This window comes from Chenopodium quinoa, unplaced genomic scaffold (assembly GCF_001683475.1).
Source record: "Chenopodium quinoa cultivar QQ74 unplaced genomic scaffold, ASM168347v1, whole genome shotgun sequence".
Classification (NCBI taxonomy): domain Eukaryota; kingdom Viridiplantae; phylum Streptophyta; class Magnoliopsida; order Caryophyllales; family Amaranthaceae; genus Chenopodium; species Chenopodium quinoa.
The window spans coordinates 2726420-2798508 of record NW_018745617.1 but is presented as its reverse complement, the minus strand read 5'-3'; the positions used below and the strand labels follow the sequence as shown (position 1 = coordinate 2798508).

General features: G+C 39.2%; 5 protein-coding genes across 5 annotated transcripts; 4 read left to right on the top strand and 1 right to left on the bottom strand.

The window, feature by feature from the left end:
• Positions 1-3644: 3644 nt before the first annotated feature.
• LOC110716683 lies at positions 3645-4415 on the top strand. The gene has a single exon (XM_021895327.1). The coding sequence runs from the start codon at positions 3645-3647 to the stop codon at positions 4413-4415; it is 771 nt and encodes a 256-aa protein (XP_021751019.1).
• A 21334-nt stretch (positions 4416-25749) lies between these two features.
• On the bottom strand, positions 25750-27258 carry LOC110716681 (zinc finger MYM-type protein 1-like). Its single transcript, XM_021895326.1, has one exon. It carries the CDS (start codon positions 27256-27258, stop codon positions 25750-25752), a length of 1509 nt encoding a protein of 502 aa, XP_021751018.1.
• Positions 27259-29287: 2029 nt separating this feature from the next.
• On the top strand, positions 29288-31054 carry LOC110716721. Its single transcript, XM_021895353.1, has 4 exons — positions 29288-29525; positions 29740-29816; positions 29969-30006; positions 30606-31054. The coding sequence occupies exons 1-4, from the start codon at positions 29511-29513 to the stop codon at positions 30824-30826; spliced, it is 351 nt and encodes a 116-aa protein (XP_021751045.1). The 5' UTR covers positions 29288-29510; the 3' UTR covers positions 30827-31054.
• A 14103-nt stretch (positions 31055-45157) lies between these two features.
• Positions 45158-47108, top strand: LOC110716680. The gene is made up of 3 exons (XM_021895325.1): positions 45158-46095; positions 46349-46797; positions 46912-47108. The coding sequence occupies exons 1-3, from the start codon at positions 45158-45160 to the stop codon at positions 47106-47108; spliced, it is 1584 nt and encodes a 527-aa protein (XP_021751017.1).
• Positions 47109-47114: 6 nt separating this feature from the next.
• Positions 47115-47516, top strand: LOC110716679. The gene has a single exon (XM_021895324.1). It carries the CDS (start codon positions 47115-47117, stop codon positions 47514-47516), a length of 402 nt encoding a protein of 133 aa, XP_021751016.1.
• The last annotated feature ends 24573 nt before the right edge of the window (positions 47517-72089 follow it).

Below are 72089 nucleotides of genomic sequence, written 5' to 3'. Positions count from 1 at the left end.
GAGTTTGGTTTTGGGGAGACACAAATGGGTGTCTACAGAAATCACACTTAGTTGATAATTGTAAAGTTATGTCCCCATCCGTTTTTATATCGGTACTTAAAAACCATTTACAACTTTTAAAATGTATGAACATGCTTATAGGTAACGAATATCCATGGAATACATAATTTATTTCACCAGCTATAATAAAAAATAATATTATAAATATAATAACCACAAAATAAAGTTAAAAACTTACTTACAACAACTCGACCTATAGAATATTCCGTTACAGAATTTCTGCGGTGAAAGCCTTCAATATATAAAGATCCCTCCTACATAAATGAAATGATACAATGTAGGAATTAAAACATTTCGCCGGGAAAAAAAAAAGGTTCTCAAACATTCCATGGTTTTTGCATGTGCAAAGTTAATTATTCTACTTTGCTTTTATTCATTTCTAAATCATCACCTAAATCTATTTCTAATCGACCCGAGGATGTCACTAATTTGGTTTTCATATCTTAACCCATCTTATAAGAATAATTAATAAACTTGTAATATAAATATGTATATTAGAACCATATTAATCATAAATGTAAACTTTAAACCATCTAAAAAGAAAATTTAATATAGTGTTACAATAACTACGGATACTAAAGCCATATAATAGCTTTGTAATAATACCTTCTTGTCTGATGATCAGTGTAACAACCCGAACGACAAGAAATACAAATGTAGTATCACAAGATAATTTGATGTATGAAAATATTTTAGAACGAAAATGGAATGAAATGCTACCGCAGCCCGGAGATCTACTTATATACACAGTCAAGAAAGCCAAAACATGAACAGTAACTTGATAACTATGGTCATCAATTCAACAAATAATATATATGCCAAAAGATGTACAGTGTATTGATAACTATATGTATGTATACAAAGGAAAATGAAGGAAAACAAAAAAACAACATTGAACAGTATTTTGATAAGAATTCAGCAAAGTCATTTATTGTAAGATAAATTCAATATACTCTTGCTAATTTTGTTCATTATTATCTAAAGTAATAAAGTGAAAAGGTAAATTCAAATTACTTTGAAGTTGACGCACAATTAATGACAATATAAAAGATAGTATAAAGTGATAAGTACGGGTCATTTATTGTATTTTCGTACGCCATTAGTATTGTTTTTAGATGAGGCAGAATATAAGAAAAGGAAATGAAAATTACTCCATCCGTTTTTAAATACTTGTTTCATTTCTATTTTTTGCACTATTCATTTGTCTTACTTTGACTAATGTTTGTGATTTATACATAAGAAAAAATATAGTCTTGTGGGTACTTGTTGGATCATCTCAATGAATAGATTATTAATTTTCAATTGTTAGAATTTATATGTATTGACAATTAAAGAAAGATTAGCATCGTCATGCGTGTCCAAGAGAAATGGAACAAGTATTTAAAAACGGAGGGAGTATCACCAAAACGTAGCGGGTAAGAAACAATAGCCATAAATTTTTAAAAACAAAAAAATAAAATAAAAAATAAATCAAAAAATAAAATACATACCTCTGGACACGTGAAGATGGTTGTCATGCAATTGATAAGCTTTTTAATTGCATGGATACCATCTGTTAATATTATGGCTCAAATTTGCAGTTTTTTAATTGCATGGATACCATGTGTCAATATTATGCCTCAAATTTGCTACACATGTACACATATACTCGTATTTAAGAGTGTCATCGCATTCGAAAAGTTGTCTATATTATTCAACATATGATATTTACATTTGAATTTTAAATAGATTTCTAATACTACATGCTTTGTATTAATCTCTCGTCGGCATAATTTGTTGTGACATCGTTACATCATTTTTCTGCAAACCTACTAAAATCCTAGGATGTTCCAATTTAAATAAATGGATTTATTTTACAAACGTAAAAAAAAACAAGAAGAAAAAAATGGAAAATATTAATACTTTCTTTTTTGTTAAAAAAAAAGGAAAAAAAAAAAAGACAAAGACCAAACATGAACAAGACACGAATTCTTGTTTGTCCTACCCTTTGCAAGAACTATAAATCAGACTCATGACCAAAGAAAAACATTTAATATATATATAAAGGGGAGCTTTTTCCCGAGTTTTTAGAGAGCCACGTTGGATCTAATTTTCTTAGTGTGCCACGTAGGATTATAAATTTTAGTATTAGCCAATTAAATAAGAGATTATTATAATCTTTTATAATTAAATAATTCGAATGCCACAGGTACTACGCAGCAGAAATAATATGAATCATATTCAATCAAGTACCAATCCCAAGATCACATGCATAACACACAAGACACATAATCATACCTTTGACTCGTGAATTCCACGAAACTATTCGACAGGCAAATCAGGGAGAGAATAGAGCCCCAAACGTTGCTCCTCTACTTAGTCCACGAGATTCGAACGAGCCGTCCACCAATACTAGATTGGTCGAGTGATTGAGGAAAACCGCGACCACCACCTTTATGGACAACCGACCACTGCACGAACCACCACCATCGCGACACACCACCGGCGCCTAGGAGGAGGAGAGAGCCGTGAGAGAGAGAGGACTATGAGAGGGGTTGGGTTTCGTGTTTTCTAAATAGGGTTTGATCACACTGATCAGTTAATTGCATACTGCACTGAAAACCTAGGCACCTAGTCTATTTATAATCTCATTATAATTAGACTAGGGCACGAAGCCCAAAAACCTCTTAATTCCCCTACATGGCCGGCCACCTAGAGTGATGAGGCCCATGATGGGCCTAGTCCTCTAATGCTCGATCTAGCCCCTTTGTGTGACCTTATAGGATCCGTACAATTGGGCTTTGGCCTATTTTACTAGTCCAAAGATCGTTAGTACCTCTAGCTATGGCAAAACGACGACCCAAATGTACGAACTTAATTATCTTCATAATTTGATCCATTTATATATCTAGTAATTGCACACGACGAAGACATATTTCCTTCACATACACACATGTGGGAAAATTGTTTCCCACTTTGTTTCCCTCCTAAATTTTCACCCCAAATTCAAAAAATTTCCAACTTCCCCCAAAATTCGAATTTTTCATAGTCATTCAAACAAAATGCCCCTTATAAAAGGAGGGCATCCTTTCCAAAACCCCTTATCAAAAGAACAGTATTAGGGGAATTGGGGAGGGGTTGGGGGGTAGGATAGTTAAGTTAGGTTACAACAGAAACAATGTTTAGTTAATTCAAAACACAGGCAGCCTATGAAATTACATTCATCTACATCTAGACTAGCATTTTCCTAATTCCTAAAGCTGTGTTTGTAGATGCAGCTTCTTTAATTACAGGAATAAGCTCCGTCGAAGACTGACAAAAAAAAAACCAGCCGCCACTTCATCACCAAAAAGTTACCCTGAAAAATAAAAATTGGAGGGACTCATGGCAGAGTTCATAGATGAACTTATAGATGAGTACATTCAGCATCAACAAGCATTGGATGATGAATTCATAGAAGATGCACAAATTGAAGAAGAATATCCATGGTTGTATGATTCAGATGATGAACAAGATCAAGAACAGGAAGCCAATGATGATGGTATGATGCAGATGATGATGCAAACAATGAAGAAGCACAACACCATGTCAGATCAAGCAGAGAAATGAATGTAGATGAGAAAAGAGCACTTGTTGACGAGATTATGTTGCATATGGAGGGGGACTCACTGCCAAGAGGCTTCTTAGCCAATTTGGCTAGAAAACATTCAGTGCACAAATCAACAACAATAAGGTGGTTCAAGGTAATCAAACAATCTCTAGCTGAAGGTATTGTTGTTGATGTTAATACCAAAAAATTACGCAGAACAGGACCCAAACCAAAAGTGTACACAGATGAATTTCTAACATTAATACCACTGTACAAGAGAGGGACTGAGAGAGGTTATGTTGCAGCCCTCAAAATACCAAAGACATCAATTTATAGACTGAGGAAACAAGGCAGGCTAAGAACACACACCAGCACAAATCATCCAGCTCTAACAGAGAAGCACAAAGTGGCAAGACTGAAATGGGTCCTAAGTTACATAGATCCCATTCCAATAGAAGGGGACCCAAAATTCAGAGATATGCAACAGTGGATACATCTAGATGAAAAAGGGTTCTTCATTAATCCAGAGACAAGAACTTTTTATTTGCTGCCTACAGAGGAAGATCCATATAGGGCACAACAATCAAGGAGATTCAAGATAAAAGCAATGTTCATGGGAATGATTGGGAAACCCTTGTTTGATGAGCAAAACAATATGGTACATGATGGGAAATATGGTCTATTTCCTTTTGTCAAGTATGAAATGGCAAAAAAGAAAAGCAAAAACAGAGATGCAGGGACTCTAGAGACAAAGGCACTTCAAAGTGTCACAAAAGCCTGTGTTTAGGGTAATTTTACCCCGCCACGTGGTCCAATCAGAGGATGACACGTGTCAGCCTCAGGATGGCCCAAAGTGGACCAATCTCTGCTTGACACGTGTCACTCCAGAAAATAAGGGGAAAAGGCGGCCTTCAGGCCCAAATCTCGAGAAAGCCGCAAAGCGGCGCAACCCACTAATGATTAGGGTTCAGTGACCTAATCAGGGGCACAAATCCCAAAGACCCTATAAATAGGGAGATGTCCCTCTTTTTGAGGGCATGTTTTTTCATTTATTACACATTTAATCTTTGATAGAGACATCCTGAGCTTGGAATCCGAGCAGATCCCTACCTAAATTTCCGCACCTTTTTCTCCCTTCAAGTTTCTAACTTGTGCGTCGGAGGCGGAGCACCACCCAACTGGTGTCTCCGTTTGTTTTGCAGGTACAACTCACCCCGGATCATCTTCGTGTTGTAACTCTCCTGAGGGACAAAAAACACCCAAAACAGCCTGCATTAGGGACATGCTAATGACACATGTGATTCCAAATATCTATGGAAAGTGGCCAGAATAGCTAGCTAAGGACATATTCATTCAATGGGATAATGCAAGACCTCATCAAGTTCCTAAAGATGAAGAATTTCAGGCAGCTTGTCATGCACATGGATTCAACATCCAATTCATTTTCCAACCAGCTTAATCACCAGAAACAAATGTTTTAGATTTAGGTTTGTTTAGTGTCATTCAATCACTACAATACCAATCATTCCCAAGGAATCTAGATGAGCTCATAAATGAAGTTGCTAGAGCTTTTAAAGAGTTTGATCTAGTGTTGAACAAGTACACATGGATCACACTCTAATCAAGCTTGATTAAGATACTAGAGAAGCAAGGTGGGAACAACTTCTCTCCCCCTCACATGAAGAAGAGAAGTTTGGACAGTCAAGGTCTACTACCACAATTACTAGAAGTTGACATGAATCTGATTGGTCAAGTTGTTCATTATTTAGATTCAGTGACAGTAATTGGTGATGATCAAGGACACATGGAAGTGGATGCAGACTGAAGCAAATGAGGAGAACAATGCAAATGGAATAGGGACTCAACACATGACTGCCACACATAACCTTTTAATATTTTAACAACTTTTTGAGTGAGTTTATGTCTAGGTTATGTGTCCTTTTGGTAAATACAAGTTACACAATTATTAGGCAGTCATGTATTCATTTTAGTGTCTCCGTTTGTTTTGCAGGTACAGCTCACCCCGGATAAGTCTTCGTGTTGTAACTCTCCCGAGGGACAAACAACACCCAAAACATTTGGCGCTGCCTGTGGGGAGAGTACCTCGAAGATGGTTCAAGAGTCTGTACCACACCCTAACTGTCTGGGCGAAGACCCAGAAGTCATTACAGACCAGGAGGATGAAGATCCTCTGGTCGAAACCTTTACAGCCGAAGACGGCTCCCTCAAAATCAAGCGCATCCGGCCCAGAGAGACTCTGGAGCGGGGTGCCTCCCAGGCGGGTGCAAGTAGACCCCCTGGGCAGCCGGAAGGGGAAACCCAAATGGCAGCTGGATCAGCGCCCGTCACCTGAGACGAGCTCATGAGATTCATGACAAGTTTCAAGGGTGAAATTAAAGAGCTGATCACCCTGAGCCGGGCTGGCCCAAGTAGAGGTCAGTCGGCCAAGAAGACTCCTCTGGAAAAGGGGAAGTCAGTCAAAGATCGGCAGCCCACTCCTCATCCAAAGGAGAAGGCAGCCGGGACCATTGATTGGTCCAAAATTCTTCTCCCCAAGGGGAATAACAATAACTCCCGCCGGACTCAACAACCGCTGAGAAGTAAAAAATCAACTCTTGATGCCCGGGAGATCATTAACCGGAAGAGAAACCAGTCACTGTCTGAGTCGGCTTTAACGTTGAACTTTCCAGACAGCTTCAACAATACCTCTGGTGGGAATGCATCTTCCTTGCATGAGAGTCAAACAGGCGGTAATACCGTCCATTCTGGCGCTCATATGATTGGAGCTGTACCGTATGTGCCTACTCAGGTCTACGGCTAGTATCCCCCTTATTTCATGCAGCCGACCCTCTTTGGAGGTCAGGCGGCATATCCAAATGTCCAGCCATTGGACTGGCAGCTTCGTCTGCTGCGCCTGGGTGAACAACCTTCTGCGTTCACCTGGGAGATAACCGAGGCGGCCCAGCCGGCCAAGGTTAAGAATGTGTTGGTTGGTACCTATGATGGTACCACCAACCCGGAAGACCACCTTATGGCTTACACCAACCTCATGTATCTGCAGGGGTTGGATGATGCCACTTGGTGTCGGTGCTTCCCGGCTACATTGAAGGGCATTGCCCAACAATGGTTTAGCAACTTGCCGGTCGGATCCATCGATAGCTTCAGGAAGCTCGCCTTCCTGTTTGCTTCCAACTTCTCAATGAACATCCCTGCTAAGAAAACAAGCCTTGATTTGAGCACTGTTAAGCAGGGAGAGAGAGAAGGGCTGCGCTCCTATGTGAGGCGGTTCAATCTGATCAGAATTCAAATTCAAGGACTGTCTGACGAGGTAGCTTTTATAGACTTCTTCAAGGGTCTGAGAGACGGGTCGACTTTTAAGTTCGACCTAGTCAGAAAAGGGGCTTTCACCTTACAGGCGGCCCTGAGGGAGGCAGAAAGCTACATCCAAGCTACCGACCTCTGCTCGCCTGGTAACCAGTCGGACTCTAAGAAGTCCGATAAACCGAAAGACAGCCGGTCAAAAACAAAGAAGAGAGCAAGAAAAGAAAAGAAGTCTGGGCGATTACTGACTCTGACCAGCCGTCCCACAAGAAAAAGAAAGAGTTTAAACCGTACGTCCCCAAGTACGAGTTTAACAAAGACTGCAACTCCATCCTCATGGAGGTGAAGGACCGGCTGTCCATTGAGAAGACGAATCCTATGAAGAGTTCTATCCAGTCACAGAACAAAAATAAATTATGTCAGTTCCATGAGGAGGTCGGCCATGATACCAACGACTGCTTCAGTCTACAGCGGGCGTTGGACTGTCTGGCTGACAAAGGGCTGTTGAAGTCCTACATTTCTAAGTCCCCAGCAGGGGCAAAAAAGAAATGCAAGGGTGAGTCCTCCAAGACTACCCCCAGCCTTCTAGTAGCTCGGATACCGACAAGGAGCCGGTCTACACAATAGCAGGCGGGTCCTCCTGTGGGGGCCCTACCATCAGGGGCACCAAGAGCCATCTTCGAAAGATGGACAAGGATGAGGATGAGCAGGCGTCTGCAAGCACCTCCTTCCCAGACGTCTTGATTACTAAGAAGGATAGGGGCAGCGTCCGCCGTCCACATGATGACCCGGTTGTCATTGAATGTAAGGTTGCCAACCAGCTGGTTGGACGAATCCTTATTGACACCGGCAGCTCATCAGACATCATCAGCCTCCGGTGCCTGAAAAAGCTGAAATACAATGTCAGCAGCATGCATCCGGTCACCCACCCCTTGGTTGGTTTTGGGGGTGGGATGGTCTACCCAGCCGGAAGAATTGACTTGCCCATCCGGCTGGGAGAGAAAGGCCAGGGACGACATATTGTCGTCAGATTCTTGGTCGTTGAGGAGTTGACCGCCTACAACATTATCCTTGGCCGGCCAACCCTCAACATAGCCAAGGCAGTAATCATCCCGTCTCTGATGCTCATCAAATATGAGAGGGATGACGACTCTGTTGGTTCCTTTAATGGGGATCAGAAGACGACCCGGGAGTGCTATCTCTCAGCCGTCAGGGACATTGTGGCCCCAGGTGGTCAGGAACCAATTGACCTTGACAATGTCAAGGATGCCGATCCAGCACCTGCCCCACCAGCAGCCGGAAAGAAAAGAAAGGCACCTCTGCTGGTGGAGGTAAAGAAAGAGAAAAAATAGCAATCAATGACCGGTGAACGGTCAGATGAGCTCCGTCCCCAACCGGCTGGTGAAGCTTTGATCTCGTTCTGGATGACAGCCGTCCGGAACGTACTGTAAAGGTTGGGACGGTTGCTCATGCTACTTTGGGTGCAGACTTGCACCTTCTGCTGAAGGAATTCAAAGACATTTTTGCCTTTAAAGTGGAAGAGATGCCAGGCGTCAACCTGGATCTTGCTGTCCACAAGCTCGCCGTGGATCCTAAAAAGAAGCCCATCCGGCAAAAGAAAAAAACCACGGTGAGGAAAGAAGTCAGGCGGCAGCTGCCAAAGTCAAAAAGCTGCTAGACGCCAGGTTCATCCGGCCTTGTAATTTTCCCGACTGGGTGGCCAATGTGGTCCTTGTAAAGAAACCGAATGGGACCTAGCGCATGTGTGTTGATTACACAGACCTCAACAAGGCGTGTCCAAAGGACAGTTACCCGCTTCCAAAGATCGACACTCTGGTCGATTCTACAGCCGGTCACGCCTTGATGAGCTTCATGGATGCCTACTTCGGCTTCCATCAGATACCCCTGTGGAAGAAAGATCAAGAGAAGACGACCTTCGTCACTGATCAGGGGTTATTCTGTTATACTGTGATGCCGTTTGGCTTGAAAATGCGCCTGCCACTTTCCAACGGATGATTAATACGGTCTTCATTAATCAGATTGGGAGGAATATGGAGGCGTACATTGATGATATGATAGTCAAATCCAAGCTCCAGACGGATCACCTTGCTGATCTCCGAGAAACATTCACCACCCTCAGGCGGCATAAGGTTATGTTAAATCCTAAAAAATGCGTCTTTGGTTTTGAGTCTGGGAAGTTTCTCGGATTCCTGATTGATCAAAGGGGGATAGAGGCTAACCCTGAAAAGATACAGGCGGTGATAGACATGAAGTCACCCCGTTTTGTCAAGGAAGTGCAGAGACTCACCGGCTGTCTGGCGACAAGTACCTCTACTTCTTCCAAGCAATCAGGAAGAAGACCAGATTTGAATGGGGGGATGATGCTGAGACGACATTCCAGAGATTGAAAGAGCATTTACATTCTCTACCTAGGTTGGTTAGTCCTTTACCTAGGGAGACGTTGTACATGTACTTAGCCGTCTCAGATCATGCCCTCAGTGTCGTTTTCCTTGCTGAGCGAGACAGTGTGCAGCTCCCGGTTTACTTCATTAGCCATGTTCTTAAAAATGCTGAACTCCGGTATTTCATGGTTGAAAAATTTGGCCTTGCTCTGTATATGGCTTTCAAAAAATTGAAGCCCTACTTTCTGGCACATCCGGTAGTGATTTACACCGACCAGCCACTCAAGCGGCCAATGTCTACCTTGGACTCATCCGGGAGAATGTTGAAATGGGCTATTGAAATGCAAAGTCTTGAAATCATTTACGAACCAAGAAAGGCAGTGAAAGGTCAGGCGTTTGCCGACTTCTTGTTGAAATGACCCGTCCGATGGCTCCGGATAATCTTGATCAGGTTTGGAAAGTGTATGTAGACGGGAGCTCTACAAAGAACGACTGTGGTGCAGGCGTAATCTATGAGTCTCCTAAAGGGGACAGATTTGAGTATGCACTACGCTTCAAATTTCAAGCCTCTAACAATGAGGCGGAATATGAAGCCCTGTTAGCCGGCATTCGCATGTGTAAGGCGGTAGGGGCCATGAAAATTGACGCATACTCTGATTCTCAATTGGTTGTTAGCCAGTATGGGGGAAGCTACGAGACTACTCATCCGGCTATGATTAAATATCTTCAGGCAGTCAAAGAAGAGACCAAGGCACTTGAGGAATTTCGGCTGAGTCAAGTGCCTAGGTCAAAAAACAATCAGGCGGATGCGTTGTCAAAACTGGCGTCTTCCGCCTGCCATGATACGCCTCGGTCAGTCTTCTGGGAAGTCCTTGAAAAGAGAAGCATCTATGAGGACCCCATTGGAATCTAGACCGAAGCTCTACCTGGATGGATGGCATCCGGGCCTACCTTTCAGACGGCACACTTCCTGATTCGCCACAGGAGGCAGCCGTCCTGAAAAAACAAGCTGCAAGATTCGAGTTGAAAAATGGAGAACTCTTCAAGGCGGGTTTTCTTAAACCTCTGTTGAAGTGTGTCACCCCTTAAAAGGGGAAGGAAGTCCTCGAAGACCTGCATGCGGGATTCTGCGCCTCCCACATAGGCGGCAAGTCCCTAGCCGTTAGAGCCAGACGACATTATTTTTGGCCCACTAGCTCTTGAGGCAGACGCCAAGGAGTTGGTTAAGAAATGTGACAAGTGCCAAAAATTTGGCAAACTCATTCACCGTCCGGCTACTGATCTGACGGCCATCCACAACCCAATCCCGTTTGCGAAATGGGGCATGGACATTCTAGGTCCTTACACGCCTGCTCCAGGCGGAAAGCGCTACATCTTGGTAGCTGTGGATTATTTCACCAAGTGGGTGGAGGCGGAGGCGATTAAAAACATCAAGACCTCAGACGTAATTTCCTTCATTTGGAAGAACATTATCACCCGGTATGAGGTACCTATGTCTATGGTGTTTGATAATGGTCCTCAGTTTGAGACGCCTTAGCTAAAAACTTGGTTGGGAGATCAGGGGATCTCAAGCTATTTTGCATCTGTTGGCCGGCCCCAAGCAAACGGCCAAGTTGAAGCCTTCAATAAACTCATCTCAGACGGCATTAAGAAGAAAATAGAAAGAGCCGGTGGCTTATGGGCAGAAGAACTAATCCATGTCCTATGGGCCATCCTGACAACAGCAAAAGGGGCAACCGGTGAAACCCCATTTCTCATGGTTTACGGTGTTGAAGCCGTCTTGCCCATCGAACATTACGAGCCGACTCTCAGAGTCATGCTATATGATGAAGAGGCAAACTGGGAAGCAATGCGCCTGGCATTGGATTCACTCCATGAACGCAGGGGCAATGCCGCCTTGCGTCATGAGATTTACCGTCTGAGAATGACTAGAGCCTACAACAAAAAAGTACACAAGCGTCCCTTGAAAGTTGACAACTTAGTGTTACGAAAAATGGAGGCAACCGGTAGGCAAATGAGCTAGGAAAGCTAACCCCAAATTGGGAAGGCCCCTACCGGATCTATGAGGAAGTGAGAGATGGCACCTACCGTCTGGAAACTCTAGATGGCAGGCGCCTGCCTAGAACTTGGAATGTAGACAATCTAAAAAAGTACTACTTCGGAGAATGTAAACTTTTTGTAAACAGTGAGTCAATTAATGAAGATTCAGACTTTGTTTGCAAAATTAAGTTATTGTTTGATTACCCATCCGGGTAATACCCAGACGGATTTTTCATTTACCTAACTAAGTTCGATACTTAGTAAAGGTTACATTTGTTTGACCGCCTGGGTAATACTCGGATATTCGGATCTCTTGTTTATTTAAGTTTGATACTTTGTTCATTTAACTAAGTTTGATTATCCGCCTGGGTAATACTCAGACGAATTTTTCATTTACCTAACCAAGTTTGATACCTGGTAAGATTAAATAATTGCCTGTCCGTCTGGGTAATACCCAGACAGACTCGTTTGTTTAAACAACTAAGTTCGATACTTAGTGTAAATTCAATACTTCGACTAAAAACTAAGAAAAAAAACGTTTAGTGGCTATACAACCGGTCTCAAACAAGACCAGAAGCTAAAATGGCCGGATGGTTGCTCATTTTATAAAATCGTCTGTCCCAACATGGACAAAGGCGTCCGGCGACACCCCTCCGGGTGCAATCGTCGCAGAGAACAGACTTTGTCGGTTCTACGTACACATGCAGACGGCAAAAATTGAACGACCAAATTGGTCAACTCATAGTCGTCTGACCAAAATGACCGGGGAAGAATGATCAAGTTGCCGAATACCGAATTCCCTGGGGCATCAGTCGGTCACCGGCTGAAGGTCTCACTTGGTTATTTATTCCAAAATTGCAATTCCTACCTCAATTGGGGCAAAGGAGTCGTGCAATGGCTATGAAATCTCTACCAAAACGGATAAGCACCGTCTCGGTAGTGACTGGAACGCCTGTTGGTGTACGGCTGTGCACTTGGTTTGGGGCAATCACTATTGTGATTGATTGACTTGTAAACATATCATGCTCTTTACAGCATCAGACGTTTTCAAGTCAATCAACCAACTCCACTTGAAAGCAACCACACAGCCGTCCAGGGGCAAGGACAGCCGGACTATTGATTAGTTAGGAAAAAATGAAACATCGCAGCATGCTTTTGATAAGTTGGGCAAAAATGAAAAATGAAAAATTAAAAAAATTTAAATGCAAAATGATCAAAACTGACTCAGTCGGTGCATTTCATAAAGACCACCCAACCAAACGGTTGTGATGGATCAAATGTTAACCGGACCTCGTCTGGGAGAAAGAGAAATTTTAATTAATCCGGTTCCTTAGCCGGTAAATACAAATATACTCGGCACGCAGGCCGGAAAAAACAAGTTTTGGCATACTGCCGTTGAATAAAACAAAGACAAAAAACAGATTGGCATACTGCTGCTGAAAAGTCACTTCTGGCCTGCAGGCGGCTCCTCCTGATCCTCCTCCTCATCATCTGAGGGTATCTCCTGCGCTTCACCCGGACCAAGTAGCTGAGGTACGAGGGGCTCATGGTTGGCATTAACCCAGGCGTCGAAGGATTCAGGCTCTGGGTCACCCTTCTCTCTCAGGTACACCACGTCCTCGGCGTACCTGTGAGCCAGTGCCTAGACGCCATAATCCGCGTCCGGGTACAGGGCAGCCCAGGCAATCTTCATCCGGGCGTCATTATCAGCGTCACTCTCAGCAACTAGACGGTTTTGCTCCGCCTCCAGGGTTGCTGCAAAGTTTATCTGAGCCCGAGCAGCCTCCTTCTCCAGTTTTTGAACCTTGGTCTTCAGATTGGTGTTCTCTTCAGAAACACCCTGAAGATTGCCAAGGTCCGTCTGGGCCTTCTTGAGCGCCTCTTCAGCCTTTTTGGCACTCTCAGCAGCCTTCTTCTGGGCCTCCTCCGCCTCCTTTCGGGCCGTCTCAGCATCATTCGCCCGCCGCTTGGCCGCCTCCAGATCTGACTCAAGCTGCTGGATTCTAGACGCCTGTGTCATAATGATTGCTTTAGTTTCAAGTTCATTTACGATAGTTGAGTGTAAAGCAATATTGCCAGCGTCTATGGCGGACTTCTTGGCTCTTTTTACCTCTTCCCGTTTGCGGGAATAAAGACGTTTGAGCCCGTCCACCCGCAGCATAGCCTGCAGAAAAGCAAGCGGTGTGAGTATCGCAGGCGGGATAAAACACTTGGAAAAATTAAAATTGAATTGACAAGTTTCTTACCTCAGCCAGAAGGGATAAAATGCGTTCAAGATTGAACGTCTCTATCCCAGGGATACTGTCTTTATCCCTCTTCCGGACGGCTTCCAGCATGGCCTTGGCGTGCTTTTGGACGTCTGGCCAGCGGGGAGATTGATCTGCACCACAATCAATACGTGATGATGCGAAACTAAGGAAACACCTATTTGTTGCCGGCCGTCAAAAGATGACGTCTGTTGAGAGTGGGATTTCACCCGCAAAGGCCACCCTAGCTCAAGCGGGGATTCAAAAGGGTTCTTACCTTCAGAGCCAGCCAAGCGGGAACCGCTTGTAGGCGTGGAGAACCCCCTGGTCGCTGTTACGGGGTTAACGAGGCTGAGGGCCAGGCTGCCGCCTACCTTCTCGTTACGCCTCGCTATCCGCATCTACTGATGACCGGCTAAGGCGCCAGGAGTTGACGCAGAGGTGGGTTTTTTGATTTTGTTGAGAACGGCAGGGGTCTCCTCCCTAGCCCGTTTGAGTTGTTTCTCAAACGACTTTCCAACCTCTCCTCCCTGCAAAAATAACCAAAGTTACGGTTAATATCCGGGAAAAATGATTTTAAAAGATCAACTTATGAAGGGGTGATAGGCCGTCGTCGAGCCTACCAAAGATAATGATTCCTATCTTGGTCTCACTAACAATAGTAAGGGTAAGAAAGGGTCGAACCCAAGAGAGGCGTTGAATCAACCACCGAGTACTACCGTTTAAATAAGCTAAATGAATTCTAAATTGGGTTGGTTTTGAGTAACTTCTTCTAATTCAACTCAACTAAAGCTAAGAGGAGATTAACAATATTAAGAGGAATCTAGGGCTCGGGTTATACCACTCAACTTCATCACAAATCACAATTAGCATGCTACAATCAAGGTAAATTAATGGGACAAATTAGGGGAAGTCATCTAAAGCACCCAACTACTCTCTCAAGCTAGAGGGATTACTTGAATCGTGAATACAACCTACTCTCGTGGTTAAATAGCATAAAACAAGTGTTAAAGCATAATCACGATGACATAAACATTCCCTTGACCGGTAATCCCTATTCTCATGGCATTTCGGGTCAATTAAGCATAAGGGAGCTAACTCAAGTTCATCTCTCGATCCTTCGTTGAGAAAGCTTGGATAAATAGTTCTAGCAGTGGCCATATACAAGAACTAAGCAATTAAACCACTTAAGCTCAACTAATCATCATCCCACAACAACCAAATTAGCACATGCAACAAGTAATTAGTGACTACATTGAGGGTTTTACCCAAACCCTAGAATTTAGACTACTCACAATCCATGGAGGTTAAAGAAATTAGAGGTTTCAAGCAATTCATGAACAAGTTCAAAATAAGGATTAAGCTAATTAACAATCTAAGCATGCAAGAATTAAGCAAGTAATCAACAACAAAGTAAAGAGAAGTAGAAAAGATGAGTAAGAAATGGTTACTATGAAGCTTCAAAGTGAGCAACAATGGTGGATTTTGTCTGCTACAATGATTGAATTTGAATGCTTCCAAGCTAAAAATTAAGAACTAAGGTTTAATATATATTGGATAACCAGGTACCTAACCGGTTCCGGGTCCAAAAAATTGGAAATTAAAATTGGAACCGGTTGTAACCGATTCCTAAATTTATTACCCGAAATTGGAACCACCGGGTCTAATTCTAGATCCGGACTCGTCGGTTCCTAACCAGTTCAAGTTTTGATTCCGGGTACCCGAAATTTTTGCTCGCCCCTAGTTTCAGTGTTCTTTTGTCTATGCAATGAATGATGTTGCTGAGAGGATTCTTCTTTGGGATCAACTTAGGGGTATTGCTGGTAATTCTTCTGGGGCTGGGATCATAACTTGGGATTTTTATAATCCTCTATTTCTTGACGATAGAATTGGAAGACAGATTGGTAATTCTAAAATTGCTCCTTTTGCTGATTGTGTGACTTATTGTGATATGAAAGACATGATATAAGTTGGTGCTAGATACACTTGGACAAACAAGCAGCATGGAGAAGATAGGGTCTATAGTAAAATTATTAGAACTTTCGTTAACACTGAATGGATTATGTAGTTACTAATTCTATGGTTCATTAAAGTCCTGAGATTTGGTATGATCACTGCCCTTCTGTAATTCAGTTTGATGAATTCAGGAGAAGTGGTCTTAGAGCTTTCAAGTTTTTTTGATATGTTGGGTAGTCATCCTCATTTTGGTGAGCTTGTTAGTGATGCTTGGAGAATTGAGGTGCATGGTTAGATGATGTACCAAGTGGTGAAGAAACTGAAGGAAGTTAAAAAGGCCCTCAAGAGTTTAAATAGGAGTGATTATTCTGGTCTGAGATTGGTGCTAGGTATCTGGAGGCTAAGGAAGAGTTTATAGCTGTGCAAAAGAATATTCAGGAAGATTATAGAAACACTGAGCTTCAGAATCAAGAGAAGAATATTTTGGAGAATATCTCCAAGGTAAGGAAATATTATTTTGAGTTCTTATAGCAAAAGGCTAAGAGTAGTTGGCTGAAAGCTGGTGATGATAACACTTCTTTCTTTCATAGAAGTATTAAGGTCTAGGCATACAGGAAAAAAGTCTTGGCTATTGCTGATATGAATGGCAGTAGGTGTGAGGATATGAATGCTGTGAATAATGCTTTCATTGAGTATTATAAATGGCTTTTGGGTACAGATCAGGATCGCCCTATTAAGGTTGATCAGAGAATTGTAGAGTAGGGTCCCGTAGTTTCAAATGAGCTGGCTGCTAGTATTTCTTGCCCTGTCTCTTAGGAAGAAATAAAGAAAGTTATTTTTAGTATCTTAGGCCTTAAGGCTCCTGGTCCAGATGGCTTTAATAGCTCTTTTTATAAGATGTGCTGGAATACAGTTGGAGGTGATGTCTGTAATGTTGTTAAGCTTTTCTTTGAAAATGGAAATATGCTTAAGGAGATCAACTGTACAAACTCGGTGTTGGTTCCTAAAATTGAGCAGCATCAGTCTGTCATGGATTTTAGACCCATTGCATGCCGCAATGTGATTTACAAAGTCATTACTAAGCTACTTTGTAATAGGTTAAAAAAGGTTCTGCTCAACATAATCTCATATAATCAGTCTGGTTTTGTGCAAGGAAGGAAAATTTTCCATAATAATTGTATAGTGTAGGACCTAATTAGGAGATATAAGAGGAATAATACTCCACCTGGCTGCATGTTTGAGGTGAACATCAGGAAAGCATATGATTCAGTCAACTAGGAGTTTCTAAAGGATATGTTAGTTGCTCTCAAGTTCCCTGAGCTTTTTCTGAAGTTAATCATGGAGTGTGTCACTACTCCTAGCTTCTCTTTGTTTTTGAATGGTGAAGTGAATGGTTTCTTTAAGGGAAAAAAGGGTTAAGGCAAGGGGATCCACTCTCTCCTCTGCTGTTTGTTATTTGTATGGAATACCTCATTAGAATTATGTAGAATATTGGCAAGCATAGAGAGTTTGTCTTTCACCTTAGATGTAAAGCTATGATGTTAAATCATCTAGCTTTTGCTGACAATTTAATCATTATGAGTGGAGGGGATGAAAAAGCAATGAATCTATTGCTGAGGGGTCTTGCTACCTTTGCTGGAGCTTCTGGTCTTGCCGCTAATAGTGGAAAATCCAATGTTTATTTTTGCAATATTATGGAGGATGTTAAGACAACCATCATTAGAACCTCAAGATTTAAGAGGGGCAATTACCCTTTAGGTATCTTGGGGTTAATGTTAATGCAAAAAAGCTGTCAAATGATGATTGTCAGCTATTAATTGACAAAATTATGGTGAGACTTAGAGTTTGGGGTAGTAGAAACATGTCTTACATTGCTAGAATGGTGTTAGTGAATGTTGCCTTGCTTTATTTGCATACTTACTTTGCCCATATCTTTATTTTGCCAAAGAGAGTGTTGAAAAGGGGTCATGGCTATTTGTAGTAACTTCATTTAGGATGGAAAATCCATTTATAGTAGAGCTCTTCCAATTGCTTGGAATATAGTTAGAAGATCAAAGCAGTATGGAGGTTTGGGGGTCTGTGATTATATTAGCTATAGAATATAACAACATTGAGAAAGTATAGTTTGGACATTGCAAATAAGAATGATAGTTTATGGCTTAAATGGGTGACTCGTCACTGTATTTAAGGAATGAATTGGAAGAGAATTGGGTGTCCTGCCCAAGCTAGTTGACAATGGAAGAAAATATGGAAGGTGAAGGAGAAAATTGAGCATGACTTTACGAGAAATGTGTGGAATCATCATCAGAAAGGGTATACTGTGTCTATTGCCTATAAGTAGCTTTAAGTGTATCATCCTGAAGTTCCTTGGTGTAAGTGGATCTGGAATAGGTACAACATACCCAAACATAGGTTTATAGGCTGAACAATAGTTTGGGGAAGGCTTAGAACCAGAGAGAAACTTAAGAGGATTAGGGTTATATCTAAAGATGGCCTTTCAAAGCTTATGCACTGCCTTAGTGTATTATATTTAGCAGTAGAGAAATAGTGCAATTTGGGATGGGAAGATTCATAGGCATGATATAATTGTAAATAGAATTTTTTTTTTTATATATATCATAGGATAAGTAGTATAGCTAGTAAGAATGTGAAGGGTAGGGAACTTAGTTGGCTCAAGAGCGTTTGCTTAGGGGCTTAGTTGCCTCAGTGTATTTTGATTTCGTGTTATTAATAAAAAAATTTACCTTTTCTCAAAAAAGGGGTTAAAAATTGAGTTGGTTTATGAAATGTATTGAATAGAAATATGAATTAAGCACTCCAAAGGTTAAATATTCAACCCGACCAATAATGGCGGTGAAAGATTGTTCGTCATCGGGTTTGGTTTTGGGGAGACATTTTTGGGTGTCTACAAACTCCATTCATGCTAACATCCTTTTCTGAGTGTCTCGTAGTGTTGGAACAAGTTTCCCATTGTCTAGGTTCCCTTGGATAAGATCCTTGAATTTGAAACAATTTTCTATTGTTTGCCCTCAAGATTGGTGATACTGGCAGTATAACCTATCTGTCCTTTTAAGTGATTCAAATGGTCTTGGCTCGAGAGGTTTGACCTTTCCCATTTTTAAGAGCATTTGGAATATAATTTCATAAGAGACACAAATGGGCATTAGACTTTATCGCTCCTTCTTGATGGTGTAACCACGTTAAAGACGAATAGCTTCCTTTCAAAAGGCTTCGAGAAAGAAGTATTCTTTACCTTTTCAAGGGTGCGTTTGTTTTTTACTTCCTCTATTTTCTTGCAGTAATATCTAATTAGTTACGTTAGGTCATATAATGTGTTTATGAGGATGCACACTTCCTCTCTAGAGAGCCCTCTTAAGTTTGTGACTTAGTTTCATGGAAATCACTAATGGCATCGAAAAAGGTTTCCTTCTTCTCTTCGACAGCATAAGCCTTCCATAAGTTTGTTAAAGAGTGATGGATCGATGTGATCCTTTTCGTCAGAAATTTCTAGGAAATCTGAAAGTGGAGCATTATTGATACTTGGCTTCTTGTTAGTAGGAGGCAATGGAAGTTTGTTATTAATCAAGTCTTGAATAGCTTCCATTAAATACCAACAACTCTCGGTAGCATGGCCCCTACCTTGGTGATACTTGGATTGTGAGTTTGGATTCCAACTAGTTGTCCTTCTTTCGACCGGTGGATCTCCTAGTGGCCCAATAGGAGTAATGAGTCCTTTGGCATGAAGACGGTCAAAAGCTGTGTCATAGCTCATCTTAACTGGAGTAAAGTTTCTCCTAAATGGTTTCTTTTGCCCTTAATTGTTCATGGAAAAGATTTCATTCAAATTGAAGGTGCTAATGTTATTGGAATGGGTGGCCTTGGAAGAAGAAGGATTGTCATTCTTCTTACCTTTACAACCATTGTTGTTATTGTTGGCAGCTTTCTGCTTTGCAAGGTAATCTTCAATGTCAGTGCCTATGTTATAAAAAGCTTTGAAAGTATTCAAATTAGTTTGATATTTTAAGTGCCTTGAATAGTTCTCTTTGAGGTTCTTGATGAACATCCTCACAGATTCCTTTTCAATAGGGACTTTAAACATTCTAGCGGAAGTTTCCTTCCACTTGTTATGGAAAGTTGTGAATCCTACATTTTATTTCTGTTTTAGCATTTCAAGTTGCCTATGATAAGTTTTAACTTAAATGTTACATTTATACCTATCAATGAAAGCATTTGTAATTGTTTCCCAAGCAGAAATCTTTTCTTTATTCAAGGAGAAAAACCATTGTTAATTAACATACAGTTTCTAGAGACAATGGGAAAAGCGAAGGAAAGACCCTCTTATCAATGACCTTAATATTCATCACTATCTCAAAAGCCCTTAAATAAAAATAAGGATTGTTAGTTAGCTTGAACTTAGTGATGTCGTTTGGCGCTGAACTTTTGTGGAAGAAGGTCCTTGTCCACTGAGACCCCTTGAGAGCTAATCCCATAGAGCCTGTAGTCATTAGATATATGAATAAGGCTATCTTCAATGTGCTTGATGGTATCAACTGGCACTTGCCTGCTAGTATCGTTGACTTGCGTAGTAAGCCATTTAAGTGTTTCGGCGAGTCCATTGACAATTTGTTTGAGTTGATCAACTTCTTCGTGACTGGCCATTATAACGAACTTTTTTCTGCGTCGAATTGGTTTTTCAAAACATAATACTTGAACGAAGTTGTTATCCTCGATTAAATACCCTTCTATCCTTGACCAAGTGCTTAATATTAAACCATTGACTTTCATTTTTATATTTTAGAAAAAGCAAAAAAAAAATGGATGCATATTTTGGGAATAAAGGGTGGGATCAAATTATGGTTCAAGCAACATGGTTTATGTTGGGAAGATAATATCTAACTTACCCCCCTAAAAATGACGGAAAATGCGTACATAAGACTCTTAGACATGGTCATGGTGACATATATACAAAGTGTGTGCATTTGACTAGTGGGTGAAAGTGACATGCTTAAGACTCGTGTAAAGACCATGGGACTATAAGACGAACTCGAACAATAATCATATTATGACCTGGGGTATTTATTAATAAATAAATTAGACTCGACGCGAGCACCTGAGCAAAAAACCGAACCACCGCGGGAGATGACACTGTCGCGCCGCGTTAACCCCATTGTTGCGCGTTATTTCTATTGCGTGGCGATGAAAGCCGACGTTTTGTGTCACAAGTCAAAACCTCTGCATCAATACTGAAACGTTGGTTTTAACTTGTTTTCGATGTTCTGTTCGAAAAAGTAAGCCTACTGTCTTGCTAAGTCAAATATGTTTAGACTTTATTGATCGAATAATTAAATTAATTAATTAATTAAGCAAAGTCATTAGTAAGTTTATTAAAAATTATTTACAAAACAAGTAAAAAAAAAACGGTTAGTTCAATCACATATAAGCGATGCACAAGCGAGAGATGCACAACTAGTCAAGTACTCATAATATGATGCAATGAGCTAACCATGACTCTAGTTCACTAAAGTTCAATGATTATGGTAGTCAAAGAGGGTCCATGGTTATGAGTCCGTATGCATCACGAGACAGCCTTACCATTTGAACGGTTGGCGCATATGGATGGGACCCCGCAAATTAAACTTGTTTCCATGGTTTGGTGAATTCATACAATCGGATGTACCCTTCGTTGCACGGAGCGTTCGATTGAATAGATGGAGCGTGAATCCCTAGAGGGTTATGGCCACATGAAGAACACATATGGGTTTCAGAAAATAATTAAAAACTCAATAATGAAGTAAAATTAGCCAAATAGTACTAGAATCGGTCAAAACAAGAAGGCGGATTTTTGGCTCGGTGTTGGAAGAACTTGGCACGAGAAAACAGGGTCCATCGCACAACGATGAATCTATCACGTCACAATAAAACCGTCGCGTCGTGATAAAGCCATCTCACAGCGATGGACACTACTGTCTTACGATTGTTTCAACACTCCTTAGCAGCTTTCTATGTTCTCAGAATTTTTCGATTTTTCATAGTATTTTTTTTCGATTCTAGTTGTGAAAGATATTTCCCAATTTTCCTATGTGTAAAAAGCCTATGTTTTTGACACCTTACGGATGGTCTTTTTAATGCGGACCTTTTTATGCTTATGCCGCAATGTTAATCAAAATTACGCACATGAATATTTAAAACGTTCGAGTCTTATCCACTCATTCTAAGCAATTGCCAAAATTAATTATAGTAATTAGAATATAATTCCTCCCCAAAAGAGTCGCTAAAAAACTGTAGGGAATATTTCAAACTCTCAACTTTGAGCCAAACTGTGATATTGCATATAAGCATGGTCACTTCAAAGGGTAGGAAGCTAGAGCAAAAGAGTCGCCAACAAGTTTAAGAACTTGTAAACCGTTCACGGGTGTGAAGGTTACACCCCATTCATGATCACAGAGATCGCTAACTCCATAGTGGTACAGAATCATGACTGGATATTCGAGGATGATCGTACGAATCCAATCTAAAAGAGATTGAACCCGCCCTAAATAGGCTTCTACTTTATTCTGCTCATATTCATATGCGCTTTCCGATCAACATTCCATCTTTAAGTTATCTCTAAACTTATTAATCTATGTTGGTTGAATATTAATGCATAAATAAATCTATTATTGGCGATCACTTGAATTAAAACCATATTAGCCTAAATAAAGCTTTTTAGGTGTGATTTCAAGTACAAATTCCCTTTAATCTCGCAGAAATGGGCATGACCAAGCAATACCAATAGTATGTCATCAAGCAACATAATAATATATTGACACAACAATCATCATCATCATAAAAATATTTTCAAAGCATAATATTATTAGCAATATCCTAGGCATGATACTAACATGATTAATAACAAATCCTACCATGTCACTAAATAATAAAAATCAAATCTTTATCCTAAACATGATACTAGAAAGCAATGGAAGCATCCTAACATGATACTATGAATTAAAATAATAAATTAAACATGATTTCTAAAAGAAATATAGTAATTGATTTACTCGCTTTGCTGCCTTGTTTCTCTTTCTATCAAAATATTACAAACATTAGTAAACTTCAATAAAATATTTAATCAAACAATTAAAAATGATATTAATAGAAATATGGATTTGGGACCAAACCCTCAGAACTTTCATGTCTAGGTCTAAGGCAACTTCGAACTTGGCTAGGTTTGTTACTGTCTCGAAAAGGGCGTATGGTGTGTGTTTAGGGAAAAGGTTTAGAAAATAGAGAGAAGTATTTAGCTTATAGAGAGAATTAGATGATTGTTGGTGGTCCATGAAAACGGAGGAAATCGTCCCCTATTTATAGGAAAAAAAAGACCGAAAAGATCATAATTTAATTCAAATTTAATCCAGAAGAAAACAAGTTTCATCGCGGCGCGATAGGTTTATCACGACATAATGACGTTATCACATCGTGATATGCCCATTGCGGCGCGATGGATTTATTACGGCGTGATAACTCCGTACGATAAGATTTCGTACATAATCCACCTTTTAATTAAATTGGGTTAGCCGAAGTCTGTACTTATCTTTATTAAATGAGATTTATCCAACATAAAAAACTTGATCCTTATCTTTTCAAAAATAGGATAATTATCAATCCTAAATTCTTTAAAACTTAAAATAAACTTCTAGATATTTCTAGAAAATTAAGATAAATTCTAGGAAAAATTGCCCGCAATAATCCGACCTTAAGGGCATCCGCTAAAAATAATCCCTCATTTTGATTATTTTTAATAATCCGACCTTTGATATCAATTCACTCAACATGTCGACCTATGATTGGTTAAAAAATAAAAATAACATAAAAATAAATAAAAAACAATTAATTTTTAATTATTTAAGAAAACAACCACACCAACCAAAGAAACCCCTTCCCCGGCGCATGACTCCCCGTCCCCACGACTCCGACCACCTAATTCCTCAACCCAGCGTCGGTGTCGGCGCCGCTTGACCCTCCTCCCCGAACCACCAATACCCTGGATCGGAAGACCCTAAAACCCAAGCTCCACTTGACTCAGGATACACCGATGAATAATAATCATCCCTAACCCTCGATTTTGGAAACCATGTCTCGATTCCGGCATCTTTAAGTCCCCATGTCCTAATTCCGTCTTCTCGGCCGTTTCTCCGTTCCAAATCTGGCCTCCCTCCTCTTCCCCTGTACAGACTCCAACCCCTTCTCCTTCAGCCGCCCTAATTTCGACCTTCTTAACTTCCCCCGCCCTAATTTCGGCTTCCTCCACCTCGATTTCGCCGCCCAGACCACCGATAGTAGCAACGACGATGACACATCTTGCATCGTGAGTTTCGATCGATCTCACGGTGGGTGAATGCAATTCAATGGATATGTTAAATTCAATCTTTAATTTAATAATTTTAGACAAATTACATAGTGACACGTGTACTTTTAACTAAAAAAAATGTTAACAAGTAACCGGTCACTTGGGAGCAACATGGGAAAATTGAGTATAAAGGTCGGATTATTTAAAAATAATCCAACGGTGGGATTAATTTTAGCGGATGCCCAAAGGTCGGATTATTTCGAAAAAAATTTCCTAAATTCTAATGGTTTTAGAAATATAATTAAAAGATAACGGACCCTCCACAAGATCACTGGGTCCGTACATAAACTCAAATAAGGCACAGTTTAGTATTTTGGCCATTACTTCCTCGTTATAACTCGAAATTGGGCTTATAATATATCGTTGGAAATCTTTCAAGACCTATCCAACTACACAATTATTGGACCCAGATTATGGAGAAAACTCACAAAATGTATAATTTTTAAAACATTTTTAGACAAGAGAAATTCATGAGACTTTTCCACATTTCACCTTGCTCGATAATCACTGACGTGAAAGGTATTCATCACTGGGTTTGGTTTTTGAGGAGATACGATCAGGTGTCTACACCTTCCTACCCCTTTCATTAAATTAGCAACCTTTACCTCCACCTCTATTAAATCCGGCAACGACAACCCCTTTCCCGACAGCCCCTCTCCTCCCCGTTCCCTTACTTTTCCGACCGTCCTTCCCTATCCCTTTTTCCATGCACCCACCCAAAGTGGCGATCCCAAAATCCAAAAACGTCATCCACCACAAACCCCAAAACCCCCTAAACCCCGCAAACTACATTAATACTAGAAGCGGAAACCCTTTTCCTCTCCTTTTCGACATGTAACTCTTGACCAGTTAAAAATAATTTTGAGTGGCAGCCTGGTGGACAGTGGAGGATCCAGGATTTGCTTAATAGGTGGTCCCATCATCGTCCATCGACCGCATAAAGTATCAAAAAAAGTCAAAGCTTGTATAATGAACAAAAAAAAAATTACATAAAAAAGTTCATTTCATAAAGTAATGCAAATTCGTATTACAACTAAAAAATTATTAATTTTATTACAATTGCTCTCGACGAGTTTTCATATTTTGATAACGATTTACAATATCATCCATGCTAACATTCAAAAACAAATCTCTTTCTAAATAAGTAATCAAACAATCATTCAACATTTGATCTCCCGTGCTATTACGCAATTTATCTTTCACTTGCGTCATTCCGGAAAATACTCTTTCTACACTTGCCGTTGCAACAGGAAGAATCAACACTAACTTCAAAAGTAAGTAGACTCGATCATGAGTTTCAAACTTTCCCGTCTCAACAAGTTTCGTAGAAAGTTCACTTAGACTTTTCAAATTCCAAAATCTCTCATCATTTCGAACATCAACAATAAAATTTTCAAGTGAATGTTCAAAAAATAATAACTCAGAGCTTGAAAATTCATCGGGATAAAATTTGGCAAGTTGAACTAACTTTCTTTTGTCAAAAGAATGAAATCGATTTGCAGGATTAAAGCAAGACATACACACAAGTAATTCTTTACTTACCTCGGGAAATCGATTTTCAAGTTCTTGTAATTGAAGATCAATGACACTTAGAAAAACTTCAACTCTAAAATGATGAAGATTAGTCACTTGTGGACCTTTACCTCTATACATTCTTCTCCCAGGAACCACATATCGCCCCTCCATGTTTGGAACCTCAATGCCATATTTAGCCATAAAAGAAGTGACTTTTTCCATATGTGAATCCCATCCTTCATCTCTCAATTTTTACAAATTAGTCTTGGTTACATCAACCATGACCATTGCATTTACAATATCTTGATCATGTTTTTGCAATGCCACATTCAACGCATTTGTAATTCCAAATATATCAACCATCAAGTGTGCCACAAACACAAAATCAAATGACATCAACAAGTGTGTAATAGATTGTGCTTTATTCGAATCAAGTGTATCAGATACTTCTGCAATGGAATCAAGTGACAAAACTATTGAAGGATATAAATCAAGCACATTCAAAATGGTTTTAAAGTGAGATCCCCAACGAGTATCACAAGGTCTACATAAGCCACGTTCTTGATTCAAACCAGTTCCCGATTCAATTTCACCCAAAGATAATGCTTCTACAACCCCTTGACGTTGTTTTTCTCGAAGAAATTCTTTCCTCTTAGGTGAACCTCCCACAAAGTTCAAGAGAGGTGCAAGTACATCAACAAAAAGCCAACCACAATCTGAGTTTTTCTTAGCAAGTGCAACTTGTGTCAATTGAAGTTGATGAGCAAAGGAATGAACAAAGTATGCTTGAGAACATTCATTCAAAATTAGAGTTTTAAGGCCATTGATTGAACCTTGCATATTACTTGCCCCATCATAACCTTGACCTCGAACTTGAGAGAAAGTTAAAGAGTGTTCCATGAGTAATGACTCAATAGCAGCTTTGAGAGTCAAAGAACTAGTATCAGGAACATGCACAATACCAAGAAAACGCTCACACACTTCCCCCTTTTTATTAACAAATCTCAAACAAAGTGCCATTTGTTCCTTATCGAAAACATCGGCAGATTCATCAGCAAGAATAGCAAAAAATCCACCATCAAGTTCTTCCAATATTGCTTTAGTTGTTTCTTTAGCACAAGCATTGATTATATCTTTTTGGACACTTGGAGAAGTAAGTTGACAATTACCAGGGGCCATTTTAAAAACAACTTTGGAATACTCAGGATCATGGTTTGAAAGAAGAGTTAATAACGAAAGAAAGTTACCTCTAGACAATGAACTTTCCTTTTCATCATGACCATGAAAAGGCAACCCTTGGAACAATAGCCATTTAATGGTTTCAATTGAAGCTTCTAATCTCTTACGATAGACACTCATGGTTTCCGCTGTTTGTTTTGATAAAGCGGTGGCAATGCTACTCATTTGATTCATGAAAAAGTTCATAGCAATCACAGCATTATTGTGAGCACTCTTGTGTCCACCAACATGCTTTACAATTGTGTCTCTTCTATTCCAACGTCTGAAACCTCCATTAACAAAAGCATCCACTCCCGCTGTGTTACCATCCTTAAATAGATAGCAAATGAAACAAAAGGCAAAATCTTTCTCAACACTATACTCAAGCCATGTTGGCCAAGTATCAAACCAATTAACATTAAATCGACGTTTTTTCGGCCCAAAAAGTGTTTGAGGAAACGCATGATCTTTAGATTGACATGGCTTTCTTTGAATGTATGTTCTCTGCACTAAATCCCTATCATCGGGATGAAAATCACACATCCTTCTTCTTTTCCCGGGGTCTTGTGGAAGATTAATAATATCAAGTGCACTTAACCTTCCTTCACCAATTTGAGCACTAGGATCCGAACCACCTTGGGGAAAAGATTGCCCATCTTCATTTTGAGGGAAATTGTGAGATGGGGAAGAATGTTGTTCACTAGCATGATGTAAAGGAGAACTTGGTTCACTTTCTTGAAAGGGTAAATCATTTTGTGGAGGAGGAGTATCATTTTGTGGAGGAGGAGGATTTAGAGTACGCACTTTTTTAGTAAAAAAACTTGAAATATCTCGAGTTGTTTTTCTTTTCATTCTGAAATTGAAGTTAAATGTTGAATTAGATAAATCATACAAGAAGGTAGGGTTCTCTCAAAGTTATTAAAACTAATAATATTATCAAAAGAACGCTCATTAACCTTAATTTCAATCCATCCTTCAACCCCAAATCTCCAAATTAGCAATCACCATTCTCAATAGCTAATAAGCAAGTTGGACAACTATTATCATTTATCAATTAAACAGAAATAATACTATAAAATAATAGGGCTCAAATGGTCAAATATCGGCCACAACTCACATTCACAAATCACAACATTCAACCTCTAATAAAATCATACAGATAATCAAGTGACGATAATCAAGTCATAAGATTCAAGCTCTAATAAAGTCATACAAATAATCAAGCTCTAATAAAATCAAGAAATTTGACCAAAAAGAAAAAAACAACTCATACAGTAAATTCGTGAATCATGATATACATATAATCTGATAATTTTGATAATTAAACATTTAAGCTGATGATTTGATATAGAATCTAATCAATTTGCAATGTAATTATGTAAATTAAAAGTTTAAAACTAACCTCAAAACAAAATTGAATTCACGGAGTACGGAATGAAGACCTCACACTCACGCCTGAGCAGAGCCTTGCTGCGGTTGCGGGACGCCGGGACAGACGACTGAAGTTGCTGGCGAGGTCGGCGACGGGGTTGCTGGCTAGTGGTTTTGCTGCGGTTGCGGGCAGTGGACTGAACTAAGTCTCACGCTGCCTCTGTTCTCAGTCTTCTCACGCTACGCCTCAACGCCTGACGGAGTGACGGACTGAAGCTAATAGGACGCCGCGACGGTGAGAAGTTGAGAAGGAGCAAGAAAAACGGCCGGTGAGGCGGTGAACGGCGACGGGGTTGCTGGAGTTTGGGGATTTCGATTTAGGTGAGTTTGGGACTTAGGGTTTTAATTTGGGGGAATTGGGGTTCTGACTTATGTTTTCATTCTAAAGCAAAAAAAAAAAAAAAATTGTGAGTAATGGGATTTGAACCCACGTCTCATGAGTGGTAGGATGGGAAAAAACCACTAGGCTGCAAGCTAAATCCTTAATACATAGTGTTTTTTTTTATAAAATAATAGGTGGTCCGCGGACCCACTATGACTACACGTGGGTCTGCCACTGCTGGTGGATGAGAACAAGCCAGGAGGGAAGGTGGTTGGGAGGAAGAGAGAGAAAATGATTTTTTTAAATTAAAAATAATTTTGAAAATAAATATAATAAAAAGTTTTCAAAACATATTTAAATAAATAAATACCCTATTCTTAAGGTTACAAGTCAATTTGGTCTTATAGAATTGAATATTGTCCAAAGCTTGGATTATTCTACAATAATACTAAGGTTGGATTATTAGATTTAAATGGGGCTTAGGTTGCATTATTAAATTGGTAAATTCTGCAAGAATCAATTTTTCCTATTTAATTCAAATTTTCATCTATTTATTAAATTGGTATTCTTTTATAGATGTCGTATAATTATTTATTTGATAAATTGATTTTAATATTAAAAAAGGTGTGTTGATAAAAATAAATGAAAAGAATACAAATTTAATCCTAATTGTCTATATTAATTTGTTTACATAGCAATAATGCAAACATATTTAAAAAATCAATCTTTGAGATTTCTTTTCTTTTTGTGTCGCTTTTCTCCATTAGTTTTAGTTGTATGAGTGCGAAATATTACCGTAGTATATAAAAGGCAAAGTGTAATAAGATATACACACGCGTATTTACTTCGATTCTTCTCTATTTATACCCCTTTTGCCGCATTATTTTTATTTATTATCACTCACCCGCCTCTCTCAGCCCCCTCATCCCTGTTCCCTTTCTTATTCTCTCCAACCATTTTCAATCGTTAATTAGAGAAAATAAAATGAGGTTATACTGTTCTGATGATCTCAAGCGTAAGTTTGCCTGTGCTGTTATGAAATATGGCGATGAAAAAAGTAAGTTTTACCACCTACAACATTATTATTAGATGATTCATATTATATTTTTTTTTATCCATGTTTATAAAAAGTTGATAATGCTAATTTCAATTTCATCCATGAAATTTGATATAGAAAAATATATTTAATTTATTAATTTTGAGATGTGTAGTTTGTGTGTGTGTGTGTTGATTATTAAAAATTCAATTGTGGATATATGGTTGTATTTCAGGTGCTTTCCCTAAACAAATTTGGCTTGAGATGCAAGCTGATGGAATTACTCTGGAGCAAGTTAGAAATCATTTTAAAGTACACTTTTTTTTAAATCTCTCATTTTTTTTTTTTTTTCATATAGCCTGAGATCATTCATCTTATTTATCTCTCTGTATTTTTTTATTGATTAGCTTTTATTTGTACTTAATTAACCAGTTGTTTTCCTTGAATTTTCATGTACCAAACAGAACAACCGAAAAAAGCTACGGGATATTAAAGTATAAAGGTAATCATCACGACATCAAGCATTATTTATGCTACTATATACGTATTACTTCGTAGTTTTATATATTTATTTTATTTATTGTGCTTAACTGTATGTTATTTTATTCGTTAATTTATACGGCTCATACCAGAAGAGTATATGAACATACTGCATAATTTAAATTCATCCTCTTTATTATAGTTGAATTATTAATTTCTTCAATTTTTCAAACATGCACGATAAATTTCAATCACCCTCCTAAAAAATCAATTTAAGAGAAACGATGAAGTTAGTGTAAGAAAAATCTTACGAATTCAGTGTTTTCTCACTTGAATGAGGAAGCCTGTTCATTTCTATACTCCGTTTTTTTGTAAGAATTGGATATGGTACTTGTTATGTTTCTTTTTATTTAATTTTAAATATCATTCTATGTATTTTTATTATTTTTGTGCAAAAGTGATACATTTTTTTTTCTCGAGAATTTTAATAGCTTAAGTAAATTTACATATAAAACAAGTTCTTATAAAAGCAGACAAGTTTATTTATACATTTTAAGTTTAAATAATTGAAACGAATTAATAAAAAATCATCACTTCTAACAATGTGTAACATTATTGAAGAGAGCCCAAGAACTATTTCTATTGAAATAAAAGTGCCAGAAGAAGCCAATAAAAAGGAGCATGCTTATTGGATATTCAATGATCTTGCTGAAGAAAGTTCTAACGCAAAGGGGAAGAATAGGAAGAAATGTATTTTGGATTTAACTTTGAAGCTGAATGTTGGCAGCACTTCTACAATATCACATGAAGAACAGAATTTATCATTAGATCTCTCCCTTTGAAAATTTTTGCCACCGGATTATCATACCTGTCATGGACCTTCTGTTCATGAAGTAGCTTGCATGCTAGATAGCTGAGCATTATAGTTTTATGTCTTTTATCTATATGTTTCATATCTATGTCGTTTTATTTTATGTAAACTTTCAATTATCCTTAGGATTATGCTTATATTGGACTTATTAAGCTCGCTTCAGTTATCCATATATGATATGTGGCTTTGTTATATTTAAGTAACACAAAAGTTTGTGTCTTTTATTGTCAATTATTGTCATTAATAATTATTGTACTTTACTTGCATTGTCATTAATTATTTTACAATAATTGTATTGTATTATACTTGCTTACCTTTGATATGTTAAGTATTGCACTTAATTTTTTAGTTGTTGTTTTAATAATAGAGTAGTGACTTAAAATTTTAATTGTTATTTCACATAAATTTATTTAAGTATGATATAAAACACATGAATTTTATCATGGCTAATTACCTATAAAAAAATTAATTTAAAGGCATGAAATGAGTAGTTAAATTTATTGTGCACATGTTGTAGTCCATATAAAGAAAATTGTTAAATGTACAACAATAACAAAAAAAAAAAAAAAAAAAAAAAGTGGTATGTCGGCGATATAGTACACTAGTTAAAAGCTTATGATTTCATTATAAAACCAGAGCCATTTTCTCTAAGGGTGATTGTTCACATTTATAACATAAAAAACACAAACACTTTGGTTTTGGTTAAACAAAATTAACTAGTCTATTCATCCTAAAATGTAAACATAAAACCTCTTATATTATTTCCTACTTTAGTATAAAATCAATATTGATTTCTTACCTTTTTTTTTTAGGAATTATTGATTTCTTACTTTTTTTGCTTATGTATTTTAGGAAATAAATCTACATAATCAAGTGCAAAAAGGTAAGAAATCAATGCCAAAAAAGAAAAGTTTCTTACCTTTTGCACTTGATTCTGTACCTTTGTTAATTTATTTCCTAAAATACATATGTTGATGTGTACATCCAATCTTTATTTATTTTAGCTAAACTACTCTTTCCACAAAGAATTACTCTTATTAGATAATGGGTGTCAAAATTCTTAGTAGGCCAGGGTGGCTTACATACAAAATCCCACTTTTAACTCTTACTTTATAATTAGAGAATTTTAATAATTGATGGGTTTGGTTAGCCACATGATGGATACCCCTATCACAACAACCATTTTCTTTGGCATGTCATTTTATCTACAAGCAAATGTATCCTCCCCTCTATTACAATCAAATGAGAGTATTCATTAGTTATTAATTAAAATTAATAATTAAAGAGTAATAGATACCATTCATTGATTACTAATTAATAGGAAGTGATTAATAATAATAAATCATTATTTCACAATTATTAGAATTAATAATTACTAATTAGACTTGATTAATTAATAATGACAATAATAATAATAATAATAATAATAATAATAATAATAATAATAATAATAATAATAATAATAATAGCTCACACTGGATGACCCTCGGTGTGAGCTATTGTTACTTAGGGCATGTACCGGAGCTTCTAAACTCTACTTTGCATTGCGTACTTGTTCCCCAAATATTTTTGAGGCGGCTCAGCGCACTTTTGATGGGGCTCTTCGATCTTTTTTGGAGCGTATTGTTACTACTTCAGGACCTGGGTTTGGCGATTGGCAGTGGCGGCTTGCCACCTTACCATTTGTGTTTGGAGGGCTTGGTGTTTATTTTGCAGGTGATGTTCGGCATTATGCTTTCTTGCTTCTTAGTTATAGCCTTCTAGGTTGCAAACAAAGCTTCTACGACATGCTAACATTGTTGGTCTTGGTCGAGCTTTTGAAAATGCTTTGACTTTGTTTAATGACACGGTGGAGTCTGATTTTTAAGTAATCCTAGTGAGGTCGCTACCCAAAACTCATGAAGATATTAGCATATCACGAAGGTTACTGCTTCGGCAGAATCCATCTTTTCATTATCTCCTTGACTATGAGCATTGTGGAAATCTCAGCAAGGAGATCACACGTTTGCTTGGCTTCGGGCCGTTCCTATTTCAGGGTTGGATCAGACTATGAACACAAAGAATTACCGATGTGTGTTATGTTACCGATTGGGTGTTTCATTGTTTTCTGTCTCAACACCGTGCTCTGCTTGTTCGAGAGTTTTTCCAGGAGATTTTGGTGATCATGCGGTGTCGTGTGCTGGATTATGGGTATTAAACATCGACATAATCTTGTTCGGGTACCCTAGTTGATGTTTGTTATCGTTCTGGGATTTCAACAAGGAAAGAGGTAGACATTGGGTTGTCTGAAGGGAATGACGAGGCCCTCGGACTTGCAGATGTGTTACTTTATTTCTAGGATCGTGGTCGCGATGTTTGTGTAGATTTGACAGGATCTTCTCCTTTGACACAATCAGTGCTATCTGACTTTATTACTGGAACGGTTGAGTCTGACATTTTAGGTAATCCTTGTGAGGTCGTTGCCCATAAAATCATGAAGAAATTGACAAATATATATTTCACAAAGGTTACCGCTTCTGCAGAATCCACCTTTTCTTTATCTCCTCGGCAGTTAGCATTGTGGAAGTCGCAGCAGGGTGATCACACCTCTTCTTGGCTTCGGGCAGTCCCTATTTATGGAATGGGTCAGACGATGAATGCTAAGACATACTGATGTGTGCTGTGTTATTGGATGGGTGTTCCATTGTTTTCTATCTTGACACAGTGCTCTACTTGCTCTCGGGTTTTTACTTGGGATGTATTCGGCGACCATGCGGTGTCTTGTGCTGGCATTGTAGGTATTAAACATCGGTACAATGTTTTTCGGGATACATTTGTTGATATTTGCTACAAATCTGGGATTTTAGCAAGAAAGGAGGTTGACATAGGATTATCTAGATGGAATGACGGGGCCCTCAAACCTGCTGATGTGTTACTTTATTCATGGGATCGTGGTCGTGTCGTATGTGTCGACTTCATAAGGTCTTCTCCTTTGACACAAACAGGGGTATCTAACTTTGTTCCGGGATGGGTTGTGGTTGATGCGGCTCATCGAAAGCAGGTTAAGTATGAAGCTCGGTGTCTAGCGATGGGATATGGTTTCATTCCCTTCTCCTTTTCTTCGCTTGAGGATTTAGAGAAGGAGGTTGTTGCGTTGCTGAAGCAGATTTAGAGGTTCTCGACGACGCAAGACATTGGGGCTCGTGCTGCAGCTCATATATTCACTAAGGTAGGCTTTGCTATTGCTAGAGGAGTGGGGGCCCAGATTGTATCTCGGCTTCCCACTAATTTATTATAGGTTGTGCGACTTTTATAATAATAATAATAATAATAATAATAATAATAATAATAATAATATTGCTCCACCTAATATTGCTCGATCTTTGCGTGGTGTTAAGTTGCTTGGTGGTCCCGCTAGTTCCGATTCTGGTTTTAGTGGTGAGCTTGTGATGCAGAGAGTGACCAAGACCATTGCCCTTATGGATAAGGTCGCTATGTTGGATGATCCTCAATGTGAGTTGTTGTTACTTAGGGCATGTACCGGAGTGTCTAAACTCTACTTTGCATTACGTACTTGTCCTCCTAGTACTTTTGAGGCGGCTCAGCGCACTTTCGATGGGGCTCTTCGATCTTCTTTGGAGCGTATTGTTACTATCAAGGCCTAGGTTTGGCGATTGACAGTGGCGGCTTGCCACCTTACCATTTGCGTTCGGAGGGCTTAGTGTTTATTCTCAGGTGATGTTCGTCACTATGTTTTTCTTGCTTCTCGGTTGCAGTCTGCTGGTTTGCAAACACAACTTATACGACATGCTGACATTGTCGGTCTTGGACGAGCCTTTGAGGACGCGTTGGTTCTGTTTAATTGAACAGTGGAGTCTAAAATTTTTGAGTAATCCTAGTGAGGTCGCTGCCCCTAAACTCATGAAGAAATTGGCAGATATATATTTCACAAAGGTTACCGCTTCTGTCGAATCTGCTTATTCTTTGACTCCTCGACAATCAGCATTATGGAAATCACAGCAGGGAGATCACACCTCTGCTTGGCTTCGGGCAGTCCCTATTGCGGGTTTGTGTCAAACGATGAATGCCATTACTTATCGTTGTGTGTTGTGCTACCGGTTGGGTGTTCCATTATTCTCTATCACGACGTCGTGCTCTGCTTGTTCGAGGGTTTTTGCTGGGGATTTTTTTTTGTGATTATGCGGTGTCTTGTGCTGGTATTGTGGGCATTAAACATCGGCATAATGTTGTTCGGGATACCCTTGTTGATGTTTGCTATCGGTCAAGGATTTTAGCTAGAAAGGAGTTGGACATTGGGTTATCTAGAAGGAACGACGGGGTCCTCAGACCTGCAGATGTGTTACTTTATTCTTGGGATCGTGGTCGCGATGTTTGCGTTGACTTGACAAGGTCTTCTCCTTTGACACAGTTTGGGCTATCTGACTTTGTTCCTGGAGGAGTAGTGACTAATGCGGCCAATCGGAAGCAGGTCAAGTACGAATCCAGTTGTCGAGCAATTAGATATGGCTTCCTTCCTTTCTCTTTCTCTTCTCTTGGGGAGTTAGAAAAGGAGGCTATTACATTGCTGAAGCGAATCCAGAAGTTCTCGAAGACTCAAGACATTAGGGCACGTGCTGCAGCTCATATCTTCACTAGGATAGGATTTGCAATAGCTAGAGGAGTGGGGGCCCAGATTGTATCTCGGCTTCCCACTAATTTTTTTGTAGGTTGTATGACTTTGTCTATTTTTGAGATAATAATAATAATAATAATAATAATATAGGGTCGGGTAGTAAGGCTTCCACGTCATTATTCCGACAGCATCTCCGGCGCAGGGTCAGGTCAAGCGACGGCTCCAGCTACCTCGTCTATTTCATGTCTAATTTCTGTCAAATTTTAGGCACTTTTAGTTCAATTCATGCAATTTCGAGGCATCATTTAGGCAAGTTCCGCATCAATTTTCAGGCAGGTTCCACGTCCATATCGCGGCCATTTTCCAAGCGCTAATAGTTTCGGCGAGGGCTTCCATTTTCCAGCGGTTACAATTGTATTTAGGGGCTTTTTTCAGGCATAATTTTAGGTGAAAATCTTGTTTTTTTGGCGCAGTTTCTGGGTGTGTTTTGGTTGTTTTCTTGCGACGGATTTTCAAGGCAGATTGCCTTCGTTTTTTTGTTGTTTTCAGGCATTTTGTATTTGTGTTTTGGGCGAGTTTCAAGCTACTTCCAACACAAGTTTCAAGCGGTATTCTGGGCTGTTTTCTGGTTGGTTTTTTGCCGGCGTTTTGTTCAGTTTCTCGAGGTTTGTCAGCGTTCTTTCAGGAAGCGATGAGGTAAATTTTCTAGTCACGTTTGTGTTAATTTTCAGCCACATTCTTTTGGTGTTTTTTGCGACATTGTGTGTCGGTTTCAGACGTACATTGGGGGTGTTTCATGCGTATTTTTCTGCCATTTATCAAGGATTTCGGGAGTATTTTTAGTCATTTTTTGGTGTAGTTTTGGTTTGGTTGGGTCCTAATTTAACGGAGCAGTAGCACTTTTCTAGTGTATTAGCCTTTATGAAGTTTGCGGTTGTTATGTCTCAGTTTTATAGGTATTTCATGCAGCTGGTTTCTGTTGTAGTTTTTTGCGGTATGTGTAGCTATGTCAGCTGTTGTGGTGAAGTTTCATTGTACCTTTGTGGGTCTTAGTGGTTATCAAGATGGAAGTGGTAATGGCTTTACTAGAAGTTCTCTTTTCAAGCATCTTTGTGATCCTCATTGTTATATAGGCGGGCGGGATATCACTCGACATTCTCATTCTTTTGATTTGGTTGTTTACATAGAGACTAAAGTTAATTTTTTGCGTATGGGGACTTGGTTATATGGAGTTTGCTACAAAATACATATGCATCATACTAAGTGTTGCCATAGCGCGGATGATATTGTGTCACCCCGGATGAAGATGATGGTATTGTTTGTTTTGTGCTTTATGGTTTCTCCAAGTTGCAGGCTCCCTCATCTACAGCTCGGCTGGGACACATGGGTAGATTGGTGCAAAATCATCAATGTGGTTTTGATGTGGCACTTCTTGATTGTTTGTTCTCTAAGGGGTTTCGTACTATGAAGTATATTCCTCCCAAGTGTCGTTTGGGGTTTTTTCAGGTTCTGAAAGGTGCTCTTGATAAGGTGATCTCTAAGCCTGATGACATTTCTAGTTGGGTCTCTTTGTTGTTGTTACCTCTTTGCACCCTTAAAACCTTTCGTCCGCGGAGCAGCTCAGAGTTTAAGTCTTCAATAAAACGTCGACTTCAAGAAGAGAGTTTTTCCCGTGCTATTTGTTCTTGGAGTGCACCAGGTGGTAATTTGCAGTTTGTGATGGATACTTTGGTAGAGGATTCTCTTACTTTCTCAGTGGTTGATGATGAGGACCTTGATTTGGAAGAGCGTAATATCAAGCAATGTTGTAGGAAGTTTTGTGATGGCCATTAAACCGCTTCACTCCGGATACTTTCTTCTTCAGGCGTTGCTCCTTATAATGATGTCACTCTCGTGGATTTATAGTTTAAACACCCTACGTCTCTAGATCCATCCTTGCCTTATATATTTGTTAACCACCTTCATCTCGTTACTACTTCTGTTGTTGTTTTTTATCAGATTAAGAGTTTTCCAAGTGGCACATCATGTGGTAGGGACGGTTTACGTGCTCATATTGCTTGAGTGGTGCTGTTGTGGCTATCTCAGATGATTTAGTTGACCCTATTTCTGTTGTGGTTAATCTCTTTCTATCTGAAAGATGTCCTATGAAACTGAGAGAGTATATTGGTAGTGCTCCTCTTACATCACTTGTCAAGCCTGGTGGTGGTAGTCGTCCTATTGCTGTGGGTACTATTTGGCGACATTTGGTTTTGAAGGTGGGCGCTATTATGGTTGGCCAGTCTTTAGGATGTTACTTTGATGGTATTCAATTTGGTGTAGGGGTTTCTTCAGGTGGAGAGGCAATTCTTCCTGTAGTGAATCAGTTGATCGAGGATCGTGGTTCTGATGGTCTTTCTACATTGTTGTTGGATTTTCAATGCCTTCAATCTTATTAATCGTTCGGTCATGTTACATGTAACACCCTAGAAATTTCTTTCCTTTAAAATACCTGTTTTGCTCTGTTTAAAACTAAAATCTAAGACATTCACTACCATGAAAACGGCTAAGGCAACTATTAAAGACACACAACGGAAGACTATCTGAAAAACATTCAAAACGACTCAACTTAAAAACTCAACCAAAGTAAAACAAAGCCAACCTACAACTTGGAGCCATTGTAGGCCCTTATCAAAACCAAACCAATTAAAAAACCTTTGGGTTAGTCTCACAAACATAATATAGTAAAATAATGGAAGCAATAAACATATCATAAACTTATGAAAACTAGCATGATTCACTCTTCACTCATGCCCATCATGAAAATGCTTCATCACCTGAAAAGCTTCTCTATACTTGTTTCCACTACTCTCAATAAAAATGGGTCATCATAGGGCCAAGGTAAAGACAAGACCAACAAACACAAAATCTGCAAAGATGAGTATATAAGCGTATTTAAACACACTAACATGCTTTCACATATCAATACACAGCTTACCTTGTTGCGCCTATTTACAAGCACACAACATACAATAATACTTATCAACTAAGTAACTAGATAGTTTATTTATATTGATTACGCATCGACCGGGTTTCCCCCTAACCTGCCCAAATAAAGGGGTACTAACACGGGAGCTAACCGTGCCAGTATAAAAGAACCACTCATAAGTGGCGGAATTCGCACATAATAATAAAAAGAAAATACAACGTCTTATACTCTCAGTAGAAATTACAATAAAATATATAGTCACATAACTCCCTCCATATGTTCATACTCAAGGTATATACGTTCCAAGAGTTTTGGTACATAATCTCTTCCACTTTACGTTATTTATATATTATAAGACTTGGTGATGACTCTCAAACCATAATCATAATAATTATTCAAACAATCAAACATACCAATTTAATTCTTGAATAATTAGTGAACACATAATATTTAATGTTGAACCCTTTTTAAATCTACCTCGATGTCAAAGACACCTTAGACGCATAATGCGCCACAAATCCTATCCCTTGGTGTTGAAAACACCTTAAGTGCAATAAGTCACCAAAATATAATTTATTCCTCGTATTCAAAGACACTTAAATAGCTCTTTCCTCATGCTTAAAGTATCAATAAAAATTATATGAATCATCATAAAATTTCTTTTTAATATTTTAAACCAAATTAAACATTTATTTTAATTAAACATGCTCTCTATCATACCAGTAATAAAAGTGTGTTTCATATATAACATGCCAAAATAACTATTTCCATTCAATAATCCATCATAAATAAATCATGTTTCATAATTCAATCACTAATATAAACCAAATCACAATTTCCAATCATAATCTAGCATGATAGTACTTGGGATTAATTAATACAGCCTAGCATGTTATTACATCATCAAAAATATGCTAAGTATGAGAATGTAAATAGAATACAATCTTAAAATCGCCACAACTAATAGAAATCACTCACTTCAAAGTCTCCTACAATCCAAAATCATAATATGGCATTAAAATCTACTCGATCTACACAAATTTCTAGCAACATATACTTTTATTAAACCACTCATAATTTAATTAAAACAAGATGAAAATTAATTTAAAACCTTATACTTTAATCCCAATTAATGGGTAGTCAAAATTCCTTCAAGAAAGTTAATTTTTAGCTTACTAACTAAAATTCTAGCAATATTAATTCATGAAGACTTGATGTAATTATACTTTAAAACCCTAAAATTAAAGGTTTAAACCCCCTAAATCATATTCCTTCAATAATCAACTATTTATAAATCTGGGTTTCAAAATTGGGGCTTTTTAATTAAATTCAAAATCTGAAAACTATTTCACATCATACTTAAAATCAATCATCATAAAACCATCACAAAACTCATGATTCATAATAATATCTAGGATTAAACAACAGAAAAATAAAAATAATAATTTTTTTTTGAAAGGGAGGCCGAACAGCAGCAGCCACCATAGCACGTCTGGTGTAGGGCATATTTCAAGCATCCTACACTTAAGCCCCAGTGTTATCATACACTTAAGCATGATTGCGTCCAAAGGAAAGGAAGCTTGCGTAAAAGAGTCACCAACAAGTTTTAGGAACTTGTAAACTGTTCACATGGTGAAGGTTACGACCCTTAACGATCCATGAGATCGCTAAATCCAATAGTTCTGGAACCATGACTGGATGTTCGGGAATGAAGGTACAAATCCAACCTAGAGATTGAAACTGCCCTAATAATAGGCTTCTACTTTATTCTTCTCGTATTTATGTACTCTTTCTGACTATCTAACATACAATCAATAGGTTAACCCTAAATCTGTTTATCTATATTGGTTGAATATTAATGCATAAACAAATCTATTATTGGAGATCACTTGAAATATAATTATATTAACCCTAAACAAGATTCTTAATTATCTTATTAAGAGTGATTACAAATACAAATTCCCTTTAAACATGCATAAGAGGCGTGATCAAGCAATAATAACAATAATATAATATCAAGAAACAACATATAGCAATCATTATCATATTAATATGAATAAAGCATAATAATATTAGCAAGATCCTAGGCATGATACTAACAAGATTAATAACAAAACTTAGCATGTCACTAAACATAAAAGATCAAATCATAAACCCTAAAATGATACTATCATGATATTAGAAAAGAAATATGAAGCATCTTAAACATACATAATATCATAAATATTAGTTAACCCTGAATATGATACTAGGAAGCAATAAAAACATCCTAACATGATACTAGGAATAATCTAAGCAATGATTTCCTATATCAAAAAATCAATAAAGTAATTAAATTACTTACTTGGATGCCTCTTATATCTTTCTAATAACAAAATACACACGTTAGTAACTTCAAGGAAAATATTAAATCAAACAATCAAATTAAATAATTGAAATAGGGATTTGGGACCAAACCCTCAGAAATTATCAACCTTTAACGTCTAGGGCAAAGGCAACTTTGAACTTAGCTAGGTGTGTCTAGAACTAATGAATGTGGAATTTTTTTAGAGGGAAAGTTTAGAAAAATAATAGAGAGAAAGAAAGCTTCTAGCTTTTAGAGAGAGAGATGATTGGGAATAATGATTGTGAATGAATGAAAACAAGGAGATACGTCCCCTATTTATAGAAAAAATAGTCTAAAATAAAATCAACTCATGTTCGGAATAAAATACCCCCTGTTGCCAACGACAGGAGTTAGCGCCAGATGATAGGTTCAGTGCCAAGTGACAGCTATCAGCGCCAGGTGATAGTCGTTAGCGCCAGGCGACAACCTTGTCGTCTTTCACTAAGTTAGAATTAAAACACGCTTTCCATATGGAATCCTTTTCTTAATACAATTAAGCACCTAATTCTGCGTTGATCAGAATTAAATCATGTTTGTGAAAAATCACACATTTTTTAAAAATAAAACTCTTTAAAATATAATTAATAATCCCAATCTCATTAGAATTTAAAAGAACCTTGTAGATAAAATCAATCCTAATAACTTTAGTAATAATAATTAAAAGGCCCTCATCTAGATCATTGGGAAACATATAAAACCATTTTGGGCCAATTTAATTTAATCCATAACTTCCTCATTATTCATCGGAATTGGGCTTATAATATATCGTTGGAAAGCTCTTTTCGAGCCCATTCCAACTACACTGTTATTGGACCCTTCTCTTGGACCAAATTAAATTGGACTGGCTTTTTAAATAAATAGAGTTTGAAAAGAAATATTTTCAAAAACAGACAGAGAGATATTTTAATAAAAACATCCACATCACTAGACTATTCACACTTTCACTTCGTTTGATAATTAAATGATGTGAAAGTTATTCATCATTGGGTTTGGTTTTGGGGAGACACATTTGGGTGTCTACATAAGCCCCCACTTTGACTAAGTTTAGAAGAACGCAAGTTTCGAAAAACAAAAGTCAAAGTAACGATAGGGATGGAGAATGATTCAGAATGTTATTAAATCTTAAATCATTCTTGTAACGCCAATACCTGCAAACTAGCATTAGTTAAACAGATAAAAGAGTTAAAAATGCGTATCTTACACCGTAGAGCACACGTTTCTAAAGTAACCAATTTTGTTATTGTATTTTGTTGTGACGACCTCCTCAAGCTAGGGGATATCGCCTGAAGACTGCTCTGCTTGTAGCTGCCTTCAATTTCTATTATTTTGTGACCATCTTCCACATCTTAAGGAACACCATCGAAGATTGCTCTGCTTGTAGCGATCTTATGTCGTTTTCTGACCATCTTCCACATCCTAGGGAATACGATCAAAGATAACTCCGGTTATAGTCACCTCCCGTCTTATAACAACCTTCCACATCCTAGGGAGCATCGTTGAAGATAGCTGCTTGCAGCTATCATCAATTTCATAATGACAATCTTCCACGTCTTAGGGAACATCGTTTATCAATGCTACTACATCTCGAGCTATTTCCTTGAATCATGGCAACAACCTTCACAATCATAGCGAATGTTGTCGAAGACTGCCCATCTCGTGCTACCTTCTCAAATATAGGTGAAAACCTCCTCAATATTAGCGAACGTCGTCGAAGACCACCCCTCTCGTGCCATCTTCTCAAAACTGGGTGACAACCTTCTCAATCTTAGCGAACGTCGTTGAAGACCTTCCATCTCGTGCCATCTTCTTAAATCCATATGATAATTTCCACTATCTTAGCGAAAGCTATCAAAAATTGCTTCATCTCGAATCGTTATTTTCTCAAATCAAATAAAAACCTCCCCAATCATAGTGAAAGCTATCTAAGGTTGTTTTATCTCGAACCATCCTTCTCAAATCCAAGCAAGAGACTCTTTTAATCTTAAAGCCTCCAGTTGAAATCTTCTTCATCTTGAATCTTCAAATCTTCTTGTCCTTACTTTTAGGAGTAATCGACCTTTCTAGCTTTGGGAAGAACCTTATCTTAAGATTCTTCGATCTTCAAGTCAATCTTTGCAGAAATCTCCATCCTAGGAATCTTTTGTGATTACAATCAATCAGTACTCAAATAAGTTTTCAAATTTGCTTAATTAATATGCAATCGATAATTTGATCTTCATCAGGCCGATCATCAATCAAGAACATAATCGGGAAGACTACTAATCAAAGGTGTCAAAAGCTGTTCATTAATTGACAATCTTTGCTTTTCTCTCTCTAGCGGGTGCTTCTATCTCTAACCCTCTGCAATGGCGAGGAAACGAGCGAACAAGGAGTCGTCTAGAGTGCGAGAAAGCCATGAGAAACCTGAAATTCGTGAAGGATTTGATCTTACGAATCCAATGGCTACAGTTTCGAAGACAAAATCGAGAATGAATGGAGAGGGTATTCCGCAATTGAACTTTGATGATGCTGATGAATTGGAGAATTTCATCCTTTCACCTACTCAATCTATTCAAGAATTGATTCAAGGATCTAGGCAGAAGTCTCAGCTAAATGAATGGTTGAATGTGATTGCTCCTTCAAGTGGTACTGTTCGATTGGAGGAAAACAGAGCATCTGCAACAGAGGTAAGCAGTTTGAAGCCTAGATTGCAATTACCTGTTGATGATGTTACTGATGAACTTGAATATTGGAAATTGGGGGTTGTTGCTTATGTTTTGGGGAATAATCCATTTCTATCTGCTTTTCTCGGTTTTTGTAAGAGGATTTGGGGTGATAAGAATGTTGATAAAGTAATTCCTCTTAAAAAGGGGGTTTTCTTGATACGACTTTTGAATGTGGAAACTAGAGATAAGGCCTTGAGTGTGTTGCATGTTATGTTCGATAGAAGACCTGTCTTTCTGAAACAATGGGTAGATGGCATGGAATTTAATGTCTCTGAATTTTCGAGAATTCCAGTATGGGTTCAATTTCCTAACCTTTCTTTGATGTATTGGGGAAAATCTTGTTTAGAAAAGATAGTTGGATTAATTGGTACGCCAATTAAGGCAGATTCGGCTACTTAATTGAAGGATAGGGTTGCCTATGCTAGATACTTGGTGGAAGTTGAATTGAATGAGGAGTTTGTTGAATCAGTGGAGTTTATTACTGAATCTGGGGAGATTTTTAATCAGAAAGCAATTTTTGAATGGAAACCCAGCAAATGTGATATTTGTAAGAAAATTGGGCATATGAGCAAAGATTGCAAGGTGGTGAAGAAAGTGTGGCAACCTAAGCAGATTCAAGCTCAGAATGTGAAGCAGCAGGATGCTCAGGTTGAGAATGATAGTAAGAATGATGATGGAAGTGAGGGGGTTGAGAATGGTGAGTGGCAGTCTACTCATGAGAAGCATAGAAGTAAGAGTTCTGGAGAGAAAGTGGTTTGTCCTGTTCCTGTCAGGAATTCTTTTGCAAATTTACATATGGATGATAAAATGCAGTTTGGGGATGTGAATGAACTAGGGACTGGGATCTTGGGTGTTACTCCTGGGAAGGGAGTAGTTTTAGACCCAGATCATGGATAGTGTTCTGATTTGGAATGTTAGGGTCTTAAATAGCCCTGAGAAGCAGAAGGAAATTGGTAATTTTCTTTTGCAGAATAAGATTGGGTTATGTTGTTTGCTGGAGACTAAAATAAAAGTGGGGAATTTTCCTGGTATTCATAATAGCATGTTTCAAGGATGGTGTTTAGCCACTAATTTTAATAAGGTGAAAGGGGGAAGGATTTTAGTGGCCTGGTTACCTAGTTTCTTTCATGTAAATGTTGCACTTACTGAGAGGCAGTTGATGTATTTAACTGTTAGGAATTTGACAGGAAGGGTGTCTTTTGCCTTCACAGTTGTTTATGGCATGAATGATGGGAAAGAAAGAGAGGAGCTTTGGGAAGGTATTAAAGGAATTCATGATAGTATGGTGGGGCCTTGGGTTATTTCTGGTGATTTCAATTGTCCTCTCAATTTTTAGGACATATTGGGCAGAAGTATCACTCAGGGGGAGGTGATTCATTTTAGAGATTGTGTTCAGTATTGTGGCTTAAGTAACTTGAATAAGATGGGAGCTACTTTCACTTGGAATAACAAGTAGTTGAATGAAGATAGGGTTTATAGCAGAATTGATAGAACCTGGATTAATGAAGATTGGGGTATGCAGTTCTCTGACTCTTATGTTCACTATATGCCTGAGCTTTGGTTTGATCACTGTCTAGCAGTGATAAGACTAATGAATCAAAAGACTCAGAATAGGAAGTCTTTTAGGTTCTTGAATGGGTGGGCTGATCATGATTGGGGAGATTCAGGAGCAATTGCAGAAGTGTCCCACTAATGAGATTCTAAGAAGTTCTGAAGCTGTGAAGTTAAGAGAATTATGTGATGTGAAAAAGCATTATTTTTCTGAGCTCAGACAGAGGGAAAAGATTAACTGGCTGCAAGTGGGGGATGATAATACTGCCTTTTTACACAGAAGTATTAAGCTGAAAGCTTTTAAAAAAAAGATAGTAGCTGAGAAGAATGAGATGGGAGAGGTGTGTGATAATCCAGAAAGTATTGTTAAAGGCTTTGTGGATTATTACAAAAGACTATTGGGAACTGATGTTGGGGATAGGGTAGCAGTTAATGTTGATGTGGTTAAAAAAGGGTGTATGCTTACAGAGGAGGAAGTAAAGATTATTGAACTTCCCTTTACCAAGAATGAGATTAAAGCAGCTTTATTTTCAATCCCTGAGGATAAAGCTCCAGGTCCTGATGGGTATTCTAGTTGCTTCTTCAAGAAAGCTTGGGGGATAGTTGGGCAGGAGTTTTCTGCAGCAGTATTGGATTTCTTTGAGAATGGCAAGTTGCTTAAAGAAGTTAATTGTACTACTCTTTCCTTGATCCCCAAGATTGAGCAGCTTGAGTCAGTGATTGATTTTAGACCCATTGCATGTTGCAATGTGGTTTATAAGTGCATTACTAAACTCCTGTGCTTGAGGTTAAAGGTGGTCCTTCCTGATCTTATTTCTCAGTCTCAAACTGGGTTTGTGGAAAACAGACAGATCATTCATAATATTAGTATAATTCAGGACTTGGTGTCTCATTATGGTAGGAAAAATGCTCCTAGTAGTTGTCTATTGAAAGTTGATATCAAGAAAGCTTATGATTCAGTCAAATGGGAGTTTCTTGAGGAAATGCTTATAGCTTTTGGCTTCCCTGGAAAGTTTGTCAAGTTAGTTATGACTTGTGTTTCTTCTGCTGCTTTTTTCTTTGAATATTAATGGGGGTCTGGAAGGTTTTTTTCAAGGTAAAAGGGGTTTGAGACAAGGGGACCCTATGTCTCCTTTGCTATTTGTGTTGTGTATGGAGTATTTATCCAGACTACTGATGTGTGTGGGTGATTATAGGAGGTTCCAGTTTCATTCAAAGTGTTGAAAATTCAAGCTAAATCATCTAGTTTTTACAGATGACCTGATCTTGTTTAGAAAGGGTGATAAACAGTCTGTCTCTTTGCTTTTGAGAAGTTTAGCTACTTTTGCTGCTTCTTTAGGATTGGTTGCTAATAGTGGTAAATCTAATCTTTATTGCTGCAACATTAGTCCTGCTGTGAAGAAAGAGTTAATTGAGGAATCTGGGTTTAAAGAAGATTTTCTGCCTTTTAAGTATCTTGGAGTTAGTGTTAGCTTCAAGAAATTGAATAAGACAGACTGTCAATGTCTTATTGATAAAATTACAGCTAGGATTAAATCTTTGGGGTCTAGAACTCTCTCTTATGCAGGAAGAGCTCAGCTGGTTAACTTTGTCTTGATAACTCAGCTGGATGGGATTGTCTCAGTCTGCAGAAACTTTCTTTGGGATGGGAAGGCTGTTTCTAATAGGGTTCCTCCCATTGCTTGGGATTTTGTGTGTAGAAGTAAGAAGCAAGGTGGGCTTGGTATCCATGATTGTTATCTTTGGAATCTGGCAGCCTTGGGGAAGCATATATAGAATATTGCTAGTAAACAGGACAGTCCTTGGGTAAAATGGATCAATCACTTGTATATTAAAGAGAGAAGTTGGAAAAGGGTTACTTGTTCTAATTCTGCTAGTTGGAGCTGGAAGCAGTTTTGGAAGCTGAAGGAAAAGTTCAAAGCTGGATATTCTGGAAGCAAGTGGTTAGCTACTAGAAAAGATTACATAGTTGCTAGTGGTTATAATTGGTTGAAAGAAGAGCGGCAAAATGTGCCTTGGTGTAATTGGGTTTGAAATAGAATGAATATTCCAAGACACAGCTTCACTAGTTGGATGATTGTGTGGAGAAGAATCAGAGTCAGAGCAAGATTGGCTAGATTAGGCATTATTGATGCTTCAGATTGTCCTTTGTGTGGACTGTTTGATGAAACAGTTGAGCATTTGTTCTTTGAGTGTCAGTACACTAAGGAATGCTGCAGGATCATTGACAAGCTGACTGGGTATAATTGTGACCCAAGTACTCTGGAGAGTTGTAATGACAAGTTGAAAACTATTACAGGAAGATTTAGAAGACAAGTGATTCAGAGCTGCTATGCTGGGTTGTTGTATTCTATTTGGCAGCAGAGGAACAAGGCTGGAGGATCTCTGTCTACAAAGTCCTCAGCATGTGATGAAGAAGCTGCTGTGGGATATCTATCATAGAATTAGTGTGGTAATGCCTAAGAAAACGAGTAAGAGAAATAGGGAGTGGTCTAGATGCTTAATCAGTTAGCTGTTGCTGCTGGAGTCTTGTTGTCCCTGGTTGTATTTTGTTGTAGTTTTGCTTGTTTTTTAGTTCTACAGTGTGTTGCAGTTTTTGGTTTTCTGCTGTGCACACGCTGATACGTGATATCGCAAGGATTTTGCTCTGTCGCCAAGCGACAGGCATTAGCGCCTGGCGACAAGCTTGTCGTCTGGTGCTGATGTCGGGGTTTTCAAAATAAAACCCCTTCTTCCTCATTTTATTGTTGTTTGTTGCTCAGTTTCACTCCGATCCTTGAACTTGGTCGTTTTCTTTCAACCAAATCCGCTCAAATCTTTTATAAACTAAAGCTCTTCATCTCTAATTTACCAATCCATGTAAGTTTTTCTCAAACTCCTCTTATCTTGGAAGAATTTCATGCATTTATATTCGCGATTTTTCCCAAAATCCGAGAATATTATTGCGCGATTGTTCTTTGGAAGTGATAGCTTCCCATGCCTTGAAATTCTGTCAAAAACCCTATCCTTCAAGATCTTACCGAGTCCAAGTTAATTTTTGTAGAGATCTTTCATCTTGGGAAATACGCAATTATGACCAATTACTATTCCAAATGAGGTGCTTGATCAAAATCCGGGTGTGTTCAGTTAATCAGGCTGATCGTCAATCCAATTGCGATCCGGCCAACTCTAGTTGATTTGCTAAGCCATTTGCGTCCTTTTGCTTCAAATATTTTGTACCTGCATTTATATTTTGGACTATAAGACTTTGCTAATATCTTTTTAGGGTTCACCTAAGGCTTAATGTTTCTTGACTCATTGTATAAAACTTAATGTTTTTTTAACACATATGACTTGTCATGATTCGACTCAAAGCGTTGACATACATGGATTGACATGACTCAGGGTATAAACTTGGCTTAATGATGACTCACTTTGTGTGACTCATGTGTGCAAAGTGTTGACTCATGACTCATTGTGTGACTCGAAAGCGCAAAAAGAGAGGAGTAAAGTGGCATGTCGAATGAGCTCAAACAAATGTATGGATCAATGTCATATCTTAGGGTGTGAAGATTGTAACACCTTAGGCTATTTCGATTGTTGATTTTAGATGAAAGTATTTGGGTAACTTAGGCACGGAGGCTAAGCACTTCATACCTTGTAATGCAATGATGACAAGGTATGCTTCCACGTTATGTTAAGACTTCATGACAAAAGGTTCCTAAGGGAAGTATCATTTGGCCATGTCTTTGTGACGTGTGTAAAAGTGACACTAAGTCTAAGCTGCAAAGGCTAAGTATATGGAAAAATATTTTGAGAAGAATCAAATGACGGTGACTCTTAGGCTGGGTAAGCTAATAATGTAAGGATGAAGCCCCCAAGTCTAGCTCTAAATGGATAGGGATGAGCATTGGAGATCCCTTGATATGATCATGCATGAATGTATATATGAATGAATGCATTTTATTACTGCCGCACCTCAATGTGAGGTTGCCTACGTATCCGTTAGAAATCAGGCCGAACGTAGCTCTAGACGAACCTCACACAAGTATGTGTATACCTCAAAGAGGTCTTTGAAGGTTTGTAACGTGGTTAGGCTAAAGGTTGAAGAAGAAGGGGATAAAGGCTCTAGACCCTAGATAAACCCCCAAGTGTGCAACCTTGCTTTTGAAATCTTTATATTTTTATGCTTGAGGTTTCCTCACTTTTTAACTCTCTTTCTTTTATTTATTTTTTTTGTTCTCATTTTTTTGCTTTTGCATTTTTTTATAAGTGTGGACAATCCCGATCATGCGGTCTATTACTCACTTGGCATTCATGTTTCTTAGGCACGGTACCTAGAACTCGATAAGAGACGCAATCTGAGACGTGTTCTTATCAAAGATATATTCATATCAAAGACATTGGAACACTTGGCCTTTTGCACAATTTTATTGCTATTTTATTCTTTTGAAATTCTTATAAAATCACTCAAGCTTTTCTTCTTTGAAAATTGCATAAATTTCACACTATCCCATCCCAAGGTTATGTAGTTGGGGGTTGAAAAAAGAGAAGTCTATCGTTAGACGAGGCTCAAAGTGGTTTCTCAAGAAAGGATTGTTAATTTAAAAGGTGAAGGTGATATGATAGGCTACAAGGGGTGCCTCAAATAATTAGTTTACCTTTTGCTTAGCTCGGCGTATTTTTTTTAATGGAATGTGATGATCATATGCAAGGAAATAAATGCTCATTTTATTTAAAAAGTGAAGGGTAAAAATCAAACTCTAAGAAATAAATCTAAGGAAGATAAAGGGTGCCTATGCTAGACTTATTGGGGAAGGGTTTGAAAAAAAAAGCATGAAATCTTGGTGAGAAGCTTGCCTTGTGAATTTGTTTCATCATTACTGTAGACATCTACTTTAGGCCTCCCATCCCGATAGTAAGTGAAATGACGATAAATAAAGCCATCTTCGTGTTGGATCAAAGTGAAGAATACTTATGGATAACTAGTTAAGCCACAAAACACAAAAGACTAGCCCAAATTAAAGAAAAAGCCAAAACAAAGATCCAATTAACTAATCCCGATCATAATTAGGCTTAAGCCCGTGCTTAAACCCTAATAATGACGGATTTAAGAGAGCCTAGGTGAAAACTTAGTGCGGCCGCAGAAAAAGTTGTGCGCATCTCACAAAGTCGCGCTAGGCTGCCGCACGCAACTATTTAAGTTGCGCGCAACTCCCAGCGCAACTTTTGCAGAAGATTTGTAATTATTCAGAAATTATACGGAAAATATAAAATCGAATCTTACCATAAAGCCGCGCGCAAGACCAATAGTTGCGCTGAACATAGCAGCGCAACTCTATAACTTGCGCTGGATTGCCGCACGAAACTTCATCAGTTGCGCGCGACACCTGCTGCGGCAGATTGCTCGAAACCCTAAACCTAATCATTCTCTATAAATACGAGCTTTAACCGAGGCTTCAACAGACAGAAATTAACCTAAAACTCCGGCCAAATAACTTGTGAACTTGTGCAACCTAGCCCTCTTGTCCTAAACACTCACCCTTTCGATACTTTGTTACTACGGTGGAGGTTCCCTAACAAGAAGGTGTCCATAAGTGCTCTAAATGGAGATCTAGCAAAGAGAAATGCTAAATTCCCGAGCACTTAGTTAAATCACTTTTATTTTCTTGTTTAAAGGACTTTAATTAATTAATTAGTGTTGTTTGATCACCTTTAAAATAATTAATTAATCAATTCCACATAGTATCTTGCGTTAAATAAAGACGAGAATTGAATTAAATAATTGTTGGTAGATCACTTAAGCCAAGGCGAATCGTGTTTATTTATTGTTCTTTCACGAATATTATGAAATAAGAATAACGACTTTTGCAATGTAATTCCTATGTGAATTAATGTTTGTAAATAAAATCAAATAACATAGCTTTAGGTATCGCGTTGCATATATTGTTTGGTGATGAAATTGTGGAAAAGGAAGATCTAGTAGAGGCCGTACTAGGGCTAGGATGACGATTCCCCTCTAAAATGAACGTTATCTTAGTACCCTCGCTCCCGAACTCATTTTTGGTTTATAGACCAAGTTGGGCATGGGTAAACTTATGATTTGTGCTAATTATTCCATGAATTCCACATGGAAGAAAGGCATGAACGAGGTTTATGAGTTTTTCCTAAAACTTATTGGCGACTCCTACTTGTTTCTTACAAAAAAGCGTGATGATAGAATCAATTCTAATTCAAGGTCCCCCAAACAGTCAGAAATTCAAATCCTAATACACCCTAACAAGTGTAAAGTCCTAGGCTTTTAATTGGCCAAGAGCATTTAAGGAGAGTAACCCTTACGATGGGATCACCCTCCTTACAATTACCCTTTTTTTCTTTTTCTTTTTTTTTTATTTTTTTTTTGTCAATCACATGACTCAAACTCGATTCAACATGCAAGGATGGGAAAAGATCATAGTGTATGAGGTGAATAATGTATGAAGGAAGCATATAAGATGAAAGAAAGTGAATTTAGAAAGTGTTTAAGAAGAAAAGTGTGAGATATGTAATGTATGGAAAGGTGATGTAGATGGAGAGATATGGAAAAATTAGGAATAAAGTGGACCCCCAACTCAAATGACGAAAAGAGCGACTCATGCATGAACCTAAGACATGGTCATGGTGTGGAAAAAGTATGTACAAAGTGTGTGAATACTTGTGAGTGTAAGTGATATGTTCAAGACTCGTGTCATGACCATGTGACTAGACTGTGACTAGACTCAAACAAAGACTAAGTTAAGATTTCTCGTATGTGCACTAAACTCCCATGATGTAGTATTTTAAACATAACTTTAGATTTGTGACTCCGAATTAGAAGAAACTAACGCCAAATGAAATATAAAACTTGAGGCTACACATCCTTAGGCTGTACGACTCGTAACTCTTCCTAGAACTCCGGATATCACCAAAACAAGTTGACACTTGTGTAGTGTACGAGAATAAAATCCGGGTTGGCTCAAAAAAACAATGACTCGATTTTAAACATATTTATTAGCTCAAAATAATTATTAAATTAATTAATCATAGTCCTTTAGTCCTAAGTTAGTTTATTTAAGCATATTTATAATTACAAGTCAAACCAAACGGTCAGTTTAATCACATGTAGGTTATGCACTAGTAAAGAATGCACAAGTAGTCAAATAGTCACACTATGATGCAATGAGTTTACGACCTAACCATGGCTCTAGTTCTCTAAAGTTCAAGGATAAGGGTTAGTCAAAAAAGGGTCCATGGTTTTGAGTCCGGATGCACTGTGTGGAAGCCTTACCTTTGGAAGGGTTAGCGCGAGTGGATGGAACCCCGCAAGTTAAACTTGCTTCCACGGTTTGGTGAATTTACAAACTCGGATGTACCCTTCGTTGCCAAGAGCGTTCGATTGGGTAGATGGAGCGTGAATTCCTAGAGGGTTATGGCCATATGTAGAACACATATGGGTTCAGAAAAGAGGGAAAAACTCAATTAGGAAGTAAAACCGAGCAAACAGTACAAGAAATGGTCGAAACAAGAAGGTTTATTTCTTGCTCGGTATTGGAAAAACTCGGTGCAAGAATACAGTGTCTGTCGCAAGGCGACAGAGCCATGGCATGGCGATGGAGCTGTTTTCTCAGCGCTAGTTCTTACATGCCTTAGCAGCTTTCTGTTCTTGAATTTTACAGTTTTTCACAGCGTTATTTCGATTCTAGTTGTGAAATATATTTCCCTTATTTCCTACGTGTATAAATACTATGTTTTAGGCGCATTACGGATGGTCTTTGCAATGCGGACCTTTTTTATGCCTATGCTAATAATGTTAACCAAAATTATGCACATGAAATACTTAGAACTTTTCCAGTCTCATCCACTCATTCTAAGTTATTGGCAAAATAAATTTTAGGAATAAAACTAAAAATCCTCCCTAGTGGATTCGCCAAAAAACTATAGGGAATATTTCAAGCATCCCACACTTGAGCCCCACTGTGATCATACACTTAAGCATGGTGGCGTCCAAAGCGAAGGAAGCTAGAGTAAAAGAGTCGCCAACAAATTTTTAGGAACTTGTAAACCGTTCACGAGGTGAAGGTTACACCCCTTAACGATCCAAGAGATCGTTAACTCCAATAGGTCTGGAACCATGATTGGATGTTCGGGGATGAAGGTACAAATTCGACTTAACAGAGATTGAACCTGCCTTAATAATAAGCCTGTACTTTATTCTTCTCGTATTTATGTGCGCTTTTTGACTAACATACAACCAATAGGTTAAACCTAAATCTGTTTAATCTATGTTCGTTGAATATTAATGCACAAACAAATCTATTATTGGCGATCACTTGAATTATAATATTATTATCCCTAAACAAGATTCTTAATTATCTTATTAAGTGTGATTACTCTAGGAGTTTATAGATACTACGCAGCGGAAAAACATGAATCATATTCAATCAAGTACCAATCCCTAGAATCGCATGCATAACACACAAGACACATAATCATACCTTTGACGCGTGAATTCCACGAAGCTATTCGACAGGCAAATCAGGGAGAGAATAGAGCCCCAAGCATTGCTCCTCTACTTAGTCCACGAGATTCGAACGAGTCGTCCACCAATATTAGATTGGTCGAGTGATTGAGGAAAACCGCGATCACCACCTTTATGGACAACCGACCACCGCACAAACCACCACCACCACGAGACACCACCGGCGCCAAGGACGAGGAGAGAGACGTGAGAGAGAGGACTGTGAGAGGGGTTGGGTTTCGTGTTTGCTAATTAGGGTTTGATCACACTGATCAATTAATTTCTTCCACTCGTTCCAAACCTAGGCACCTAGTCTATTTATAATCTCATTATAATTAGACTAGGGCACTAAGCCCAAAACCACTTCTAATCCCCATATGGCCGGCCACCTAGAGTGATGAGGCCCATGATGGGCCTCGTCCTCTAATGCTCGATCTAGCCCCTTTGTGTGACCTTATAAGATCCTTCCAATTGGGCTTTGGGATATTTTACTAGTCCAAAGATTGTTAGTACCTCTAGATATGGCAAAACGACGACCCAAAAGTATGGACTTAATTATCTCCATAATTTGATCATATTATATATTTATTAATTGCACACGACGAAGACATAACTCCTTCAATCTCCCACTTGTCTGAGATAAGGGTGCAATATTCGAATTCCTTAAGTCAATATATGTGTCGATTTGATAATATGATTGCATCACATGTCGAGATCATATTAATCTACAAATCGTTTCTTGAAATCTAAGTTAGAATTACAAATCCGAATGATTACTGTGTAATGCATTTGAATGCGGCCACATATTTTCTGAATTCTCCCTCTTCAAGCAGCCATGACACATTTCCTAATTTAATAGGTAGACTCTATCCAATCTTGTGGTAACATGAATCCCACTCAACTTTTGAAATAACCGGGAAACACCCTTTATAATCTCCAGTTTCGGCTAGACGTTTGAGTGTACCACTGTCACAACATCCATTGAATGAAATCAATGTTCCACTCATGTCAAAGGAATCCACTAATATATATGGAAGCTCTATACTTGAACTTCAAAGTAGGTCAATAGTTCGATCATGCATCATTCATGCATATCCAAGTGATTGACCGAGCATCACTATGCCCCTATAGCCCATGAAACTGCGCTATCCAATCAATCTTACATTCTAGTTCATTTATTGAATTATTTATGTCCACTTTAATGATCTCAAACTAGGAACTTAAATAATATATGAATTTTGTTCACCTGTGGGATTTCAATTCACCAGGTCATCAACCTGATGAGCCCATCAATTCATAATTATTTTGGACATTTTATTTAATTTCCAAAACCATAATTAAATAAGAGAAATAATAATTTCTATTTTAAACATAATTCTTCAAATTGATGCATTTCTCATGTAATATGTTTTCTCAAAACATATACAACTTAAATTACATAACTTGCTTCAATCCTAAGACTTTAATATGACTCTCATACCTTAGTCCATGGAAGGGGTTTAGTGATTTCTCATTCATAATAAAGCTTTGCAGAACATGACCTTCCAGTGGTCAATGATCTCATAATTGAGGTGATATCTCATATCCCTTTTGTTTGGATTTGTGATGTGACTCTAGCTTTTTGTTCTTTGGCAAAGGACTGTTAGTCAAATGACATTTTAATCCGAACTTTCTTTTTAACTATCTTACTATAGTTTAATGCACATATTCAGACATTGAGTATGCAACAGTGTTCTGCTTTTGAACTCTTCAAGCTCAGTGTCCTTTTCCATCCAAACACAAATATGCATTTAGATCACCATCTAGAATCATCTTGCCTGTTTGGAAAACTTGCATTTGTGTTGACAACTTGCTTAAATTACCATTTAACACAATAGCTAGAAGAATTCCTCTTAGTGCTTCTCAAGTACTCAAGGATCTGTTCTTGGTAATTCTCTGTATGCTTATTCTGAATTTGCTTGAAACTTGCTACACATGCACAAGTCATATGCAACATATTGCTTTGTACATTTCATGGCACGAGTAATGGATCCTTTTGCAGAAGCATAAGGTACATTATCCATACAACTCAACTCTATTAGCTTTTGAAGGCACTGAGTTTTACTCAGTGTAATACCATGAAACATGGGAAGACATCCTCTCTTAGATTCTTGCTTCATGAACTTGTCAAGATCCTTATCAACATAAGTCTCTCGATTCATTCTAATCCTTCTTCAAGATTTACTTCATGGATCTTAATTCCCAATATGTACTCAACATCTCCTAAGTCTATCATATTGAAACAATCTTTCCAACCACTGCTTGACTTATTCAAGCATTGATATATCATTTCATATGAACTGTATGTCAACTACATACTAGACTAAGAAGATCAATTGGTCCCACTAAACTTCTTGTCTCTACAAGATTCCCTTTTTCGTTCTACTAAGGAAATCAAACTGTTTGATTGCCTAATCAAAACGAATGTTCCAACTCCCTGATGCTTACTTCAATCCATAAATGAATTTCTGAAGTTTGCAAAACTTTCTAGGAATTTCAGGATTTCAAAACTCTTAGGTTGCATCATATACATGTTCACCACCAAGAACGTTTCATGAAGGTGATTTTGATATCCATAACTAGAATAATCCGAATAGGCTTACCCAACTAATAAGTTTGACCCCATTTGTAAGACTATCATGGACTAACACATCTTTATAAACATGGAGTCCATACTGGATTTCATGGCTTTAAGCCATTTCCTGAGTTGGCACTTATCCAAAGCTTGCTTGTAGGGCATGGATTCTAACTGTTCTAATAAAAAAAAATTAGAATCCACCTTTTCTCATAATTTCAACAAACTGTTTGTTTTGATCCCAAGTAACCTACGATAGGTGTAGACACCTAAAAATGTCTCCCCAAAACCAAACCCGATGATGAACAACCTTTCACCGCCACTATTGGTCGGGTTTAGTATTTAATCCCGAGAGAGCTTAAAAAATCATATTTTCATATTTTTGAACAGTCCATGGATTAGTCTTGATGTTTGGTAAAAGCATGAATTTAATTTCATCCCAAACTTATTAATTAATTTTAAGCCCAAACCTTTTTTATTTTATTGTTTTATTATTTATTTTTGGCCCAAACCCTTTATTTGTTTTTATTTAATTATTTTCTTATTTTAGCCCGAATAATAAAAAGTCAGAAAAGGCCCAAAATTATCAATCAGCACTTAAAATGCCGAAGGAAATTGGGGTTAAAAATGTATTTAGACGGAAAAACGGGCTGGAATTTCCCGCGCCACGGCAGGTACCTACCGTGTCACGGGAATCCTTCCTGTCTGACGGTGGGATTTCCCGTGACACGGGACATTCCGTGTCTTTTCCGCGTAAACCCTTGACGCGTTTTCTATCCCGTTTTCTGAAAATTTCCCGCGTCACGCCAAAAGTGTACCGTCTGATGGTGGGGCTTCCCGTGTCACGGTACAGTTTGACCGTGTCACGGGATACTTTTTTAGGGTTTTTATCATTTTAGGGTTCCGTGTGCTCCCTCATCACATTTTCCCTATAAATACCCCCTCATTTCTGATGTACAGGGCACTAATTAATTCTCTAATTTTATTCTCCTCTCTTCTATGCTTTAGCCTAAACACTAGTCTACCCTTTTCACTTCAAAATTCCTTCTTCAAGCATTCAAAGGAGTCCATATTTTACTCGAGGTTCTGCCCTTAAGCCAAGGCGTGAAAGGTAGAACTGTTTGAGGGTTTGGCCCCAAAATCAACTTTATTTTATTTTATTTAATTTAATTATTGTTTATTTATTTCCTTGAAGTTACTAACTCGTTTATTGTTTTGTAGTTGCAAACAAACAGAATCAAAGTAAGGATCATGCTCCTTTTTTTTTTATTATTTTTCTAACGATTTTAGCTAAATAATAGTTTTGTAGTTGCAAACAAACAGAATCAAAGTAAGGACCACGCCTAATAAGATAATTTGGACAACCGATTTAGGTTCCTTTTTAATCTTATTATTAATTGAAGTGATCACAAATACTTTAGAATTATATGTTGCATTAATATTCAACCAATTTAGCTAAATAATAGTTTGGAGCGAATTGAATATTTTGTTTGTATGCCTTTGAGATCACAGGAATGCTTTTCAATATAAGAATCGAGTAGAGGCCAATACGGGAGAATGTGACTCCATGACTCACTTCGTACCATCATCCCCGATCCTCCTTTCGTGGTTCCAAACCATATGGAGTTAGTAATCTCATGGATTATGAATGGGGTGTAACCTTCACGGGTCAATCGTTGTTTCCTTCGTTGTCCCTTATTCGTGGTTGCCTTTTATGATCCGTGAACGGTTTACAAGTTCCTAAAAAAACTTGTTGGCGGCTCCCTACTTTATTTGTCCCTAAACGTTGTCCCTAATCGTAATGCAATTCCCACTTCCTATGAGTGCCAAGCATATTCACACATGCTTTAACGTAGGCGCACTTCGAACGACGCCTACAATTTAGCGACTCCACTGGGGACGATTCTTAATTATTTATCAATTTGAGTGATCGGTATTTAATTAAGATGAGTGGATGAGATTTGAAAGATTCCTGAAAAAATATTCCTGTGATTATTTTGGCATTTTTGCATCTGCATAGACGTTTTAACGTCGCATTCAGGTTTGTCCCGTAGGAAAAATTGGATAACTTGGTTGCGCGCGAAGGAAAACAGGGCACCAGTCAGATCTTCTGACTGCCGTGCCACGGCAGAATCTGCCGTGTCACGGTACAGTGCACTGTCTGATGGTGCACAGTACCGTGACACGGGAATTTTTGCCGTGTCACAGCAGTCCTAAAATCAGTCCGGTGGCTTATTTTCTTTCCTCACAGTCGACTTCCTTCGATTTTTCTGAAAAAACGTATGTGTTCTACATGCGTCTTAGCCCCTGGGGATTTAAGCTCTATCAGCCCAAAAACGCTCATGGCAATAAGGGTTCATCCGAGTTATTAAATCCACCCAAACCATGGAGTCGAGTGCGATTTCATCACGAACTCGCGGAGGCGCCTGTTGGCATAAAACCTCAAGGGAGGCTGCCTTGCTAATGCGTCCAAACTCTTAACCATGGTACCCTTTTGACACCCAAAGCTTGACCAATAGTTGAACATACATCTTGACTCTAGGTTGCGAACTTTTTTTACATCATCGTGCCTAAATGCTATGTGGCTGTTTGGTGCTAACCTTCATGTGTTTGATCTTTTGTTTAACCCATGACCGAGGGTTTTTATTCTCACATAGTAATTAGCACGGACCTAAAATCGGTTAAAATCTGGAAAAATCACAAAACTAACCTAGAACTGCGCACCGTGTCACGACATTTTCTGCCGTGCCACGGTGAACAGTGCCGTGACACGGGGCTGTCTGCCGTCTGACAGTAGACTGCACCGTGTCACGACAATCTGTACCGTGACACGGTGCCCAGGAAAGTGTCCTGTCAGTCCTTTTTTCGATTTTTGTGCGAATGTTGTGTCCAGTTTTGTGTCTAGCTATACGGTCAAAACACGCGTCTATAACCTCACTTAATCATTCACATATCGTGTTCACACACTTTTTTAGTCATGCACCACTTTTTGACCGTATTTTAGGGAAGTCTCGTTTTTGTGTCGTTTTTTTTTTGGAGTAAGTTGGATGGTATCCTCCCATATGTTTTTTTTTTAAAGTAGAATTTCAAAACTATAGATTTTTTTTAAACTACAGATTTTTTTAAAAAAAATAAAAATTTTCTTTTTTTTCTTTCTAATCCGGATGGGTTAAGGTTAAGTTTGGTCATTAAAGGTGTGTTTGTTTCGGTGTCACAGCACTTCATCAAGAAGCAGGGGTAGATTGTTACGGTTCGAGTCCATACCTCAACAACCTCTTATACCAAAGAGGCGTACAAGGAAACCACCTCAATCATCTCCACAAGATCCATCTCTAGTCTACTTTCAACCAATGGCCACTAAGGAAGACATTGAGAACCTCAACAGTATAATTTAAAGATTGTCTGACATGATGCAGTCACTCACCACTAGAGTCAGCACTGTAGAACAAGACAATCAGAACAGTTTCACTATTGCTGCAATGGACAAGATTAAGGAACAGATGAGCAAGATTTCTAAAGAGTTCACTTATGCGGAACTGCTTGTCGCCTCTTCGTCCATAAGAGACAAGCTTCCTAAGAAGTTTTCCACTGCTGACATTCCCAAATTCAAGCCTACTGATAATCCGCTTTTCCATTTGAAGGCTTTTTCTGCAACTATGGCTCTTAAGGGAGTAGATGTGACACTCTTCCCTACGGTGTTCCCTCTTTCCTTAGAGCATGTCTGTCAATAGTGGTTCTATTCTTTGGAATCTAAACATTTCACGACTTGGGAGGATGTTGCTGAAAGCTTCATGAATCGTTACAAGTGTAGCATCCAGGCCAAGACTTCTGAACGTGAACTCTCCATTGTGAAACAGAAAGAGAATGAAGGCTTCACCACTTACTTAAGCAGGTGGAGGGAAACAGCTGCGCTCCTGGTGGATCCCCCTAAGGAGAAAGAAATGGTTCGCTTGTTCATTGCCAATCTGACTCATAACTACAAGCAACACTTGAAGTCTCTGCCTCTGAGTACCTTTGACGCTGTATACAATATTGGAATCAATATCAAAGATGAACTGATGAAGTCTGTTGGTAGCAACAATAACAACAACACTTGGAAAAGTAAGAAGAACGACACTCCTTCTTCTTCGTCTTCTAAGCCCAATAATGCTACCAACAATATCAATATCAATGATGTGCTGGCCCTTAATGCTCCTCCTCAAAGATTCAAAAGGCAAAGGAGGGTTTACACGCCTTTGGGAATGACTTATGATGCTGCTTATGACCGTTTGCATGGTCAAGGACTGATTATGCCAATCGGACCATTTCCAGAACCTCGGCAAGAGAATAGGACCGCTAGCTATGACCCCAATGCTTATTGAAAGTTTCATCAAGGCAAGGGTCATAATACTGAGAAGTGTTGGAGGCTGAAGGATGCAATCCAAGATCTGATCGATGCTAATCAACTTCCTGTCCCTCCAGGGGCAAGAAGCCGAACATTCAAACAGGTCCTCTTTCTGATGCTTTGGCTATCATGGGGGATGAAGTCTCCTTTGATCCGTCGATACTCATTCAACCTGTGAATGAACCTCTGCCGGAAGTTGTATTTATCTCAAGTACTGAAGAAGTGAATGGAATTTGGGATAGCGACGATGATGACGTCTATCTCAAGGATATAGCCTGTTCATCTCTTGGAACTAGTGAAGACGTTTGGGGGGAATTTGAGGTCAAGGTTCTCACCAGAAGTGGACGGTTGCAACAACCTAATCCACCTCCACCTCCACCACAATCACATCTGATAGTTGATCCCATCGATCCTGTGAACAGCAATGTGGTCAAACAACTGCAAAAGACCAAGGTAGAGATGAATGTATGGAAGCTTTTGGCCACTTCCCACGAGCATCAAAACGCTGTGATGAATGCTCTGGTGAAGATAGGAGTTGATGTGACATGACTCCTCAAGGACTGGTCAACTTTCTCACTACTGAGTTGCCAAGTACTAGCAATCTGATTTTGTTTACTGATAAGGATCTGCCCCGGAAAGAGGATCAACATAATAAGGCCTTACACCTCACTGTGGTGTGTAGGCAGATGAATGTTCCTATGAGCCTGGTTGATAATGGTTCTGTAATCAATGTGTGCCCACTCTGTACTGCAAAGAAGTTGGGCATAAAGAATGAAGAATTGACTCCCTCCACTCAAAGGATTCGTGCTTATGATAATACTTGACGTCAAGCCGTGGGTACTATCATACTGAATATAACTACTGGGGCCATTGAACGTCGCACCAAATTTCAGGTGGTGGACATTAAGGCCTCTTTCAATCTGTTGTTAGGACGCCCTTGGCTTCATGAGCTAAAGGCGATTCCATCATCGCTTCACCAGAAAGTGAAAGCCATAGTTGGAGGGGCTCCAATTACTATCGATTCTTCTCCTATGCGCATTCAAGTTATTGATACTCCTATCGTCCATGTTGAACATGACGAAAAAGATGAAGATCTTTGGGGGTTTTCACTAGATGATGTCTCGTGATTGAAGAAGAGGAAAAGTGCCATCTCGACTTCAATCCCTATTCAAACACCAGTATCAATTCCATTCTGAAGAAGCAAGGTCATTTCCCTGGAATGACCCTTGGACTCAAGAAGAAAATGGCTAAATCTTGGGGCCATCCTGGTGTACTCAAGAAGGATACTTTTGGCTTGGGATTCAAGCCAACAAAAGAAGATTTGAAACAAGCTTCATTGAAGATGAAGGCTTGCAATAATGCTCGAATCACGAAGACAGAAATGGCCATGGATCCATATCCGTTCACCCTTAATGGCCAGTACATCAAAGCAGGGGAAGACTTCCCATGCTATGAATTCCCTGAGCCATTCGTCCATGATGGGATCCGTGAACCAGGATTCGAGGTGTTCCTCGATTGTGACTTCGTTGATGAAGACGAAGAGCTCTTCACAACCGAGAAGCCAGATAGCCTAAACTCTGATGATCTAGGAATCAACCTTCTTTTTGGAATGGAGAAAAATGAGTCCAAGCCGGTCCGCAATGATAACTCCGAGCTCGTTCAAGCTGTCATAGCGAACAAGGATTTTGACCCCTCCGAGTTAATCGTCCAAGCTGACAACATTTCAAGGGGATGGCGCAAGACATTGAGGATCACTACGCCGAGTGGAAAGAAGTTGGAAATAACCGCTGGCGAGGGTCCTATGCTTGATGAGTCTGAGTCGTCTGGGTCCGAGTCCGAGTCTGAGTCTAAGTCTGTAGACGAGTCCTTAGAGTCTGAGGCTGACCCTCTTTCTGCTATAGAGTTCAACCCTGAGTCTCTTGTTGAGTCCTCTCTTTCTAGTCCTAATAATTCTGGTGAGGTCGCAGCCGACCTTGCCTCTCTTGATGTATTAGCCAATGAATTCAATAAAATGAGTACCTTTGCTTACGATGCGTGTCATTCTCCTAACCCTGATCAATATTGCTTTGCTAATGATAAAAATGACAAAGAAATAATAAAAGCAATGGAAGAACACGAAAATAAAACAGCAGTTATCGAAGATACAGAAACAGTTAACATTTCCAATGATACGAATGTTAAAGAAGTAAAAATTGGATTAACACTAAGTCAAGATGAACGCAAAGAGCTAATTAACTTGCTTAGTGAATTTGTTGATGTATTTGCTTGGTCATACCAAGATATGCCAAGAATTGACAGGGATATAGCTCAGCATACGATACCACTCATTCCAGGTATGAAGCCTGTCAAACAAAAACTGCGCCGTATGAAACCGGATGTAGCTCTCAAAATCAAGGAAGAAATCAGGAAGTAGTTGGCCGCAGGTTTCATCAGAGTATCTAAATATCCGGAATGGATAGCAAATGTGGTTTCAGTTCCAAAGAAGGATGGAAGAGTCAAAATATGTGTTGATTACAGGGATCTCAATAAAGCAAGCCCAAAAGATGGGTTCCCTCTACCTTACATTGACATTCTGGTCGATAATACAACAAACCATGCACTCCTGTCATTCATGGACGGTTACACCGGATATAATCAGGTATTGATGGCCGAAAAAGACATGGAGAAAACCACATTCATCACGCAATGGGGTACATATTGCTATACGGTAATGCCATTCGGGTTGAAAAACGCGGGTGCCACCTACCAAAGAGCAGCTACAGCATTGTTACACGACATGATGCACAAAGAGGTGGAGGTCTATGTCGACGATATGATCGTTAAGTCTAAAGATCGCCCAGGCCATATCATTGCACTTCGCAAGTTCTTTGAAAGACTCCGTAAGTACAACATGAGATTAAATCCAGCAAAATGTGCATTCGGAGTCACGTCAGGCAAATTACTTGGATACGTAATCAGTTCTCGAGGGATTGAAATAGATCCTACAAAAGTAAAGGCGATCATGGCTATGCCACCACCTAAAAATGAGAAAGAGATCCGAGGTTTCATTGGAAGGTTGCAGTATATAAGTAGGTTCATATCAAAGCTCACAGCGATATGTGAACCTATATTCAAGAAGCTCAAGAAAAATGTCCCAGTCACATGGGATGACGATTGCCAAAAGGCTTTCGACAAAATCAAAGAGTATTTGGCAAACCCACCCGTGCTAGCGCCAGCAATACCTGATTTTCCTCTTCGACTCTTTACGGTCACAAGATAAACGATGGGGGTAATGCTAGCACAAGAAATCGAAAGCAAGGAGAATGCAATCTATTACTTGAGCAAGAAACTTCAAGGATATGAGACCCGATACACACCACTTGAGAAGTTGTGTCTCGCACTCATATGGGCCGCACAGAAGCTAAGACATTATATGCTCACTCATACAGTGCTTGTCGTGTCCAAGATGGATCCTCTCAAATACCTGTTCCAAAAAGCAACACTCAACGGCAGATTATCAAGGTGGATAGTCAATCTTGCTCAGTTTGACTTGAGATTTGTGCCACAAAAAGCCATCAAAGGTTCTGCGGTTTCTGACTTCTTAGCAGACTTTCCGCTAAAAGAAGCTAAAAAAGAAAAAGATGAGTACGATTTCCCTGACGAAGATTTACTCATGAACGCAGATGATAGCTGGACGCTCTATTTCGATGGAGCTTCAAACCATAAAGGATGTGGTGTAAGAGTCTTGCTCGTATCACCCAATGAAGAACACATCCCAATTTCCATGAAGCTCGACTTTGATGTCACCAACAATGCCGCAGAATATGAAGCATGCATTTTGGGGTTAGAAACAGCTACCGCCTTGGGAATTAAGAAACTTAGAATCTATGGTGACTCTTCACTAATCATTAACCAAATCTCCAAGAGATGGAAAGTGAGAAGCGAAAGTCTCGCCACGTATCAAGCTCATCTAGAAACTCTCACGGAGCAACTAGATGAAGTGGAATATACGTATTTGCCAAGAGAAGAAAATTGATTCGCCGACGCACTAGCTAAATTAGCATCAATGGTGCGAATTCCAACTGATACAATCAGAATGCCACTAACCATAGAAAGAGGATATGAGTCGGCTTATGTTCACGCACTGGACGATGAACAAGAACCACAGGAAGAAGACATGCACTCTTATGTTCACGCACTCGTATGGGCCGCACAGAAGCTAAGACATTATATGCTCACTCATACAGTGCATGGGAAGAAATCTCTTATGCATAGCCAAGAAAGAAGCACATAAAACCATGGAAAACCTTCATGCCGGTATATGTGGAACGCACATGAATGCAGAGATGTTAGTCCAAAAGATTAAACGACAAGGTTACTATTGGACTACTATGGAGAGAGATTGTCACGACTACGTCAAGAATTGTATGAAGTGTCAAATCTACGCAAATTTACAGCATGTTCCACCTTCGCTTCTTTACACATATACTTCTCCATGGCCTTTCTCCGCTTGGGGCATTGACATCATTGGAAAAATAACACCACCAGGACAAGGGGGCATGAATTCATTCTCGTAGCAATCGACTATTTCACCAAATGGGTCGAAGCTGCCTCATATGCTAAGTTGACGGCAAAACATGTAGCTCAATTCATTGAGAAAAATATCATAAGCCACTATGGGGTACCACATGAGATGATCAGTGATAATGGAACACATTTTCAAGCCGAATGCGCGGAATTATTACAGAAATATCATATCAAGCATCACAAATCATCACCTTACAGACCACAAACAAATGGTGCAGTCGAATCGGCCAACAAAAATGTAAAGACTATCATCAAAAAGATGACAGAAAATTACAAAGATTGGCCAAGTAAGTTACATTTCGCCCTTTGGGGTTATCGAACCTCTGTTCGTACATCAACGGGGGCTACCCCTTTCTCTTTGGTCTATGAAGTTGAAGTTGTACAACCAATCGAACTCGAAATCCCTTCTCTTTGAATCGCATTGGAAAGCCAACTAGATGAAGTCGACTAGATTAGAGCAAGATACGAAGAACTGGTCTTACTTGATGAAAAACGCTTGGCAGCTTTGCATCATGTCCAAACCTACCAACAGCGTATGGCGCGACATTTTAATAAGAAAGTCAAGACCAGGAATATCAAAGAGGGTGACCTAGTGCTTAAGGCACTTCGCAAAATGTGTTAGATCCAAGAGGAAAATTCAGACCGAACTGGTCAGGCCGTACATTGTTAAAGCCATCTTGTCTGGCGGAGCGGCACAATTGGTAGACATGGACGGTAACGGCTTCCATAATTTAACCAACTTGGATCAACTCAAGAAATTCTATGCCTAGTCGCATGGGTTCATGATCCAATAGAGCTACGTTTGGCATGATTCCTTTTTAGGATACGTAGGCAACTCCTCAAGGGGGCCCGGCCACTTTAAAAAATAAAAATCCTCCCTCTGTTGATCAAATATGTGCGTCAGTTCAGCATTGAGTCATGGAAAAAAAAAAAAAAAAAAAAAAAAAGTGGAAATTGCCGCGACACGGGACATTCCACCGTGTCACGGTACTGTTCACCGTGACACGGTGGCCCCGAGCGAAAAAAAACAAAAAAAAAATAAAAAAATTGTCGTGACGCGGGAATTAGTAACGTGTCACGGGACTTTTTCACCATGACACGGTGGAATTTCAGATTTTTTTAGTGGCGCATTTGTTGCGAATTCATTGTTCGATTTTTTTTATTTTCGTTCTTCCATTGCGTCCGACTCCTTGACTCGGATAAATAATAAATAAAAGTCATTGTAATTTTTATTTTTTTTTTAAGGCTGAAATAAATGTGCTATTATTATTAAAATAAATGCGACTACAAATATTGGCATCATATGCCTTATTTTAAAATTATAAATCATAAAAAGCAAAGCACTATTGATCTAATCTCTCTTCTCTTTAGGAATATCCTTCTCTTGGTCAATTAGGTCGGCCTTCACCATTAATGTGTCTTTCGCAGCCCGAACCGTCACACCCCTAGTCGAACTTTCACCCCTTTCACCTTTCTTGAATTTTTTCGGTTGTTTCTCCTTATAGACCATATTTTCTTTACCCTTTCCTTTCACATAATTCTTCTTTCTTGGCGTTATAGGAGTCTTAAACTCAATCCCTTGTGTTCTCAGACTTAGACGATCTTTAGGAGGAGCTTTCTTATTTCCAAGACGACTCTTCACATCAAACTTGCATGATCCAAATCGTTCCTCCTACTTCTAGGGTTCAACCATGCCTTGTATGCACTAGATAAAGGAGGAGGAGCTTGGTCGCTTGCAGAAACAGTTCACAAAGGTGTTCCAATCCAATAAGTCTCATACTTGTGAACATTACTTTCATGCAACGATACTTCCCGAGGACTATCGTTATAGCGTGGAATTACTTGTTCAAGTCCATACTGCCGCATCAGTCGAGAAGGGCAATAAAAGGTCAGTTTTGAGATACTAGGAACACGGCAATATGGATTATCATTCGTGCCAACCATCCTAGTAAACCTCCACCAAGGCACCACCCAACGAATGGAAAATTCCCTCTTTGCAAAGAAATTTTTCCAATCTTCATACGACATGTTCGCAGAGTAATTCTTTTTCCTGCAGACTAGGTCGTTAGGGCCATATTTTTCAACAACGTCGGGGGCTTCGAATAGTTCCAAACACTCCATCAACCAAATCTGCAAAAAAAAAAAAAAGAAAGAAAAAAAAACTATCGAAAAATAAAAAAAGAAACGTGTAAAATATTCCCGTGACACGGGATTTCATCCCGTCTGATGGGATAAGTTCCCGTGTCACGGCAAAAAAAAAAAATTATTAAGCAGATTCCCGTGACACGGCAGGTTTTGCCGTGTCACGGCAGACACCCACCGTGACACGGTGCCTGTTTTGTGTCACAGGGGCTACTCGGAGCGTATTTTTACCTGCAGTAGTACCAGAGAGCCCTTCCTGATGGCTTTCCGGTCAGCTTTTGCCTCGTCAAGGCCACGAAATGTCTCTCCAAGGCACGTCGGCATAGGAGATCTTCCCGATTCGACATGTTCAAGCACAGACGCTAGACAAGCATGTCCTACCCTACCGTTTGCAAATAAAAGCTTGCTAAACATGCAAAAAATATATGTCCTTCTACGATATACATGATAAGACTCAGAGATAGGGCGATTAAAATATAAATTAGCAAGTTTTTCTAAGTCTACTTCATTACCACAAACAATTCTATTTAAATCTGGATCTGTTAGATTCAGATGGCGTTCAAAATCTTGGTAATAATATTCACGTAGGGTAGGCATGGCAATAATATTTCTAGTAGGAAATCCAAAGATTGCGCCGAATTTTTCCGGCAAGGGACAGATTTCATCATAATCAAATTTGAAACAGTGTGTTTCTGGACTCCAATAATCTAATCTTGCCCTAAGAAAATCATGTTCAATAGCTACGTGTCGCAGGGCTAGAAAACCCCTGACATGAAATAATTCTAACTCTCTTTTTTCTGCATTGGTCAAAGAATAAGACCAGTCGCGCAATGTATTATCAAAATTCTGAGACATGATTATTGAAATATGAAATTCTAAATTATTTTGTGTTTCGTAATTATGCATATCATGAATAAACTGGTCTTATTTTATAGCAAAAGCGCTCGAAACTGCCCATAATTTATCTTTTCACGCGCGTAAAACACACCGCTGAGTAATAGGCGTCCCGTGACACGGGAAGTTCCACCGTGTCACGGGAACTTTTGCCGTGACACGGGAAGTTCCACCGTGTCACGGGAACTTTTGCCGTGACACGGGAAGTTCCACCGTGTCACGGGAACTTTTGTCGTGACACGGCAAGTCCTGCCGTGACACGGTGCACAGTGCCGTGTCACGGCACTTCACGCGTTTTCTTTTTTTCATCTTTTCCCGTATCTATCCGGATTTTTTATAGTATTTTATGTTCACCATTTATTTTTCAGTTTTTCTGAGAGTTTTATTTCTAATAAAATTCTCACCATTTCTATCTATATTCTTATTATTATTATCATCTTTATTTTATTTATTTATTTATTCATCACTTCAAGATTTTATTTCTTTATCACTTTATTTATTTTTTTTGTCTTTTTATTTCTTTTTCTCTTGGGGAAGGTAATTTCATTTATTTATTTTATTTCTTTATAATTTTATTTATTTTTGCTTGTCTTCTTTTTTCTTTTTCTTTTGGGGAAGGTATTTTTATTTTTGCTTGTCTTTTTATTTCCTTTTCTTTTGGGGAAGGTCGGTACCCTCCATTACTCCACTTATGTTTTTTTTTCGTCGTGTCATTAATAAATACACAATCACACACAAGGAGTTTCAAGCACACACTAACACACAATAATAAATACATAAATCGTGAATAATGTACAAAAGAGTCGTAATAAATAAACATGTCAAGTGTCATCATAGTATGTGCAAATAAAAACCCTCGGTCAAAAGTCTCTAGAGCCAGAATCAGTATCATCTCCACCCTGCGCATATGGGAACGGTGAGCCGAAGAGTCCCTCCACCATCTGAGTACGGGGAGTAGTGTCTCTACTAGTCCCTGTGACCCCAGCAGTAGTCAAACTCAAGGCAGGACCCATCCAGCCGGAAAACGGGGTAGACTGGCTCAAAGACGCAGGAATCCCGACACCAATGGAGGAATCCCGGACAATGGAGCTGAAAATGAACCAAGATCCAAGGGAGTCAAAACAGACCCAAGCTCAGGCCGTGGAGGCTGTGAAAACGACTGTCGCTGCCCCTAACTCTGACCCGAGAAGCGCTGGGAAGACTGAGGCTGCTGCCACTGAGCCTCCTGAAATGGCTAAGTAGTCTGAGGCTCCCGTTGAGAATGAGAATGCCAGTGAATCTCAGGAGATCGTCTACCACGACCAAGCTCCTCCTCGTCCGAGCCTCTAGGCCTCGAGCGCGAGCGGGACCTCCGTCGCTCCTTAAAGATACAAAATCAAAGGTGTCAACAGTGCAAAATAAAACAAATAGTAGAAGTAAAAATGAATGATACCTCAAGAACGTCGCTAGAGCTCCGACAACTTGCACCACGCCGAAGCTTGATGATGCAATACTTCAGGGCGTCAACCAGCTTCATGAGTCCCATCATCTCCGGGCGGTTAGGCTGAGGATAAAACAAAGAAAAGTCAGTAACAAGCAATGTTAAAAGGGTGAATAATGCATCAAAGAAAACTCACCGGCTCAAAGACCTCGGGCAGAGACTCCTGCGCCTGTCTGTAACCCTCTGGCGCTTCAGCAATATGGTCCTCGGTGATACCAATCGGCCCTGGATAGCGGACAGACTGAGGAGGAATCTCGATCCTCCCCACAGGGCGGATAGTCGTCTGAAAATATGATCGAATAATCAAGTTATTCGACTATTTAAAACAGAGACTAATAAAAAAGATCCTCAAAAGAAATCATACCTCAGGAAGACGGGGTGGAGGAGCCATAGAGGGAAGCAAAACCCGCGCATAGTCACTCTCCATGTGTAAAAGCTCCTGCCATGGAAAAGTATAGCGCTCTCCCCTGTTGATCAACTCTCTGATCAAGCGTGAGTCCAGCATCGACTCTGGTGGAGATGAGGGCAACACAAAACGATCGCCACTATGCTGACGAACGACTCGCTCCCCCAAATACCAGACAAAGCGTCCGGTACCAACCAAAATGGTGCGATGCGTAGAAAGACGCAAGGCCTCAGGTAGATCAGTCATCCCGGCCCAAGGACGATACTGGACATCAATGGCAACCTGAAAACCATAAAAAAGCCGGAATGAAACAACAGAAACAACGTCAGAGGGAAAATAACAGCAACAAAACTGAGTCTTACGCCGACAGAAGAGGTGCCTCGGCGTAGCAGCCCACGCAGTGCAGGGACAGACTCCACCCGCGACTCTCCTCGATCATGCCAGCTAGCCCCGACAGGGAAATCATGGACCGCTCCACGACGCCGGCGAGGAGCCAAGCCTGGGAAATACTCGTAGAACCATAGCTGCGATGAAAAGTAATCTTTAGCATATGAGTCGAACAAGTTAAAGTGAAATAAAAAGGGAAAAGATCATCACCTCTACGACTCTCTACAGACCATAAACGGTGATGGGAGACTCGTCATTCAGCTGCCGACAGCCATGACGTAGCGATAAGAGGAGATCGGCGTATCCAAGGCTGGCCCAACTATAGGATCCTATCTCATGGATCCGGACCAGAGCAGGGAGGTAGCAAAGGAGTACACGTGAACTCCTATCGGGAGAAAGGGTCATAGAGATCAGGATCAGGATGAAGATCCGCACTCGCTGCTCAGCCGTCGTACCCTCCATGTCGAAGCCACGAGCTAAAACTGAAGCCAGCTCCGATCGTCCGCTCCTAGGACCACCTCGAGACACTGGTCGCGACCTGATGTGCTGAACGATCGGACCCAACAAATCAGCTGTCTCAGCCGATCCCCAAGACAGATCAGACATCTGAGCTATAACCCGGTCGGTGAAGCGCAGCCCGCTGATCATACTGAAGTCTAGGGGGTTCACCGTCATCTCCCCCCAAGCAAAATGAAAAGTGTTGGTAGTATCCCAGAAATACTCCAACAATGCGCGAACGACCGTCGCACCGCAACCCCGAGGGCTGCGAAACCCTACAACCGCCGTATAGAAATCTACTAAACCAGCCGATTCCCATAGGGCGCTCGTAGCAGGATCCCTCGTAATGATCTGGTGAAGTCGAGGGATTAAATCGCCGGCTCCAGAACCGTGGTGGCGAAGCGTGCCATCGACTATGCCGGAGAGTGAGCGATGAGAGACATGGTTTTCATGGCAGAAAACCAGCTGGTCTGGAGTCCACGGAGGTGGAACCCACCTACCTCTACTCGCGGATACCCGAGGCTCGGACTCTAAAGCATTGTCGTCCATACCCTCAGGAATGGTGGGAGTGTCATCCCGAAAAGCCCGACGTCGGCCGTGGGTAGAAAGATCGCAATCTCGTCGCCTAGGCATGCTATTATAAAAATCTAAATGCTTAGCATCATTTCCTAAGACATTTAATTCAAGTTGCATTTTCATAAAAAAAAAGAACTAAATACTTAGCATCATTTCCTAAGTTATTTAGTTATTTATCGAATTATACGCTAAATTTTTACCTCCAGGCTAAAAATTGGCAAAATTATGGTATTTAGTTTCTCCATGACAAACTAATACTATAGTTCTCCTAGCTGCATGATACTATGTTCTCCATGACAATATAGTACATACGCAAAATATGTTTCGAGGTTGCACAAAAACAATGAATCAACACATCACAAGTTTTACCACCATTTTTTCACCATTTCAAGTACAAAAAGTTACATGAACATCATTTCACAAAGTAGTACCCAAAAATGGTGATTTGCTCAATTCTCCATCAAATCATGCAATTTTTGTCTCAAATTTCTCACAAACACACATACATACATATACAAGTAAAATCATGGCAAGAATTTCACCATAAAACCTC

Bases quoted from the DNA above. Each gene is read 5' to 3' on its own strand.
- LOC110716680 (XM_021895325.1), top strand. From the start codon at position 45,158: ATGGGTGGGCTGATCATGATTGGGGAGATTCAGGAGCAATTGCAGAAG. The intron at 46,096-46,348 runs GTTAGTTATGAC...GATCTTGTTTAG, and splicing joins TTCCCTGGAAAGTTTGTCAA to AAAGGGTGATAAACAGTCTG. The intron at 46,798-46,911 runs GTATCCATGATT...TGTATATTAAAG, and splicing joins TAAGAAGCAAGGTGGGCTTG to AGAGAAGTTGGAAAAGGGTT.
- LOC110716721 (XM_021895353.1), top strand. The intron at 29,817-29,968 runs GTACACTTTTTT...TGTACCAAACAG, and splicing joins AAGTTAGAAATCATTTTAAA to AACAACCGAAAAAAGCTACG. The intron at 30,007-30,605 runs GTAATCATCACG...ACATTATTGAAG, and splicing joins CGGGATATTAAAGTATAAAG to AGAGCCCAAGAACTATTTCT.
- LOC110716683 (XM_021895327.1), top strand. From the start codon at position 3,645: ATGAATGTAGATGAGAAAAGAGCACTTGTTGACGAGATTATGTTGCAT.
- LOC110716681 (XM_021895326.1), bottom strand. From the start codon at position 27,258: ATGTGTGATTTTCATCCCGATGATAGGGATTTAGTGCAGAGAACATAC.
- LOC110716679 (XM_021895324.1), top strand. From the start codon at position 47,115: ATGAATATTCCAAGACACAGCTTCACTAGTTGGATGATTGTGTGGAGA.